We start from the raw sequence: 72089 nt of genomic DNA, 5'->3' as shown, positions 1-72089 counted from the left end.
CTCTCTCTCCCCTCTTTTTTTGCACTCTCTCGCTCTTCTTTGCTCTCTCTCCCCCCTCTCTTTTGCTCTCTCTCCCTTTCTTTTGCTCTCTCTCCCACCTCTCTTTTGCTCTCTTTCTCTCTCCCCCTCTCTTTTGCTCTCTTTCTCTCCCACCTCTCTTTTGCTCTCTTTCACTCTCCCCCTCTCTTTTGCTCTCTCTCTCCCTCCTCTCTTTTTCTCTCTCCCCTCTCTTTTTTGCTCTCTCTCCCGCTCTCCTTTGCTCTCTCTCCCCCCCTCTTTTACTCTCTCCCCTCTCTTTTGCTCTCTACCCCCCCCTCTTTTGCTCTTTCCCCTCTCTTTTGCTCTCTCTTCCCTCTCTTTTGTTCTTTCTCCCCTCTCTTCTGCTCTCCCCCTCTCTTTTGTTATCTCTCCCCTCTCTTTTGCTCTCTTTCCCCCTCTCTTTTGCTCCCTCCCCCTGTGCTCTCTCTCCCCTCTCTTTTGCTCTCTCTCCCCTCTCTTTTGCTTTATCTACCCCTCTCTTTTGCTCTCTTTCTCTCTCCCTCTCTTTTGCTCTCTTTCTCTCTCTCCCTCTCTTTTGCTCTCTTTTTTCTCACCCTCTCTCTTTTGCTCTCTTTCACTCTCCCCCTCTCTTTTGCTCTCTCTCCCCCTTCTCTTTTGCTCTCTTGCCTCTCTTTTGCTCTCTCCCAACTCTCTTTTGCTCCCCTTCCCCCCTCTTTTGCTTTCTCTCTCCTATCTATTGTGGTCTCTCTGCCCCTCTATTTTGCTCTCTCCCCCCTCTTTTGCTCTCTCCCCCCCTATTTTGAGCTCTCCTCTCTCTTTTGCTCTCTCTCTCCCCTCTTTTGCTCTCTCACCTCTTTTTTGTTCTCTCTCCCCCTCTCTTTTGCTATCTCCCCCCCTCTTTTGATCTCTCTCCCCCCCCCCCCCCTCTTTTGCTCTCTCTCCTCTCTTTTGCTCTCTCTCCCCCCTCTTTTGCTCTCTCTCTCTCTCCCCTCGCTTTTGCTCTCCCCCCTCTCTTTTGCTCTCTCTGCCCCTCTTTTTTTCTCTTCCCTCTCTTTTGCTCTCTCTCCCCCTTTCTTTTGCTCCCTTCCCCCCCTCTTTTGTTCTCTCTCTCCCCTCTCTTTTGCGCTCTCTCTCTCCCTCTCTCTTTTGCGCTCTCCCCTCTTTTTTGCACTCTCTCACTTTCCTTTTTTTCTCTCTTCCCCTCTCTTTTGCTCTTTTTTGCTCTTTTTCACTTTCCCCCTCTCTTTTGCTCTCTCTCTCCCCTCTATTTTGCTCTCTCCCCCCTCTCTTTTGCTCTCTCCCCTGTCTTTTGCTCTCTCTCCCCCCTCTTTTGCTCTCTCTACCCTCTCTTTTTTGCTCCCTCTCCCCCTCTCTTTTGCTCTCCCCCCTTTGCTCTCTCTCCCCTCTCTTTTGCTCTCTACCCCACCTCTTTTGCTCTCTCCCCTCCTATTTTCAGCTATCCCCTCTCTTTTGCTCTCTCCCCCCTCTTTTGCTCTCTCTCCTCTTTTTTGTTCTCTTTCCCCCTCTCTTTTGCTCTCTCCCCCCTCTTTTGCTCTCTCTCCCCCCTCTTTTTCTCTCTCTCCCCCCTCTTTTGCTCTCTCTTTCCTCTCTTTTGCTCTCTCTCCCCCTCTTTTGCTCTCTCTCCCCCTTTCTATTGCTCTCTCCCCCCCCTCGTTTGTTCTCTCTCTCCCCCCTCTCTTTTGCGCTCTCTCTCTCTCCCTCTCTCTTTTGCGCTCTCCCCTCTTTTTTGCACTCTCTCACTTTCCTTTGTTCTCTCTCCCCCTCTCTTTTGCTCTCTTTCTCTCTTCCCCTCTCTTTTGCTCTATTTCTCTCTCCCCCTCTCTTTTGCTCTCTTTCTCTCCCCCTCTCTTTTGCTCTTTTTCACTTTCCCCCTCTCTTTTGCTCTCTCTCTCTCTCCTCTATTTTGCTCTCTCCCCCTCTCTTTTGCTCTCTCTTTTGCTCTCTATCCCCCCTCTTTTGCTCTCTCTACCCTCTCTTTTTAGCTCCCTCTCCCTCTCTCTTTTGCTCTCCCCCCTCTTTTGCTCTCTCCCCTCTCTTTTGCTCTCTACCCCACCTCTTTTGCTCTCTCCCCTCTCTTTTGCTCTCTCTTCCCTCTCTTTTGCTCTCTCTTCCCTCTCTTTTGCTCTTTCTCCCCTCTCTTTTGCTCTCTTTCCCCCCTCTCTTTTGCTCCCCCCCCTCTTGTGCTCTCTCTCGCCTCTCTTTTGCTCTCCCTCCCCTCTCTTTTGCTCTCTCTCCTTTCTCTCTTTTGTTCTCTCTCCCCCCTCTCTTTTGCTCTCTCCTCCCTCTGTTGCTCTCTCTTCCCTTTCTTTTGCTCTCTGTCTCCTCTTTTGCTTTCTCTCCCCTCTCTTTAGCTCTGTCTCACACCTCTATTTTGCTCTCTCTAGCTCTCCCCCCTCTTTTACACTCTCAGGCTACGCCCACTCCTGTACCGGCCATGCCCACTCCCGGACCGGTCACGCCCCCATCACTCCCACCGACCACACCCCTTGCCATGCCCGCTCTGCCTGGTCACGCCCACGGCCATGCCCCTTGCAACAGCTGCTTACCCTGCTCTGTCGAGCTGTGTCTGATGTTGATCCTAAAGGCCAGGTATGTTTGTCTATGCGCAGTCTCTACTGCGCATGACTGCATCTGACAAACATAACTGGCCTTTTGCGCTCTCCCCTCTTTTTTGCACTCTCTCACTTTCCTTTGTTCTCTCTCCCCCTCTCTTTTGCTCTCTTTCTCTCTTCCCCTCTCTTTTGCTCTATTTCTCTCTCCCCCTCTCTTTTGCTCTCTTTCTCTCCCCCTCTCTTTTGCTCTTTTTCACTTTCCCCCTCTCTTTTGCTCTCTCTCTCTCTCTCCTCTATTTTGCTCTCTCCCCCTCTCTTTTGCTCTCTCTTTTGCTCTCTATCCCCCCTCTTTTGCTCTCTCTACCCTCTCTTTTTAGCTCCCTCTCCCTCTCTCTTTTGCTCTCCCCCCCTCTTTTGCTCTCTCCCCTCTCTTTTGCTCTCTACCCCACCTCTTTTGCTCTCTCCCCCTCTCTTTTGCTCTCTCTTCCCTCTCTTTTGCTCTCTCTTCCCTCTCTTTTGCTCTTTCTCCCCTCTCTTTTGCTCTCTTTCCCCCCTCTCTTTTGCTCCCTCCCTCTTGTGCTCTCTCTCGCCTCTCTTTTGCTCTCCCTCCCCTCTCTTTTGCTCTCTCTCCTTTCTCTCTTTTGTTCTCTCTCCCCCCCTCTCTTTTGCTCTCTCCTCCCTCTGTTGCTCTCTCTTCCCTTTCTTTTGCTCTCTGTCTCCTCTTTTGCTTTCTCTCCCCTCTCTTTAGCTCTGTCTCACACCTCTATTTTGCTCTCTCTAGCTCTCCCCCCTCTTTTACACTCTCAGGCTACGCCCACTCCTGTACCGGCCATGCCCACTCCCGGACCGGTCACGCCCCCCATCACAACACTCCCACCGACCACACCCCTTGCCATGCCCGCTCTGCCTGGTCACGCCCACGGCCATGCCCCTTGCAACAGCTGCTTACCCTGCTCTGTCGAGCTGTGTCTGATGTTGATCCTAAAGGCCAGGTATGTTTGTCTATGCGCAGTCTCTACTGCGCATGACTGCATCTGACAAACATAACTGGCCTTTTGTTATATAGGATATATATATATATATATATATATATATATATATATATATATATACATATATATATATATATATATACATATGAATATATATATATGATTATATATAGGTATAGATATATAAAGATATATATAGTAATATCTATTTAAAATAATATTCACATATGTGAAGAACATTGGAATGTGAGATATTTACAGTAAATGCATAAACACTTTATTTAATACGAATATTGCCTAATTATGCTTTTACATGTTTTCATCTAATTGACTGTAAAGGGCTCCAATGTGCTTTATATATATATATATATATATATATATATATATATATATATATATATATATATATATATATATATGTGTAAATACATATATACACACATATTTAGACAAGTATATGCATGTATCTATATGTTAAATCTCCCTCTGTCACAGCCCAGCCAAAAGAGGAAATGAAGGGGGTGGAGGAACAGAAGATACCAAGTAGAATTATAAATCTTTTATTATAAAATATATATACACTTTAAAAAAAGTATGCAGTTTTGCTTGTGTACTAAAATATTTTTCCTTGAAACATTCTTAAAGTCTGAAATTTACCACCACTTTAATTATTACTTTTTTTTTTAAATAATGTTGTTCCTTAATTGGATATGAGCATTTTAAAAAAGAAATGAGAAAGAAAGATTGTATCCATTTGACTAGAAAAGGGTGGGGATGGAAGCAAAGAATTAAAGGGACAGTTAACACCAGTATTTTTGTTGTTTAAAAATATAGATAATCCCTTTATTACCCATTCCCCAGTTTTTTGCAAAACCAACACTGTTATATTAATACACTTTTTACTTCTGTGACTAACTTGTATCTAAGCATCTTCTGACCGCCCCTAATCACATGACTTTTAGTTATTTTGCATATAGTTGCATTTTAGCCAATTAGTGCAGTGTCTGCCACTTGCCACGGGCGTGATCACAATGCTATCTATATGGCCTACATGAGCTTGCTCTCCCCTGCTGTGAAAAGTAAATAAAATAGAGGCGGCCTTCAAGGGCTTAGAAATTATCATATGTGCCTCCCTAGGTTTGCTTTCAACTAGAATACCAAGAGAACAAAGCAAAATTGTTGATAAAAGTAAATTGGAAAGTTGTTTGAAATTACATGCCCTATTTGAAAAATGAAAGTTTTTTTTGGACTTGACTGTCCCTTTAAGGACAATGTAGGTTACAGTACATAAGAGTAACTATTGTAATCTGTCCATTATAAGAAAATAGTGTTTGACAAATAAAATAAATTAAATATAAACGTAGACAATCATAATGTATGGGGGGTCTACATGGGTAGCTTACTGATCTTCAACATGCTATCTGACCAGATAAAAAATGAGGTGTTAGAGTATCAATAAACAATAGCATAAGACTATTTATGATAAAATAATTTTTATTGTTTTGTAACAAAGGCATAAAAACAGACAAAGTATGAAACAAAAGATGAATCAAAATAGGTCAACAGAACAAACATCTTGGTTCTCTAACGTTACATAGTAATAAAAATCGTGCAAAATACAAATCAATAAAACGTTCAAGTATTGAGTCATAGCATGTGGGGTCGCACTTACAGGAGAACTTTAATAGCGTCATGCGATGAGGGACGATAGTCCTTTTAACATAAATTCTCATATTTGAGCTAAAATTTAAGTACTTTAGTTCATTTTTATGAAGCTGTAAGGCCCACATTAGTTGTATATTACCAAGGTAGATGTCATCTAGATAAAGTATTAGTGAAAGAAGAAAAAAGTAAGGTAAAGTAAGGAGAGAAAGAGAGATGGGGTGTAGAGAGGGGAATAACTCCTGGCCATTCTGCTCCAGTTTGTGTGACGATTTGTTTTATGTGGGGTTAATATGTACCCTAGTTATCTGTGTTGTACTTATCGTTTCTGGGGACTCCATGTACCTGAGGGTGGGGCCCCTGAAGTGAGGCTAATGTGTTAAGACCCGTTATTTAATATCCAGTAATACCATACTTTCTGGAAGGTTTCTTGGGTATCTAGGAGAAATGCTGCCTGTTCTGACATGTTATAGAAGAATTTAATTTTGTGTTGGATTTCATCCCAGGAAGGGGCACCCTCCCTCCAGTGACGGGCTATACAGATCCTTGTGGCAGTGCATGTTATCCTAATAAACAAATTAATATGTTTGTTAAATTCTTGAAGCTTAACATGAAGCAGTGCTTGCTCTATGGTAAGTCTGATGGGGCTGTCTAGAGTAGAGCTTAGGAACCTATATAGTCGGTTCCATACCCTATGAGAATAGGTGCAGTCCCACCACATGTGTTTATAGTCCCCCACCTCCCCACAGCCTTTGTAACAAAGTCTGGATCTATCTTTGGAAGAGTGTGAGGTTATCAGCGGTGTTAGATACCAACGGAAGTTGGTTTTAATGCAGTTTTCCCACATATCTGCACTCAATAATCCCTTTCCTGCACTAGAGAGAATTGTATACCAAGTCTGGACCTCCATTTCCTTGTTGATGTCCTTTTCCCATTTAATTTGTATAGAGGTTTTGGAGTTATCTGACGCTAGTTGTATTGCCTGGTAAAGCCTGGAGATAGTGTTCTTGGGTCTGGATGGGGAGCTGCATATGCTTTCTAATGTAGAGGGTACATTTTTGGTTATGAGAGGTAAGAGAGGGTGAATTATGGAAGATAGCTGCAAGTAAAGGAACCATTCTAGTTTGATTGGCTGTAGTTTTTCTTGTAGTTGTGTGTAGCTCATCATTTTGTCTCTTACTATAATTTCAGCGATTCTATAAAGTCCTCTGTTCTCCCATTTTCTGATGATGGGAACCAATTCGTGCCTAACTAGGCTAGTAAGTGTGGCTTTAACTGAGTGTATAGGGAGTAGAGCTAGGGAGGTGGTTAGCTTGGACCATTGCTTGATCATGAAATCTATTATTGGGTGTTCGTATTGTGTCTTGCTAAGGCACCGTTTAGGGTCCCAAAGAATCAAGTCTCGTGGGATAATTCCTGCAATATCTGTCTCTAGCTGCGTCCACACAATGTCTTTGTCTGGGTCATTAAGAAGGGCTGTCTGTGCTAGTCTAGCTGCCTGAAAATAGTGTTTAAGATTTGTTGCCCCCACCCCTCCCAACTGTCTGTTTCTGGAGAGGATTGCTGAAGGGATCCTAGCTTTTTTGTTCCCCCTAATGAAATTGATTATATGTCTTTGGAGGCCATCTAAGTCTGGGGTTGGTATTCTAATTGGCAAGGTGCGAAATAAATATAAAATCCTTGGTAATGTCATCATTTTGATTGCCGACAGTCTACCAAACCATGAAAATCTCAGCTTACTCCATCTATTCAGATCTTGTTTAATAGATTTGTACAAAGGGGGGTTATTTACGTTATATAAAGTCTTTGAGCTTGTGGTAAGATTAATCCCCAAGTATCTGAGAAAGTGTTTGGCCCATTTAAATTCAAAGTTAGCTTCTATAAGCTTTTTGGTGTGTTCCGGTAGGTGTATAGGTAGTGCTTCACACTTCTCAAGGTTAATTTTATAACCTGAAATGGTGGAGAAGGATTCAAGGGTCTGGTAAAGGTTCGGCAGTGTTATCAGTGGTCGTGACAGAGAGAGGAGGACATCATCTGCAAAAAGTGTGAGTTTATATTCCTTCTGCTTTATTTTAATACCAGTAATATCAGGAGATCTTCTAATATGTTGGGCCAGGGGTTCTATGCACAGAGCAAACAGTAATGGAGATAGGGGGCAGCCCTGACGGGTCCCATTAAGGACTGCAAAATTTTCAGATTGGTGGCCCATAGCTCTCACGCTTGCTGAGGGGGTGGAATATATATTTTGAATTGCATTCATGAATTCTCCAGTTATGCCTATTTTGGTTAATACTGCCTGCATGTATGTCCAATCAACTCTATCAAACGCCTTCTCTGCATCCAAAGAGAGGAGCAGAGAAGGCGTTTTTGTTTCATGTATATAGTCAATTAGGGACACCATTCTCCTGACGTTGTCTGGTGCTTCTCTATTTTGAATGAAGCCCACTTGGTCTGGGTGGACCAGCTTGGGAAGTAGGGGTTTGATTCGATTAGCTAGAATTTTTGTGAAAATCTTGAGGTCCTGGTTTATAAGGGATATTGGCCTATAGTTTTGGCACAGTGTCTTATCTTTACCTGGTTTCGGGAGTACTATAATTTTGGCATTTAACAATTCAGATGGGATCTTGTGGCCTTTTAGGATAGAATTACAGAATTGTACAATGTGTTTAGTGAGAGTTGGTTTGAATTGTTTGTAATAGTCCCCTGGGAACCCATCAGGGCCTGCTGCCTTGCCTGGTTTTAAATCTTTAAGGACCCCGAGGACCTCTCTGTCAGTGATTTCTGCGTTCAAGGAGTCTAGTTCTTGTTTGCTTATTTTGGGTAATGCCGCCTCCTCTAGGAAGGTGTCTAGGGAGTTCTGTATGGTTTCTGTTCTAGTGACTTTCTGACCATCATACAGGGAGCCATAGTATGTCGCGAATGAGGCGACTATGTCTTTGGGGTTTGACGTTAGGACCCCCTGAGAGTTATATAGGGCGGGGATTGACATGTCTCTAGTTCTATTTCTAATTTTATAGGCCATAAATTTGTCTGGTTTGTTTGCGTAAAGAAAATATTTAGATTGAAGTCTAAGCCCTGCTCTAGATGATCGGTCAGAAAGCATTTTGTCAAGAGTTTGTCTTTTGTCTAGAAGTGTTTTGTAAAGGCTAGGTGACCCAGATAGTTTGTGGCGTTTTTCTAGGTTAGCTATGTCGTGTTGTAGTGAGTCAACAAGAGCCTTCGTTTTACGTTTGGCATGGGATTTCATTTGGATCAATACTCCTCTTATAACTGATTTGTGTGCTGCTCACACCTGTATGGGGTTGTTTATTGTGTTCAGGTTGAGGTTCCAGTATTCCTCTATGTGTTTAAGAACTGTCTCTTTATGTTTTGGGAATTTTAATGATAAGGGGTCAAATGACCAGCTTTTAGTATTATTGTATGGAAGAATCCCTTTCATTTTTAGAGAGACTATTGAGTGGTCGGACCACACACACGGGTGAATAGAAGAAGACACTAGATTTGCTGTCAGTATCTGGCTTGAAAAAATATAATCTAAGCGGAAGTATTTGTGATGTGCTGTGGAATAAAATGTGTGGTCATCTGTGATACCATAAAGAGCCGTCCATGTGTCTAGTAGGTTGTGTCCTGCTAAGGTATTGAGGATGGAGAGAGTCTTTTTATTCATTCTGTGTTGGGCAGTTGTGAGAGGGGTGTTTGGAGATTGGGTCTGAGTGTTTAGAGAGACATTAAAGTCACCCGCTAAAAAAATTCTAGTTGCATTCCAGCTAGTGAGGAGGTAGGATAGATTAGTAAAGAACTGCTCTTGATGCTCGTTGGGGGCGTAAACGTTACAGAAGATTATTTCTATTTCATTGATAGTGCCTTTAATGATGAGGAATCTACCCTCCTTGTCTATAATGGAATCCGTGTGGTGAAAGTTTAGGGAGGAATGAAGGAGTATAGATACTCCCCTTTTTTTCTGATTTACCGTCGAATGGTAGTGTAGAGGGAATTGTTTCTCCCAATATTTCGGGATCTGAGAGGTCATGAAATGGGTGTCCTGTAAAAATATAACATTAGCCCCTAGGAGTTTGTATTGTGACATAGCCTTCCTTCTCTTGTTGTCTGAATTTAGACCTCTCACATTGTGTGAGACTAGTGTAATGTTGGTACTAGCCATCTAATCGTTTGAATGGTCCCTAGACTTGTTATGTATTGGTGCATTTGCAATTACCTGACCCTTCATGTGGTATTTATCTGAGTTTGATAGGTCCAGGGTTCCTATACGAGTGGGTACCCAACTTCTGCTTGACTGGAGCATCTGTGGTCGTTTTAGGAGTGAGGGTAAGAAGAAGAAAAGGGGGGTGGAAAAGGAGAAATTCTGACAGAGAAATAGAAAAAAGAGATACAACAGGTTAATCATATTGAATGGTACATTCTTAGCTCTTATTGTTAAACCTGGAATAAATAACAAGAAAATTATTGCTTGACTAAACATGAAAAACATCTTTTCGGGGGACCTTGAGTCCGAGGAGGCGTTACCTATCCACCCTCTTCATATCTATAGTAAACATATCCCTAGAGGTTTCTCAGAGAACATAGTGCTAACAATATAAACATAAATATTAATTCCGGCCTTCCCGTCACCAGTGCCTCAGATCCTAAAGAGTCTTAGAATAATTTGGCCCATATAGACTAAGCTCGGTTCCGGCCTAACTGTAAACAAGGGAGTGTCTTTAAACCATAACATTACTGATGTAAGGCATCCGCTGGTTTTAGGAGGGGAGTGTGTGAGATTAATCTTCTCTCCCCACAATCCAGGATGTCACAGATGAGATCAAGGAAGCCAGTTCCCTACTATTCTAATTGAGTCTGTCAAGAGTTTTTAGGTTTCTTTGTAGGGATTCTTGCCCACTGAGATCTTTGAGATTTCATGGGTGGCCTCTGTGGTTTCGGTAGTTCCGTGGATGTTGAGGGACCCTGGATAAGGGGAATGTCTAGATCTAGTGCTTCACAAATATCTGGGATACCTTCAGCATCTCTAATTGTCAGTAACTTATTGTCCTTTGAAATGTGGAGAGCGAATGGGTATCCCCACCTGTATTGGATTTGGTTTTTCCTTAGGAGAGTCGTGAGAGGTCTCAGAGCTCCCCTTCTTTGTAAAGTTCTGTTACTGAGATCCTGGAAAAAGTGCACTACATTGCCCCTAAATTTGAAGGTAGGTTGTTTTGCTGCTTCCCTGAGGATCTTGTCTTTTTCAGGAAATCTTAGAAAGGCCACAATTACATCCCTGGGTGGAAGATCTGCTCTAGGCTTAGGCTTGAGTGCTCTGTGAGCCCTTTCCACTTCGATTTCAGTGGACGTGTCCATTCCTGTAATTGCACAGAACAGCTGGTGAAGGTATGAGGGTAGGTCTGATGGTGTTACGGATTCTGGGATGCCTTTGAGACGGATGTTGCAACGTCTACTTCGATTCTCCATATCCTCCAACTTGTCTAGTAGTTCATTTATTACCTGCTGTTGTTGGGATGTCTGCTGAACTGCCGTTTTCACATCCTCTATGATGTTGTCGTTGTTTTCTTCCAGAGATTCAACTCTTGCACCCAAATCTGACATATCTTTCTTGATATCATTTAGGCTCTCATTCATAGAGGTGTGCATGGCATCCATTTTGGCCCATAATTTGTCAAAGCTGTTAGTGATATCTTGTTTGGACACCAGTAGGTGTAAATCAGCTCTAGTCAGAGGTGTGTTATCGTCTATATGGGTAGCCTCTTGTGTAGTGGCTTCAGCAAATGTCCCAGTTTCAGTGTTTTGCTCAGCTGTGTTGTCACTCTGCGTGTTCTTAAAGTAAGATGTAACTGGAGTGTTTTTTCCCCCTCCTCCTTTCTCTGGTTTGTTCAACCTCCTTGCCGCCATTTTGATGTTCTTGATTGGATATTCCTGTATGAGGTGGATTTTGGGAGATACAAGAGAGCTAATATCAAAGAAGTTATAGTTCTTTAATTCTCTTGGGTCTAGGTGAGGTAGTGAAAACAACTCTGTGTGGTGACAACCGTAGCCACTAGATGTCAGTCTTGTGCTAGAGATGAGTAGTTGCTGGGAGATCCAAAGTCCTCTATATACAATAATTCCTTTAAGCCACTAGATGGCAAGCTTGGATAAGAAATAAGAGGGTGCTGATAGAAATCAAATCTTCTGTATGTTATATTTCTGTTGGCCACAAGATGGCAGACGCGTGTTAGCTATAAACTGTTGTGCTGGAAAAAACAAGCATGGCTTAATATTAAGAAATCCCAAAACTTTTAAAAGATGGCAGTACTGTTGTAGGTTCCATTAAAGTTTGCGCTTTTCTGTGACTATATCAGGATCTAGCAACATGGTATGATTGATGTTGGGTTCAAGATGAAGGTAACTGGCTTTTAATAAATGATTTGAAGTGCAAGAGAGGATTATGGCCTGAGTTAAATCCAAAAGGTAGAAGCATAAGAACTGAGCTTTATAAGCGTCGCCACGTGGAGAGTGTTATATTTCTGTTGGCTGCTGGGGGCCCGGTGCAATGTTTTCAGAGTTTAATAAGAGTGTTGCAAAGTTGTGGCTTCCCTTTTATAACGCTTTGTCCCAAGGTTTGCACTTGTTCCCTTTAGGGCAGTAATGCGAGTGAGTTTGAGTGTTCTATGCTTATGGCCGTTGTGCCCCTCTTGGCCCTGCTAACTGTGCGTCTTCTATAAATTTATCTGGGGGCTGTTAAAGTGGCGGTGTGTGGAGCGGTGCCAAGTTACATACTCACGCTCCCAAGATAAAGTATCTCTGCAGTCTCCCAAGTCGCTTCCCAGCGTTAGTCGCCTGTGTTGTCACGCTGAAGCACTGGAGCAGCTTATAGGCTGAGGGGAGATGGCGGCCCCGGCTGGATGTTTGCGCTTCTGTTCTGGAGCTATAGTTGGGTAGTTGGGGTATAAAAATATGCTTTCCCCGAGCACCGCATGTTCATGGTGCTAAGTGACCGCATTATAGCCCTCTAAGGTCGGTTTTGTGCGGGTGGTGGCAAATCTCCTCAGACCGGATTGCGGAGCTCTATGTAAAAGCTTCCATCTTGGTTGTAGGCAAACTCCGCCCCCCCAGCATAAGACTATTTAACCAAACTGTGACTTTAAAAATGTTGTCCTACTGTTTCCTGCACAGACGAGCAAATATAAAGTGAAAGTCCTAAATATAGGTGGTCCATAGAAAAGATTTACACAACCAAGGGAAGTGGAGCAGATTAAACAAATTAGAGAAACAAGAGGTGGTTTTGGATCTCAAAATTAAAGACACACATTTAATTTGGTTTAAATTCTGAAATGTAAAAGTTAATCAATTAAAAACTCATTGAGATGTTTTTTTTTTAAATGTTGCTCATAAATTTAACTGTATATTTAGAGCATTCTCAATTATTTTATATGTATACAATGTATTTTTGTTTCTTTAACAACTATTCATGATGACATTTGACAATGTCCTAAAATGGACACTGTACATGAGATGGTATCATCTTACCTTAGCTTGAATAATTTGTATTTTTTTTTATTGTCCAACGTAAAGTTTTGTCATGTACTATCTATTGTGGGAATGGAACATTCTTTGCTCATATGATTGTAGCTTTTTCTGAAATGCCTCAGGGACCACCAATGGGTTGGAAATATTACTAACCATCGGCTAGATTATGAGTTTTGCGTTATGAGCGGCTCGGTGCTAACTTGCAAGTTATTTCCTCTGCTCACCTCCCTATAGCGCTGCTATTGCAGGTTTGCAATAACCCGGCGTTAGCAAGCAATATGGCAGCGTTGAGCTCCTTTGAGCTCCATACCACACCCAAATACCAGTGCTGATTTGAGCTGGTTTTACGTGCTCGTGCCCCATAGACATCAATGGGGAGAGCCAGCTAAAAAAAGCCTAACACCTGCAATAAAGGAGCGTAAAGCTCCGTAACGCAGCCCTGATTCCTATGGGGAAAGAAAAGTTACGTTTACACCTAACACCCTAACATAAATCCCGGGTCTAAACACCCCTAATCTGCCACCCCGGACATCACCGACACCTACATTACAGTTATTAAGCCCTAATTTCCCGCCCCGACATTGCCGACACCTGCCTACACTTATTAACCCCTAATCTGCTGCCCCAATGTCGCCGCCACCTACATTACAGTTATTAACCCCTAATCTGCCGTCCCAACATCACCGCCACCTACCTACACTTATTAATCCCTAATCTGCCATCCCCAACGTCGCCGCCACTATACTAAAGTTATTAACCCCTATACCTAACCCTAAGTCTAACCCTAACCCTAACACCCACTAACTTTAACATAATTAAAATAATTCTAAATAAAAATGACTATTAATACCTAAATAATTCCTATATAAAACTAAATACTTACCTATAAAATAAACCCTAAGCTAGCTACAATATAACTAATAGTTATATTGTAGCTATCTTAGGTTTTATTTTTATTTCACAGCTAAGTTTGTATTTATTTTAACTAGGTAGACTAGTTAGCAAATAGTTATTACCTATTTACTAACTACCTAGTTAAAATAAATACAAATTTACCTGTGAAATAAAACCTAACCTGTCTTACACTAACACCTAACCTTACACTACAAATAAATTACATTAATTAAATACAATTAACTAAAATACAAAAAATAATAAACACTAAATTACACAAAATAAAAAAGAAATTATCAAATAGTTAAACTAATTACACCTAATCTAATAGCCTTATCAAAATTAAAAAAGCCCGCCAAAATAAAAAAAAACCTAGCCTAAACTAAACTGCCAATAGCCCTTAAAAGGGCATTGTCCCAGCTCTTTTACCTGTAAAAAAAAAATACAAACAGCCCCAACAGTAAAACCCACCACCCACACAACCAAACCCCCAAATAAAATCCTATCTAAAAAAAACCTAAGCTCCCCATTGCCCTGAAAAGGGCATTTGGATGGGCATTGCCCTTAAAAGGTCATTTAGCTCTTTTTCCGCCCAAACCCTAATCTAAAAATAAAACCCACCCAGTAAACCCTTAAAAAAAAACTAACACTAACCCCCGAAGATTCACTTACAGTTTTTGAAGACCGGACATCCATCCTCAACGAAGCCGGGAGAAGTCTTCATCCAAGCGGCAAGACGTCCTCACTCCTCAACGAAGTCGGGAGAAGTCTTCATCCAAGTGGCAAGAAGTGGTCCTTCAGACGGGCAGAAGTCTTCATCCAGGCGGCATCTTCTATCTTCATCCTTGCAACGTGGAGCGTTTCGACGGCTACTGTAGAATGAAGGTTCTTTTAAGGGACGTCATCCAAGATGACATCTCTTGAATTTCGATTGGCTGATAGAATTCCAATCAGCCAATAGAATGCGAGCTCAATCCTATTGGCTGATTGGATCAGCCAATAGGATTGAAGCTCAATTATATTGTTGATTGCATAAGCCAATAGGATTTTTTCAACTTTAATTCCGATTGGCTGATAGAATTCTTGGATATCGTCCCTTAAAGGAACCTTCATTGTACAGTAGCCGTCAAAAGAAGAGGATGCTCCGCACCGGATGTCTTGAAGATGGAGCTGCTCCGTGTCGGAAGGATGAAGATAGAAGATGCCATCTGGATGAAGACTTCTGCCTGTCAGGAGGCTTCATTGAGGACTTCTTGCCGCTTGGATGAAGACTTCTCCTGGCTTCATTGAGGATGGATGTCCGATCTTCAAAAACTGTAAGTGGATCTTTGGGGGTTAGTGTTAGGTTTTTTTAAGGGTTTATTGGGTGGGTTTTATTTTTAGATTAGGGTTTGGGCTGAAAAATAGCTAAATGCCCTTTTAAGGGCAATGTCCATCCAAATGCCCTTTTCAGGGAGCTTAATTTTTTTAGATAGGATTTTATTTGAGGGGTTTGGTTGTGTGGGTGGTGGGTTTTACTGTTGGGGGGTTGTATGTATTTTTTTTTTACAGGTAAAAGAACTAATTTCTTTGGGGCAATGCCCTGAAAAAGGCCATTTTAAGGGCTATTGGCAGTTTAGTTTAGGCTAGGTTTTTTTTATTTTGGGGGGCTTTTATTATTTTGATAGGGCTATTAGATTAGGTGTAATTAGTTTACATATTTTATCATTTCTTTTTTATTTTGTGTAATTTAGTTAATTGTATTTAATTAATGTAATTGATTTAATTGTAGTGTAAGGTTAGGTGTTAGTGTAAGACAGGTTAGGTTTTATTTCACAGGTTAATTTGTATTTATTTTAACTAGGTAGTTAGTAAATAGTTAACAACTATTTACTAATTATTCTACCTAGTTGAAATAAATACAAACTTAGCTGTTAAATAAAAATAAAATCTAACGGCTAGATTACAAGTTGTGCGTTAGGCTGAAAAACCAGCGTTAACAGGTCCTAACTCTGCTTTTTCCCTACCGCTGCTATTACGAGTCTTGCAGGTTTAGGGGCACCGCTCACTTCTTTGGCCTTACTGCTAAACGACTTACGTAAACTTCATAAAGTTTTTTTTCTATGGGACTTCCATATCGCTGATATTACGAGTCTGTCCTGGGAGGCCAAAAAATGAGCAGTAAACCCTCTACCTCCAACTACCAATTAACCCCTAAACTGTGGACCTCCCGCATCGCAAATACTAAAATAAAATTTTTAACCCCTAATCTGCCGCTCTGAACTTCGCCACAACTATCCCGTCTCGCAAACACTAGTTAAATATTATTAACCCCTAATCTGCCGTCCCTAACATCGCCGCCACCTACCTACATTTATTAACCCCTAATCTTCCTCCCCCACTATATTAAATTTATTAATCCCTAAACCTAAGCCTAACCCTAACACCCCCTAACTTAAATATAATTTCAATAAATCTAAATAAAAATTAATATTATTACCTAAATAATTCCTATTTAAAACTAAATACTTACCTATAAAATAAACCCAAAGCTAGCTACAATATAACTAATAGTTACATTGTAGCCATCTTAGGGTTTATTTTTATTTTACAGGCAAGTTTGTATTTATTTCAACTAGGTAGAATAGTTATTAAATAGTTTTTAACTATTTAATAACTACCTAGCTAAAATAAATACAAAAGTACCTGTAAAATAAAACCTAACCTAAGTTACAATAACACCTAACACTACAATATGATTAAATAAATTAACTAAATTAACAACAATTAAATAAATTAAATTAAATTAGCTAAAGTAAAAAAAAAACACTAAATTACAGAAAATAATAAACAAATTACAAGATATTTAAACTAATTACACCTAATCTAATAGCCCTATCAAAATAAAAAAGCCCCCCAAAATAAAAAAAACCCTAGCCTAAACTAAACTATCAATAGCCCTTAAAAGGGCCTTTTGTGGGGCATTGCCCCAAATAAATAATCTCTTTTACCTGTAAAAAAATACAAACAACCCCCACAACAGTAAACCCACCACCCACACAACCAACCCCCCAAATAAAATACTATCTAAAAAAACCTAAACTCCCTATTGCCCTGAAAAGGGCATTTGGATGGGCATTAGTGTTAGGGGTTAGTGATAGTTTTTTTTAAGGGGGGATTGGGTGGGTTTTAGAGTAGCGTTGGTTTTGTGGGTGGTGGGTTTTAATTTTGGTGGGTGATTGTAATTTTTTTTCAGGTAAAAGAGATAATTACTTTGGGGCAATGCCCCATAAAAGGCCCTTTTAAGGGCTATTTGTAATTTAGTATAGGGTAGGGCTTTTTTTATTTTGGGGGGCTTTTTTATTTTGTTAGGGGGATTAGAGTAGGTGTAATTAGTTTTAAAAATCTTGTAATTTCTTTATTATTTTCTGTAATTTAGTGTGTTTTTTTCCGTACTTTAGATAATTTTAATTGTAATTAATTGTATTTATTTTAGGTAATTAATTTAATTGTAGTGTAGTGTTAGGTGTAATTGTAACTTAGGTTAGGTTTTATTTTACAGGTAAATTTGTCTTTATTTTAACTAGGTAGTTATTAATAGTTAATAACTATTTAATAACTATTCTACCTAGTTAAAATAAATACAAAGTTGCCTGTAAAATAAAAATAAACCCTAAGCTAGCTACAATGTAACTATTAGTTATATTGTAGCTAGTTTAGGGTTTATTTTATAGGTAAGTATTTAGTTTTAAATAGGAATAATTTAGTTAATTGTAGTAATTTTATTTAGATTTATTTAAATTATATTTAAGTTAGGGGGATGTTAGGGTTAGACTTAGATTTAGGAGTTAATAACTTTATTATAGTGGCGGCGACGTTGGGGGCGGCAAATTAGGGGTTAATAAATGTAGGTAGGTGGCGGCAATGTTAGGGCCGGCAGATTAGGGGTTAATAATATTTAAATAGTGTTTGCGATGTGGGGGGGCCTCGGTTTAGGGGTTAATAGGCAGTTTATGGGTGTTAGTGTACTTTTTAGCACTTTAGTTAAGAGTTTTATGCTACGCGTTGTAGTGTAAAACTCTTAACTACTGACTTTTAAAAGCGGTACCAGGCTTGACAGGAGATGGTGTACCGCTCACTTTTGGTCAGACTTGTAATACCGGTGCTATGCAAGTCCCATTGAAAATATAGGATATGCAATTGACGTAAGTGGATTTTCGGTATTTCCGAGTCTGGCCAAAAAAGTGAGCGGTACACCTGTACTTTCAAGACTCGTAATACCAGCGGGCGTTAAAAAGCAGTGTTAGGACCTCTTAACGCTGCTTTTTAAGGCTAACGCACAACTCGTAATATAGGCCACAGTTTTTGGGGGGCAATTGGAGCACATTCATAAAGTTAACCAGAGATCTGATCTCTGGTTAGTTTTATGTGTGCTAATTGCTACTGTGAGCTCCCGGTAGCAATAACCAGCCACTTGTAATGCCCATTTGCGGGTGCACAATAAATTTGTGCTCCATTTGTAATTTAGCCCTAAATGGGCTTGAGTTAGGGATATAATTAAATAAGTAGGATTGGGGAGTTATTATAGCTAAAAGAGTTGCAAAGGACAGTAATGTACTGTTATTTATTAAAAGGGGTATAAATGTATGTGATAAAAATAAAATTTACCTCTTTATAAATCAATGGTAAGACTCCAGCTTGAATATGCAGTGTAATTTGGGGCATTATAGAGCTTGGAAAAGTGCAGAGGAGCATGACAAAATTGATATGTCTGGAAAGGTTGTAATTACTTACACTGCAAAATATATACAGGACCCATATAATCTATTTTGAGTTGACCTGTGTTTCAAGAGGACTTTACTGAGGACAAGTGGTCATCCACTCATAATTGAGGAACATAGATTTCACCTGCAGCAGCGTAAGGTGTTAATTACAGTAAGAACAATAAAGATATGGCATTTTCTGCCTAATTACATTGTTTTAGCAAATTCAGTAGATTCTTTAAAAAAGGACCAGATGCATTTCTGGCAAATATACAGGGATATACCATCTGGTATTGACAGTACAATCTTTTCATTTTGTGGTTTTCTACTTTCTTTTAGATCAATAGTAGTAACAGGAACATGGGAAAGGCAGAACTTGGTAGGCTTCAGTCTTTTGTCAACCTATGTAATATGTAACTATGTAACTTTATTAACTGAACTATCCAATTATATTAGAAATATTAATAAATTTTCAGAGTGTATAATTATTATTATTATTATTATTATTATTACTATTATTATTTGTATATCACTGTTATTGTTATTATTATGCAAATATATATGTTTAAAGTGCAGTAAAGTTACAAACTTGTGGCAGATAATTAGTATCCATTTATGCTAAGATAAGGGTCAAAACAATCCTTAACATGTGCTGCTTATGGTGTGTACTGTATTTTTTAAATTCTTAGTCCAATCAACCAATAGAGTGAAAGCTTTTTCTAATGATTGATTAGACTAAAAATTCAAAAATCAGCTAATAGAAATGCAAGGGCAGCCTAATATAAGGAAGAACATCGCAATCAAATGTCAGTGTGCAGCGGTGACCGCATGAAGAAGACCTCTGCAGGAAGATAAGAAGAAAAGAAGGATCAGATAAAAGATGTAATAGAAAAAATATAAAGAAAAGCGACAGTTTCCTAGCACTCTTTTAACAATAGAAAGATCATCTGGAAAGTCATAGGGAGAATCGCCCAGGTCAGGTTAAATAAAACATAACATTTATTAAATTAAATTAATATATACAATAGGATGTATAAGGTGTGTGTAGTGTATTAAAACTTAGAGTAAAAATGTGTAAGGAGGGAGACTGATATCCACATAAACAATTAATTGCTGTACTAAACTCCACAAAGTTCCAGTGCAAACTAATCATTGAATCTCAATGCCAAATAATTAACTGAAAAGGGGATTGACCCCTTTGAGGAAGCTGGTACTACGGCGAAATGCGCATCAAGCATTGACTGGGGGACGATATCCGTTAATTCAGTAGTCTATTTATTTCTTGTGGGACCTTGTCCCTATCTCCACACAGACCGGTGCTTACTAGAGCTCTCTATGCACTTTTTTAGTTAATATTGTTGATGGGGTCAATCCCCTTTTCAGTTAATTATTTGGCATTGAGCTTCAATGATTAGTTTGCACTGGAACTGTGTGGAGTTTAGTACAGCAATTAATTGTTTATGTGGATATCAGTCTCCCTCCTTACACATTTTTACTCTAAGTTTTTATACACTACACACACCTTATACATCCTATTGTATATATTAATTTAATCTAATAAATGTTATGTTTTATTTAACCTGACCTGGGCGATTCTCCCTATGACTTTCCATATGATCTTTCTATTGTTAAAAGGGTGCTAGGAAACTGTCGCTTTTCTTTACATTTTTCTATTACATTTTTGGACAGTCAGCACCCCCCTATCTTCCCTTATTGAATGTGTTGATCATATTTGGATCTGACTATCAGATCTGGATCTCATTCTTGTATTGGTTATTGATCAGTAGGGGCTCTCTAATTGACTTTATCCCATTTATATTATTTTTTTAAAATCGGATAAAAGATGGAAGAAGAAGTAAGAAGATAGAAGACAGAAGAGGGCCGCTGCCATAAATATGAAGAGGACCTCCGCAGAGGAAGGCCATCATAAAGAAATAAGAAGAGCACCAAAGGAGTCAAGTTGTTGAGTACAAACTTTGTGGTTTAGTGTTAGGATTTTTTTGGAGTGGGCTTTTTTATTTTTAAGATTAGGTTTTTTCCCTTTTAAGTTTTTTTAGTATTTGATTTTTTTAATTTTTTTTTTTCTTAAAGAGCTATGTTCCCTTTAAGGCAATGCCCTACCTAATTCGGTTTTCAGGACAACCTTTTTTAGATTAGGATTTTTTTTGGAACAGGTTTTGATTTTTTTGGGCAGCAAAAGACCTGTAACTTCTTAGTTTTGTAGTTTTTTTTTTAGATTAGACTTCTATTTGGGGGGGTGTGGGGGTACTTTTATTGTATTATATTGTGTTTTATATGTGAAAAAGAGCTATGTCACTTTAGGGCAATGCCCTACAAAAAGTCCCTTTAAGAGCTATTATTATAGTAACTTTTAGTGTTAGTTTAGCAAATTTTTTTTATTTTTTTAAAGGGGGCCTTAGTTTTAGTATAGGCATAACTGTTTTTTTATTTTGTCAGTGTTGTTTTTTGTTTTCTATAATGTTAGGTTTTGTTAATTTGTTGTAACTTGGGAGCTGTTAGGTTACGGTGTTTGGGGGGGTTAGGAAGAACTAGTGTTGGGGTAGTTTTGATTGGGGGGTTGTGGTGTTGTAGAGGTTAATAGGTAAGAGGTGGATAGGTCTTTAGGTTATAGAAGGGGTCAATAGTGAAAATTCTGCTGGTGCTGAGGATGAATAAGGAGTTTAATAGATTAGTGTAGCATTGCATTTACAGTGGGGAAAAAAAGTATTTAGTCAGCCACCAATTGTGCAAGTTCTCCCACTTAAGAAGATGAGAGAGGCCTGTTATTTTCATCATAGGTATACCTCAACTATGAGAGACAAAATGTGGAAACAAATCCGGACAATCACATTGTCTGATTTGGAAAGAATTTATTTGCAAATTATGGTGGAAAATTAGTATTTGGTCACCTTAAAACAAGCAATATTTCTGGCTCTCACAGACCTGTATCTTCTACTTTAAGAGGCTCCTCTGTCCTCCACTCATTACCTTTATTAATGGAACCTGTTTGAACTTGTTATCAGTATGAAAGACACCTGTCCACAACCTCAAACAGTCACACTCCAAATTCCACTATGGTGAAGACCAAAGAGCTGTCAAAGGACACCAGAAACAAAATTGTAGACCTGCACCAGGCTGGGAAGACTGAATCTGCAATAGGCAAGCAGCTTGGTGTGAAGAAATCAACTGTGGGAGCAATAATTAGAAAATGGAAGACATACAAGACCACTGATAATCTCCCTCGATCTGGGGCTCCACGCAAGATCTCACCCCGTGGGTTCAAAATGATCACAAGAACAGTGAGCAAACATCCCAGAACCACACGGGGGACCTAGTGAATGACCTTCAGAGAGCTGGAGCAACGTAACAAAGGCTACCATCAGTAACACACTACGCTGCCAGGGACTCAGATCCTGCAGTGCCAGACATGTCCCCCTGCTTAAGCCAGTACATGTCCGGGCCCATCTGAAGTATGCTAGAGAGCATTTAGATGATCCAGAAGTGGATTGGGAGAATATCATATGGTCAGATGAAACCAAAGTAGAACTGTTTGGTAGAAACACAACTTGTCGTGTTTGGAGGAGAGAGAACACCATACCTACTGTGAAGCATGGGGGTGGCAACATCATGCTTTGGGGCTGTTTCTCTGCAAAGGGAACAGGACGACTGATCCGTGTACATGAAAAAATGAATGGGGCCAAGTATTGTGAGATTTTGAGTGCAAATCTCCTTCCATCAGCAAGGGCATTGAAGATGAAATGTGGCTGGTCTTTCAGCATGACAATGATCCCAAACACACCGCAGGGGCAACAAAGGAGTGGCTTTGTAAGAAGCATTTCAAGGTCCTGGAGTGGCCGAGCCAGTCTCCAGATCTCAACCCCATAGAAAATCTTTGGAGGGAGTTGAAAGTCCGTGTTGCCCAGCCACAGCTCCAAAACATCACTGCTCTAGAGGAGATCTGCATGCAGGAATGGGCCAACATGCCAGCAACAGTGTGTGACAACCTTGTGAAGACTTACAGAAAATGTTTGACCTCTGTCATTGCCAACAAAGGATATATAACAAAGTATTGAGATGAACTATTGATAGTGACCAAATACTTATTTTCCACCATAATTTGCAAATAAATTCTTTACAAATCAGACAATGTGATTGTCTGGATTTGTTTCCACATTTTGTCTCTCATAGTTGAGGTATACCTATGATGAAAATTACAGGCCTCTCATCTTCTTAAGTGGGAGAACTTGCACAATTGATGGCTGAGTAAATACTTTTTTTCCCCCACTGTATATGTAATGTTAAAATTATATGCATTGGCATGTATAATGCATATTATTTTAAGTATGGTATCTATTTTAAAATGTAGTTATTTTTTTAATTATTATTTTAAACAGAAATATATCATTTAAATCATATATGTATGTTTTAAATAATAAAATAAACTAAAAAATAACTATCGGCTAGATTACGAGTTTTGCGGTATGAGTGAAAAAGCATTGTTATGGCTCTTTTTCACTACCGCTGGTATTACGAGTCTTGCAGGTATTTCTGTACCGCACACTTTTTTGGCCGTAACGCAGCGTAACTATGCCGTCTGGATGAAACTTCTACCGTCTGGAGGACTACTTCTTGCCGCGTGGATGAAGACTTCTGCCGCTTCGTTGAGGATGGATGTCGGGTCTTCAAAAACTGTTAGTGGATCTTCAGGATAGTGTTAGTTTTTTTTAAGGGTTTATTGGGTGGGTTTTATTTTTAACTTAGGGTTTTGGGCAAGGAAAAAGAACTATATGCAATGCCCATCCAAATGCCCTTTTCAGGGCAATGGTGAGCTTTGGTTTTTTTAGTTAGGATTTTATTTGGGGGGTTTGGTTGTGTGGGTGGTGGGTTTTACTGTTGAGGGTTGTTTGTAATTTTTTTTTACAGGTAAAAAAGCTGATTTATTTGGGGCAATGCCCAGCAGAAGGCCCTTTTAAGGGCAATTGGTAGTTTATTGTAGACTAGGGGTTTTTTTTTTATTTTGGGGGGGGCCTTTTAATTTTGATAGGGCTATTAGATTAGGTGTAATTAGTTTAAATATTTGATAATTTCTTTTTTATTTTGTGTAGTTTAGTGGGTTTTTTTTTCTGTAATTTAGTTAGTATTTAATAAATGCAATTGATTTAATTGTAGTGTAAGGTTAGATGTTAGTGTAACTCAGGTTAGGTTTTATTTTACAGGTAATTTTGTATTTATTTTAGCTAGGTAGTTAGTAAAAAGTTAATAACTATTTAGTAACTATTCTACCTAGTTAAAATAAATACAAACTTAGTTGTGAAATAAAAATAAAACCTAAGCTAGCTACAATGTAACTATTAGTTATATTGTAGCTAACTTACGGCTAGATTTAGAGTTTTGTCGGTAACAACCCGCGTAGTTAACGCTGGCTTTTTTTCTCCCGCACCTTTTAAATACCGCTGGTATTTAGAGTTCACAGAAGGGCTGCTTTAGGCTCCAAAAAGGGAGCGTATAGCATATACCAGCGGTGCTTACGGACGCGGCCAGCTTCAAAAACCTGCTCATGCACAATTCCCCCATAGAAAACAATGGGGCATTTTGAGCTGAAAAAAACCCAAACACCTGCAAAAAAGCAGCGTTCAGCTCCTAACGCAGCCCCATTGTTTCCTATGGGGAAACAGTTTCTAAGTCTGCACCTAACACCCTAACATGTACCCTGAGTCTAAACACCCCTAACCTTACACTTATTAACCCCTAATCTGCCGCCCCCGCTATCGCTGACACCTGCATATTTTTTTTAACCCCTAATCTGCCGCTCCGTACACCGCCGCAAGCTACGTTATCCCTATGAACCCCTAATCTGCTGCCCCTAACACCGCCGACCCCTATATTATATTTATTAACCCCTAATCTGCCGCCCCCAACGTCGCCTCCACCTACCTAAAATTATTAACCCCTAATCTGCCGACCGGACCTCACCGCTACTATAATAAATGTATTAACCCCTAATCCACCTCACTCCCGCCTCAATAACCCTATAATAAATAGTATTAACCCCTAATCTGCCCTCCCTAACATCGCCGACACCTAACTTCAAGTATTAACCCCTAATCTGCCGACCGGACCTCACCGCTACTCTAATAAATGTATTAACCCCTAAAGCTAAGTCTAACCTTAACACTAACACCCCCCTAAGTTAAATATAATTTAAATCTAACTAAATAAATTAACTCTTATTAAATAAATTATTCCTATTTAAAGCTAAATACTTACCTGTAAAATAAACCCTAATATAGCTACAATATAAATAATAATTATATTGTAGCTATTTTAGGATTAATATTTATTTTACAGGCAACTTTGTATTTATTTTAACCAGGTACAATAGCTATTAAATAGTTAAGAACTATTTAATAGTTACCTAGTTAAAATAATTTCAAAATTACCTGTAAAATAAATCCTAACCTAAGTTACAATTAAACCTAACACTACACTATCAATAAATGAATTAAATAAAATACCTACAATTATCTACAATTAAACTTAACACTACACTATCAATAAATTAATTAAATACAATACCTACAAATAAATACAATGAAATAAACTAACTAAAGTACAAAAAATAAAAAAGAACTAAGTTACAAAAAATAAAAAAATATTTACAAACATTAGAAAAATATTACAACAATTTTAAACTAATTACACCTACTCTAAGCCCCCTAATAAAATAACAGCGGTGGCGGGGATGGCAGATTAGGGGTTAATAAGTATAATATAGGTGGCGGCGGTGTCGGGGGCAGCAGATTAAGGGTTAATAAGTATAATGTAAGTGGCGGCGTTGTCGGGGATGGCAGATTAGAGGTTAATAAGTATAATGTAGGTGTTGGCGATGTCGGGGGCAGCAGATTAGGGGTGTTTAGACTCAGGGTTTATGTTAGGGTGTTAGGTGTAAACATAAATTTAGTTTCCCCATAGGAATCAAAGGGGCTCTGTTACAGAGCTTTACGATCCTTTATTGCAAGTGTTAGGCTTTTTTTCAGCCTGCTCTCCCCATTGATGTCTATGGGGAAATCGTGCACGAGCATGTAAAAGCAGATCACTGCAGCGCTGGTATTGGAGTGCGGTAAGGAGCTCAATTTTGCTTTATGCTGCAATATTTCCTGCTAACGCCGGGTTTTTGTAAACCTGTAATACCATCGCTGTAGGTAAGTGAGCAGTGACAATAACTTGCAAGTTAGTACCAAGCAGCTCTTACCGCAAAACTCGTAATCTAGCTGTATATTTTTAATTATATACAATACTTAAAATAATATCTATTATATTAGACAATGCATATCATTTCAACATTGGATATAAATGTAGTGACATAGCTCCTTCAGTTATAATAGGCATTCTATGGAAGTTACCAGGGTGTTCCAGGGGGAGTATAGGGATATTATATTAAAAACAGGTAAGGGGAGCTGTTTGTGTGTATATAAAAATGTCTAATGGTGGAAAAGATGTGATAGATATAAATTTATAGAATTAAAATAAACATAGTTTAAAAAACAACTGAATTTGTGGATTTGGAATGAGTTTAGTTTAGAAAAACAACTATATGGAGTGAATACTAAATAAATGTGCTTATAAGATGATGTAAAATGTTGCTATAGGATAAATTGTTAGTTATAGATGTTGATACAGTTTGATTTCAGAACGATACAATAGAGGAGTATGACCCAATGTAATGCAATATTTAAAATAGTACGATTTTAATATAATATTTAGAATAAAATAAAAAACAAGAAAAATGATTTTAAAACAAAAAAAGTGACAACGTTGTCAAAAGTTAAATGCAATGATAAATAATAAGAGCTCAAATAATGATTGTATTTAAAATTAAAAAAGAGATCTTTCTTTTTAGAAGGTTCATTGTTTTAAGGATCTCTGAAGCGCTAAAATTAATATATCACACTGCAGTGGATTTATTACTTAATGTCTATATTGGCAAGATAAAAAGAACGGCTTTTATTTGAACAAAATTGTGTCATTTATTAGCCATCTTATTATGTAGATATAAAGGCCGTTTGGCTTGTATAAGCAGATGATGTCCTAAGTAAAAAGGTGGATAAACACTGGAAGTGAACAGGAATCTGTAGCTGCCCTCCTGGTTTTGCGTGTTGTGATGGGCTAAAGTTAAAGCTGATTGACAAGTGGTGGTGTTGAAGCAGTTTAGCCTCTCCACATAGTATTTGCAGCGTTCCTTTTGAGGCTTTGAAGTAAAGGAATGATCAGGAGGGGTATATACAATACCAACGATGTGTGGGGTGCTATTAGTAATAGCTGTGGACCTGATGTTAGGATGTTGTCCGTTCAACCTTCATAAGGTGACAAAATCCTAGTATTATGGTTCAGTGTAGAATTCGCTCTTTCACAAATCTGTAGACTTGGCGTTCCAAAATGGGGTAATCCGTGAGAACCTGTTTGATTCACAGACACAGTTTGTAACTGAAAGCCGTTGCTGTCTTAATTAACAGCTTGCAAAGCCCGGTAGTATTGCGGCTGGCATACAAATGTTCAGTTAGCTCTAGTAGAGCTTTCAAAAACGGTTTTCACCAGTTTAAGTGATTAATACTGTGTAATCCAAACATAGTGTAGAGTTGAAGTGTGGGCAGACCCTAACCCTCTTGGCTGCAGCCTCTCACTTTCTCCAGCTCACAGCCTTTTGTTCTTGTATTCCTTTTTTCCTGAATTCCCTGTGACTGATCACTTCATTCTAATTATTGATATCTGCAGTGATTACCTTCCTGTTTATCTCGTGTCTCAGCAGCTTTCTGTGCTTCACTCCATTTGGTAACAATCTCAAGGCACACTTCCTCTATGGAATCTTCTTCCAGGAAGGCGGACAAAATCCCCAGAAGCGCCTCGTATAGGGAACACATGATGTAGGTGTAAGTAGTCTGTGGGACTTAGTTGGGTGACCAGGGGAGTGTAGCTAAGACATGATGCTTAAGCGACCATGTTTACTTTAAACTTTTAATACAAGTGAAAAACCTGATGATCGCAAACATCCGATATAAACCCCTTATCGCTTGCTCACAACTGTTAGCACGCAACTCGTAATCTGGTCCTTTGTCAGCCGAAATGCAGGTAGACAGTGTCCTTGGATGGTGAAGTTGTTCACCGGCATAATGATAAATTTAAGCCAAAGTTTCACTACTTTCCTAATATCGAATCAGTTTATAACCAGGTAGCATTATAACATGCTAACAAGCATATTTAAAAAGGCTTAAATATAGGCAGACCTGAAGATAAATTGCTTAGTGCCACATTATTTGTTGCCATTCTTCAGAAAATAATAATTTTTTAGTCTGTTATTTTACTATTGTGTATGAAAAGAATGGGGTTTTGCGATATTCTTGCTTTTTATTGTATTGTAATGTATTCTGTATTCAGTACAATAGAGATACTTAATGATGGAATGTACTTAAGTTTAGAAATCTAAAATACAGCTAAAATGCATTTGTAATAATAATGGAAGGATTATTTGTTCTGCTATTTGTTACTTTTGTTTTCAAGCTGTATTTTTTGCTTAACTCCTTCAGACTTACATTCACGTTACAATCTGCAAGTAACAATATGATGTAAAAACACACTTCTGAAAAACATATAATCTATGTTGTACATGAGTTGTGTCTTTACTGTCCTATATTGCATTTTATCCTCAATGAGACTTCAGAGTAAAAACAATGTAGCTTAGCATAATATTATGATTATTTTTAATTCTATGTGGGCTAGATTACGAGTGGAGCACTGTTTATTGATCCCACTCATACGTTAACTTCAGCTTTTTGTGCATGTTGGGAACCGTGCGTATTACAAGTTAAAAATAAAAAGTTTTCACTTGCGCACTTACCCGGTAGGAGTAGTTGCACTCTTCCAAACTTCATTCACTTTCCCGGGTGCTGAATGGTAGATAATATACGGCTAGATTACGAGTTTTGTGGTAAGATCTGTTCGGTACTAACTTGCAAGTTATTGTCATTGCTCACCTCCCTACAGCACTGGTATTACAGGTTTACAAAAACCCGGCGTTATCAGGCAATATTGCAGCGTAAAGCAAAATTCGGCTCCATACCGCACTCAAATACCAGTGCTGCGGTGAGCTGTGGTGAGCTGTTTTTACGTGCTCGTGCACGATTTCTAGACATCAATGGGGAGAGCCGGCTGAAAAAAAAAGTCTAACACCTGCAATAAAGGAGCGTAAAGCTCCGTAACGCAGCCCCATTGATTCCTATGTGGAAACTAAATTTATGTTTACACCTAACACCCTAACATGAACCCCGAGTCTAAACACCCCTAATCTGCTGCCCCCGACATCGCCGCCACCTACATTACACTTATTAACCCCTAATCTGCCGCCCCAATGCCACTGCCACCTACGTACAGTTATTAACCCCTAATCCGCCACCCCCAATGTCGCTGCCACCTACATACTGTTATTAACCCCTAATCTGCTGGTCCCGACATCGCTGACACCTACATTATACTTATTAACCCCTAATCTGCCACCCCCTGACACCCCCGACACCTACATACAGTTATTAACCCCTAATCTGCTGCCCCAATGTCGCCGCCACCTACATTACACTTATTATTCCCTATTCTGCCACCCTCAAAGTCGCCGCCACCTACATTACACTTATTAACCCCTAATATGCCGCCCCAACTACATTATATTTATTAACCCCTAATCTGCCTCCCCCAATGTCGCCGCCAACTACATTACAGTTATTAAAGTCTAATCTGCTGCCCCCAACGTCGCCACCACTATACTAAAGGTATTAACCCTTAAACCTAACCCTAACACCCACTAACTTTAATGTAATTAAAATAAATCTAAATAAAACCTACAATTAATACCTAAATAATTCCTATTTAAAACTAAATACCTATAAAATAAAACCTAAGATAGCTACAATATAACTAATAGTTGCATTGTAGCTATCTTAGGTTTTATTTTTATTTCACAGCTAAGTTTGTATTTATTTTAACTAGGTAGACTAGTTAGTAAATAGTTATTAACTATTTACTACCTAGCTAAAATACATACAAAGTTACCTGTAAAATAAAACCTAACCTGGGTTACACTAACACCTAACCTTACACTACAATTAAATTAATTACATTTATTAAATACAATTAACTAAATTACAAAAACAAAACACTAAATTACACAAAATAAAAAAGAAATTATCAAATATTTAAACTAATTACACCTAATCTAATAGCCCTATCAAAATAAAAAAGCCCCCCAAAATAAAAAACCCTAGCCTACAATAAACTACCAATGGCCCTTAAAAGGGCCTTTTGCGGGGCATTGCCCCAAAGAAATCAGCACTTTTATCCATAAAAAAAAATACAAACAACCCCCAACAGTAAAACCCACCACCCACACAACCAAACCCCCCAAATAAAATCCTAACTAAAAAAACCTAAGCTCCCAATTGCCCTGAAAATGGCATTTGTATGGGCATTGCCCTTAAAAGGGCATTTAGCTCTTTTTTCTTGCCCAAAACCCTAAGATAAAAATAAAACCCACCCAATAAACCCTTAAAAAAACCTAACACTAACCCCGAAGATCCACTTATAGTTTTTGAAGTCCGGACATCCAGGCGGCGAGAAGTCTTCATCCAGGCGGTGAGGTCTTTATCCACCCAGACGGCGTCTTCTATCTTAATCCAGGTGGCATCTTCTATCTTCATCCCTGCGGCATCTTCTATCTTCATCCCAGCAGCGCGGAACGGGTCTATCCTGAAGACATGCAGCGAGGAGCATCCTCTTCATACGGTCGCCGCCATATACTGAATCTTCAATGCAAGGGAGCCTTTTCAAAATGGCATCCCTTACATTCCTATTGTCTGATTTTATTTTTGAAATTCAAATCAGCCAATAGGATGAGAGTTACTGAAATTCTATTGGCTATTCAAATCAGCATTGATTTTATAAACAAATGTTTTCTCCTTCTGTGTTTTTTTTCTATTAAGCAAGCTAAAAATGAGCAAACAAAAGTTTTTTATAATATAATGTGGTATTCTTTTATTCTGTTATTTTTTTATTACTATTTTATTTCTTTAAAATACAAAAAATATGTAAAACTGACTATAGAAAATGAAAAAGTATGTATTTAATGTATTATGTTCTGAAAAAAATAACTATTGTATGTGTATTTTTATATTAATATAATTTCAATGCAATAATTAGTCTTTTTTATTTAAAAATCTGCTTCCATTCAAGTGGGGAAGCAAACTAACTATCAGCCAGATTATGAGTTTTGTGTTATGGCTGGCTCGCTAATAACTTGCAAGTTATTTCCACCGCTCACCTTTAATAGCGCTGCTATTACAGGTTTGCAAAAACCCGGCGTTTGCGGGCAATATGGCTGCGTTGAGCTCCATACCGCACACAAATACAAGCGCTGCTATGAGCTGCTTTGACGTGCTTGTGCACGATTTCCCCATAGACATCAATGGGGAGAGCCGGCTAAAAAAAAGCCTAACACCTGCAATCGCGGAGCGTAAAGCTTCGTAATGCAGCCCCATTGATGTCTACGGGGAAAGAAAATGTATGTTTAAGCCTAACACCCTAACATAAACCCCGAGTCTAAACACCCCTAATCTGCTGCCCCCAACATCGCCGACACCTACATTACACTTATTAACCCCTAATCTGCTGCCCCCAATGTCGCCACCACCTTCATAAATTTATTAACCCCTAAGCTGTCGCCCCCAATGTCACCGCCACCTACATAAATTTATTAACCCCTAATCTGCCGCCCCCTAATCTGCCACCCCAATGTCGCCTCCACCTACATAAATGTATTAACCCCTAATCTGCCTCCCCCAATGTCGCCGCCACCTACATAAATTTATTAACCCCTAATCTGTCGTCCCCGACATCGCCGCCGCCACTATACTAAAGTTATTGACCCCTAAACCTCTCGCCTCCCACATCACTAACACTAAGTAAATATATTAACCCCTAAACCAAAGCCTAACCCTAAGTCTAACCCTAACCCTAACATATTTACCTGTAAAATAAACCCTAAGCTAGCTATAATATAACTAATAGTTACATTGTAGCTATCTTATGTTTTACTTTTATTTCACAGCAAAGATTGTATTTATTTTAACTAGGTAGACTAGTTAGTAAATAGTTATTAACTATTTACTAGTTACCTAGTTAAAATAAATTCAAATTTACCTGTAAAATAAAACCTAACCTGCCTCACACTAACACCTAACATTACAATAAAATTAAATAAATTAAATCAAAAAAATACATTTATCTAAATTACAAAAAATAATAAACACTAAATTGCACAAAATAAAAAAGATATTATAAAAAATAAAAATGAATTATTCCTAATCTAATAGCCCTATCAAAATAAAAAAGCCCCCCCAAATAAAAAAAAAACCCTAGCCTACACTAAACTGGCAATAGCCCTTAAAAGGGCCTTTTGCAGGACATTGCCCCAAAGAAATCAGCTATTCTACCTATTAAAAAAAAAAAAATAGGGCTATTAGATTAGGAGTTATTCGTTTTTATTTTTGATAATTTCTTTTTTATTTTGTGTAATTTAGTGTTTATTATTTTTTGTAATTTAGATAAATTTATTTTTTTAATTTAATTTATTTAATTTTATTGTAATGTTAGGTGTTAGTGTGAGGCAGGTTAGATTCTATTTTACAGGTAAATTTGAATTCATTTTAACTAGGTAGCTAGTAAATAGTTAATAACTATTTACTAACTAGTCTACGATCCGATCAGCCAATCAAAATTAAGGTAGAAAAAATCCTATTGGCTGATGCAATCAGCCAATAGGTTTGAGCTTGCATTCTATTGGCTGATTGGATCAGCCAATAGGATTGAACTTCAATCCTATTAGCTAATTGCATCAGCCAATACGATTTTTTCTACCTTAATTCCGATTGGCTGATAGAATTCTATCAGCCAATCGGAATCTAAGGGACGCTCTCTTGGATGACGTCACTTAAAGGTACCTTCATTCTGTGTTAGTCGTCGGATGAAGAGGATGCTCCTCGTCGGATGTCTTGAAGATGGACCCGCTCCGTGCCGGATGGATGAAGATAGAAGATGCCGTCTGGATGAAGACTTCTGCCCGTCTGAAGGACCACTTCTGCCCAGCTTGTATGAAGATTTCTGCCTGTCTGGAGGACCACTTCGCCAGCTTGGATGAAGACGTCTCCCAGTAAGTCGATCTTCAGGGGGTTAGTGTTAGTTTTTTTTAAGGGTGTATTGGATGGGTTTATATTTTAGATTAGGGGTTTGGGCTTGCAAAAGAGCTAACTGCCCTTTTAAGGGCAATGCCCATCCAAATGCCCTTTTCAGGGCAATGGTGAGCTTAGGTTTTTTTAGCTAGTATTTTATTTAGGGGGTTGGTTGTGTGGGTGGTGGGTTTTACTGTTGGGGGGGTTGTTTGTATTTTTTTTTACAGGAAAAAGAGCTGATTACTTTGGGGCAATGCCCCGCAAAAGGCCCTTTTAAGGGCTATGGTAGTTTAGTTTAGGCTAGGGTTTTTTTATTTTGGCGGGGGGGCTTTTTAATATTTTAATATTTTAATAGGGCTATTAGATTAGGTGTAATTAGTTTAAATATCTGTAATTTCTTTATTATTTTCTGTAATTTAGTGTTTGGTTTTTTGTGTACTTTAGCTAATTTAATTTAATTTAATTTAGGTAATTGTATTTAATTTAGTTAATTTATTTAATTATAGTGTAGTGTTAGGTGTTAGTGTAACTTAGGTTAGGTTTTATTTTACAGGTAAATTTGTCTTTATTTTAACTAGGTAGTTATTAAATAGTTAATAACTATGTATTAAATATTCTACTTAGTTAAAATAAATACAAACTTGCCTGTAAAATAAAAATAAACCCTAAGCTAGCTACAATGTAACTAGTAGTTATATTGTAGCTAGCTTAGGGTTTATTTTATAGGTAAGTATTTAGTTTTAAATAGGAATAATTTAGTTAATGATAGAAATATTTATTTTGATTTATTTAAATTATATTTAAATTAGGGGGGGGGCTAGGATTAGACTTAGGTTAATATAGTGGCGGCAACGTTGGTGCAGCAGATTAGGGGTTAATAAATGTAGGTAGGTGGCGGCGATGTTAGGGATGGCAGATTAGGGGTTAATAATATTTAACTAATGTTTGCGAGGCAGGAGTACGGCGGTTTAGGGGTTAATATGTTTATTATAGTGGTGGCAGATAAGGGGTTAATAAATGTAGGTAGGTGGCGGCAACATTGGGGGTGGCAGAGTAGGGGTTAATAAATATAATGTAGGTTTCGGCGATGTTGGGGGCAGCAGACTAGGGGTTCATAAGCATAATTTAGGTGTCGGCAATGTCGGACCGGCAGATTAGGGGTTAATAAGTGTAATATTAGGGGTGTTTAGACTCGGGGTTCATGTTAGGGTGTTAGGTGTAGACATAAATTTTATTTCCCCATAGGAATCAATGGGGCTGCGTTAGGGAGTTTTACGCTGCTTTTTTGCAGGTGTTAGACTTTTTTCAGCCAGCTCTCCCCATTGATTCCTATGGGGAAATCGTGCACGAGCACGTTACACCAGCTCACCGCTGACTTAAGAAGCGCTGGTATTGGAGTGTGGTAATGAGCAAAATTTTGCTCAACGCTCACTTCTTGTCTTTTAACGACGGGTTTGTAAAAACTTGTAATACCAGTGCTGCAAGTAAGTGAGCGGTGAGTGAAAACTGCTCATTAGCACCGCATAGCCTCTAACGCAAAACTCGTAATCTAGCCGTATGTTAGGTGTTAGTGTAAGGCAGGTTAGGTTTTTTTTTACAGTAAAATTTGTATTTATCTTAACTAGGTAGCTAGTAAATAGTTAATAACTATTTACTAACTAGTCTACCTAGTTAAAATAAATACAAACTTAGCTGTGAAATTAAAATAAAACCTAAGATAGATACAATATAATAATTTGTTATATTGTAGCTAGCTTACGATTTATTTTATAGGTAAGTATTTAGTTGTAAATAGGAATTATTTAGTTATTAATAGTAGGTTTGATTTAGATTTATTTTAATTATATTTAAGTCAGGGGGTGTTAGGGTAGGGTTAGGTATAGGGGTTAATAGGTTTATTATAGCAGCAAAGTGGGCGGACGGCAGTTTTGGGGTTAATTATAATTAAATAGTGTTTTTTAGGCATGAGGGCTGCAGTTTAGGGGTTAATAATTTTATTCTAGTGTTGACGATGTAGGGGAACGGCGGAATAGGGGTTAATACATTTTTTAAGTGGTGGCAAGGTCCAGAGAGGCAGAAAAGGGGTTAATAAATTTATTATAGTGTTTGCGATGCGGGAGGGCATAGGTTTAGGGGTTAATAGGTAGTTTATGGGTGTTAGTGTACTTTTTGACACTTTAGTTATGAGTTTTATGGTACAGCTTTGTAGCATAAAACTTATAACTACTTACTTTAGATGGCGGTACGAATCTTGTCGGTATAGGCTGTACCGCTCACTTTTTGGCCTCGCAGGCAAAACTCGTAATACCGGCGCTATGAAAGTCCCATTGAAAAAGGATATTTTTAAAAGTGCGGTACTGACGTTGTGTGACGGCCAAAAAAGTGTGTGGTACAGCTATACCTACAAGACTTGTAATAGCAGCGGTAGGGAAAAAGCAGCGTTATACTCATAACGCAAAACTCGCTGTGTGTTTCTACTTTAAAATATAGAACTTTACAAAAACAGAAATTGTGATTCAAAATAAATCACCTACATCTTTTATACAAAAGTTAATTTATTTTTTTCATATATAACACTTACTGACGCCAAGTACAAAAAGTATATTGTGCCATGTTTGCTTTTCATTATTTTACCATTTCTTCCACTGGCCGATTGTTGATGTCTTATGAATAATAGCAGTTGGAAACTAGGCATTCTAGAAAGTGAATACGTTAATAAATCATTCACCACCAGCTGGCAGTTGTACGCAAGAGAAACTGGGGTGCTGATTCATTTTTTATAGAACTGTACCTAGGTTCATTAAAAATGAAATGATTTTAATTTATTTTAGAAAAAAATTAACTGCTCTACATCCAAAATACTGTAGTTATATCACCCCTTTAGATTTGATGGCACTCATATAGCTACACTGAATCATTCATAATGTTGCTTTTAAAAAAAAATACAAAAATTGCTAGAAATTCTGTATGTATGTAACAGTTCTTAGGTAAAAGGCAGCCTTTTATGTGCAGAGGCAGTAGGAAAACGTTGCTTAACCCCTTAATGACCACAGCACTTTTCCATTTTCTGTCCATTTGGGACCAAGGTTATTTTTACATTTTTGCCGTGTTTGTGTTTAGCTGTAATTCTCCTCTTACTCATTTTCTGTACCCACACATATTATATACCGTTTTTCTCTCCATTAAATGGACTTTCTAAAGATACCATTATTGTCATCATATCTTATAATTTACTATAAAAAAAAAAAATTCTAAAATATTAGGAAACAATGGAAAAACACACACTTTTTCTAACTTTGACCCCCAAAATCTGTTACACATCTACAACTACCAAAAAACACCCATGCTAAATAGTTTCAAAATTTTGTCCTGAGTTTAGAAATACCCAATGTTTACATCTTCTTTGCTTTTTTGCAAGTAATAGGGCAATAAGTACAAGTAGCACTTTGCTATTTCCAAACCACTTTTTTTTTTCAAAATTAGCACTAGTCACATTGGGACACTGAAATCTTTCAGGAATCCCTGAATATCCCTTGACATGTATATATATTTTTTTAGAAGACATCCCAAAGTATTGATCTAGGCCCATTTTAGTATATTTCATGCCACCATTTCACAGCCAAATGCGATCAAATAAAAATAATTGTTCACTTTTTCACAAATTTTTTCACAAACTTTAGGTTTCTCACTGACATTATTTACAAACAACTTGTGCAATTTTGGCATAAATGGTTGTAAATGCTTCTCTGGGATCCCCTTTGTTCAGAAATAGCAGACATATATGGCTTTGGCGTTGCTTTTTGGTAATTAAAAGACCGCTAAATGCCACTGCGCACCACACGTGTATTATGCCCAGCAGTGAAGGGGTTAATTAGGGAGCATGTAGGGAGCTTCTAGGGTTAATTTTAGCTTTAGTGTAGTGTAGTAGACAACCCCAAGTATTGATTTAGGCCCATCTTGGTATATTTCATGTCACCATTTCATCGCCAAATGCGATCAAATTAAAAAAAAATTAAAATATTTCACAATTTTAGGTTTCTCACTGAAATTATTTACAAACAGCTTGTGCAATTATGGCACAAATGGTTGTAAATGCATCTGGGATCCCCTTTGTTCAGAAATAGCAGACATATATGGCTTTGGCGTTGCTTTTTGGTAATTAGAAGGCCGCTATTTGCCGCTGTGCATCTCATGTTTATTATGGATAGCAGTGAAGGGGTTAACTAGGTAGCTTGTAGGGAGCTTGCAGGGTTCATTTTAGCTTTAGTGTAGAGATTAGCCTCCCATCTGACACATCACACCCCCTGATCCTTCCCAAACAGCTCTCTTCCCTCCCACACCCTACAATTGTCCCCGCCATCTTAAGTACTGGCAGAAAGTAATAAATAAAAGGTATTTTTTTATTGTTAGCATATTTACATATGCTGCTGTGTAGGATCCCCCTTAGCCCCCAACCTCCCTGATCCCCCCCAAAACAGCTCTCTAACCCTCCCCCCTCTACCTTATTGGGAGCCATCCTGGGTACTGGCAGCTGTCTGCTAGTACCCATTTTAGAATAAAATAGATTTTTTTTTCTTTATTTTTTTTTTTTCTGTAGTGTAGCTTCCCCCCCCAAAGATCAAGCCCCCACCCTCTCCCAGATCCCTTAGATTCTTTTTTATCCATTCCCTCCCCCTTTTCTCCCACTTATTAATATAAACTTTTCTGTAGTGTAGCAGTTCCCACCCTCTCCCTCCCCTTGCACGTGCCCACCCGCCGTCCCCCGTGCACGCGTGTCCATGCACGCCCCCGGCGACTCCAACCCCTCCCTCCTCTTACTGAAAGAAGCCATCGATGGCCACCCACCCACCTCCCACAACTGCTCCCACCCACCAACGATTGTGGCCATTGATGTCCGGTGCAGAGAGGGCCACAGAGTGGCTCTCTCTGCATCAGAGGGGTAAAAAATGTTATTGCAGAATGCCTCGATATTGAGGCATCACTGCAATAACAAGAAAGTGGCTGGAAGCGATCAGGATCGCTTCCACCACTTTCCAAGACCAAGGACGTACGCCGTACATCCTCAGTCGTTAAGTGTATTTTTTTTGAGGATGTACGGCGTACATCCTCGGTCCTTAAGGGGTTATCATTTGTTCTCTGCTATCATTTCAAGGGAATAGTTTTTAAAAATTAAAAAGGTTAAGTAAATCTGTTTAAAATGTTAAAACGTCTCAGGAGTGTCCCCCAGTAATGTTGGTGTATTTATCAGCAGAAATTGCCCCCAACGTGTTACGTATTGTAATTATGAATGTTAATAATTAATAGCAGTATAAAACTATTGTCAGTGATGTCTCCAATTAATATACCAGAATTTTTGTCAATACACTCCAGTAAGATGTTAAATCTCTGTAGTGTACCCCAAAATAAAACTATTGAAACATTAATAAATTTGACAACAATATTATTATTAAAAAATAATATTTAATCTCAATATAAAATATTCCTAAATTCTGATCAGTAATTTTTTATATACACATTGATAATATTTATGTAGTAATTGATTATCACCTATGGCCAGTTATATCTATCAATTGATTGATACAATATTAGATCATAAAGCAGGCTATAAAGATATTTAGATTAAATTACTATTCAGTAGATATTGTCTATTATCCCATGAATAGATTAAATATTTATATAAATTAACATTAACTCAAAATGAATTGTTTATTAAATATCACACAAGAATTATACTAGAAAAATGTATAAATAGCCAGAAGTTTAACCAATTCAATATATATAATTTATTTAACACGATTGTACTCACCTATGTTCAAATCTCACAATTAATCTTATCTTAACTCTTACAATCTAATGGAATGTATTATTATTATTATTATTATCGGTTATTTGTAGAGCGCCAACAGATTCCGCAGCGCTTAAAACAAAGGGGGAGTACAGCAAAACAATTATAGGGATCAAATGGGTAGAGGGCCCTGCCAAGAGTTGCACTGTTGTAGTCAGCTCTTAAGAAGGTGATCTACAAACAGCTGGACTTTTAGGCTTATATGCTAAGGGGGTTCAGGGGATAGCAATGGAGGAGAGGAACTGGTATTAGGAAAGGTTAGTGTAGGTTGTATGCATCCCTGAACAGTAGAGTCTTTAGGGAGCACTTGAAGCTTTTAAAACTAGAAGAGAGTCTTGTGGAGTGAGGCAGAGAGTTCCACAAGATGGGAGCCAGTCTGGAGAAGTCCTGTAAACGGGAGTGTGATGAGGTGACAAGAGAGGAGGAGAGTAGGAGGTCATGAGCAGAGCAAAGGGGACGGGAGGGAGAGTATCTGGAGACAAGGTCTGAGATGTAGGGGGGAGCAGTGCAGTTGAGGGCTTTGTATGTCAGAGTGAGAGTTTTGTGTTTGATCCTAGAGGCAAGAGGAAGCCAGTGAAGGGATTGTCAGAGAGGTGCAGCAAAGGAAGAGCGACATGCAAGGAAGATGAGTCTGGAAGAGGCATTCATTAAGGATTGTAAAGGAGCTAGGCGGCAGGTGGGGAGACCAGAGAGGACAGAGTTGCAGTAATCAAGGCGGGAAAGAATGAGAGAGTGGATTCAAATCTTAGTTGTGTCTTGTGTAAGGAAGTGTCTAATTTTAGAGATGTTTTTAAGGTGGAAGCGGCAGGCTTTAGCCAAGGACTGAATGTGAGGAGTGAAGGAAAGATCTGAGAAAATGTGACCCCGAGACATCGGGCATGCGGGGTAGGGGTAATGATGGAAATATAATTCACTATTTTCAACCCAACACAATCTAATATACTTCACTTAAACCCAGAGATTTTTATAAAATTATCAGTTCAACACAATACCCAATTTATGTGCAATTCTTCACAATAAATAAAAATGAATTTATCAATATAAAATACAACATTTTTCTTCTTAACCGTAAATTGCTCAATGCTAGATTTGATTATTTATAGACTACACAGGTCTCTAAAATGTAAATTATAACTATAAATTACACTTACAAATCACAGCTACAATTTAACTATAGATATAGAATACCTTTGATTTAAAACATTAAAAATATAAAACAACGGTTAATACATTACCCGTAACCAATATTAGAGTTCAGCTTTTTCATTCAGAGTTTTACAAAGTCATACGTGAAGGTATTTTTGCAAACAGGGTATCACAAAACACAGTGGTATTTCAACAGAGAGTTATTCAAAGTCAGGCACAAAATCAAAGTGTGTTGTTTTTTTTCTCTTCCCTTCTTTGCATAATCTTTTAGCCTGAGACCAATCTCACCTTCATTTCTAAATCACCCAATGGAATTCTCTGGGTATGCCCTTTAAGCCTGAGCTTATCTCTCATTGGCCCTTGGAAATGCATATGGTAATTTTAATCCACTGACAATTTAAAATACCCTTTGGTTGCAATTCTCGTATTGAACACCGGGGGACAATAGACAACGGAATGTAGTTTCATTAGCAATTACTACTACAGTAAAGAATATTTTTGTTACATGTATATTCAATATATTTATTATTTCCTAGCATTAATAAACTATCTGTTCAGTATATGGCCCATCTAATATAACTGAGAACGTATTTTTGAGACTAAACATGGGTACACTTAGAATATATACAGTTGTGCTCATAAGTTTACATACCCTCGCAGAATTTATGATTTCTTGGCCATTTTTCAGAGAATATGAATGATAACACAAAAACTTTTCTTTCACTCATGGTTAGTGTTTGGCTGAAGCCATTTATTATCAATCAACTGTGTTTACTCTTTTTAAATCATAATGACAACAGAAACTATCCAAATGACCCTGATAAAAAGTTTACATACCCTGGTGATTTTGGCCTCATAACATGCACACAAGTTGACACAAAGGGGTTTGAATGGCTATTAAAGGTAACCATCCTCACCTGTGATCTGTTTTCTTGTAATTAGTGTGTGTGTAATGTTATTTTGAAATACAGTCAAATATTTTACATTAATCAATACAGCTACCCACTCAATACAGCAAACACTTATCTAATATAGTATATCAGGGATAAAGGTATATCTCCCAGACTAATATATATATTATTTATATAATCTGAGTATTTTAAATAGATCTGATAATTATACAATTCATATATTTAAGTTTTAAAGTTTTAATCTTATATGCTTTCAAAATACACCGGTTTTAAAAGACTTTCTTAGATAACGTACTTTTAACTCAGAGGGAGAGTTTAGGGTTTTGTATATTCAACTCAGTATTGAATAATTAACACTTAGATGATAGACATTTACACTTTCTGTCCATCCTGGAAATGTATCTCAAATTGCAGACTTCCAGTCTCTCTGACTACAGGAGGTCTATGATGAACTGACTCTTTAGGCAGGAAACTCCATAAATGGTCGTTCAAACCTGAGAGTGCCATATGATAAAGATCCCTTTGAAGTGACCTGCCTTCACTTTTGGGACAAATGTTTATTTTCTTTTGTTCTTTGAGACATCCATGTGTATTTGAGTATATCTAGGGGGAGGTCTGTGTCTGGGAAGTAGTTTCAGGCCTGTTTGAATAGACCTGTACTTTACCATTCCAAAACATTTGTACCCAGGGTTGATATTTTAAGATACATTAATTATTTATCTATATAATGCCTATATATGTATATCTTATATAATGTCACTCAGCAATACCCTGACATAAAGAATTGCTTTCCTAATTTTATATTATTTTCCATTAATTATAGAATGAATCATATGAATTACAGTAGTTACTGAAATCAATTCATAGGGATATAGAAAGCAAATTTGATACACTGAGTGCCAGATTATGAATTGCGCTTACGCAAGCGCGATATTTGCGCTCCACTCAGTAATAGTCACTTGTTTTACAGCGAGGTCACACATTCGCATGGCAGGGAAGCTTCCACAGGCTCTAATGGGATCCTCATTCTCATGCTGTCAGACACGACAGAGAACCGAACGCAGCTAAGGGAGTAAGTCACACAATGATGGGCAACAAAGTGTAAATAAATAAATAAAGGAAAGGACCTTGACGTGGTGCCTGAGCTTTCCCATTTGGCCAGATGCGGTGACTAACCTTTCCAGTTGTGATTTTATCTTAGCTGTGAGCTAGCTGGTGAGTGCTGGGTGTTTCTATGTGTTGTATTACTTTTTATTTGTAATCTCCCTTGTTTCTTGCACCCATTCCGGACTGGGGTTAACTGCCTGTGGCTCTGGTGACATCACAGCTTTTTTGGAGTGCTATTTAGCACCCAGGGCTGGATGTTACTGAGTCACAGGATGTGTACCTGATCTGGTCTTGGAGTGTAGTTCCCTTCCATGTTTTATATATATATATATATATATATCTATATATATAAAGGCAAACTTGTTGTTCAGGACCTGGTGTACATCCCATATGAGCAGTAAGAAAGAACAGGCATGAAGAGTAATGACAACCACCTTTAATGTGTCAAATGTGTCCTGAACAACAAGTTTGCCTATTTGGATACATTTTCAGCAGGGTACAGAGTGGATGGATTTGTTGGTGAGTGCTGATCTTTTTGTACATGTATATATATATATTTATGTGTTTATATGTGTATATATACATATTAACACATAATGTAAAGGCACTTTTCAGTATTGTTTTTTTTTTATTTATTTTTTTATTTGTTTATTTATACTCCAATTCATGATACATTTCCAAGAAAGAAAAAAGAGAGAAAAAAAAAACAGATGTGAAAAAAAAGTTAACGAGAAAAGAAACATCCAAGATCAAGTATTATATATAACAAATATCCTTACAATATTTCTCTTCTTAACAAGCATCTATGTAGTTAAACATAAAGCAAAATCTCTGCTGTTCGATAGGCTTGACACATTAAAATTAAAAAGAACCTTTTACTCTTTGCACATAAATTGGAAATTTTCTAACTTTTTACATGGTCAACATTGAACATATAAAAAAAAAAAGGGGAAAAGAGAGCTGCCCTAGCACTACCCCTACGCCGTCCCCGTTCCCCTGCCTATAGATCTGGAAATTCATTTTTTGCAATTATTATTATTATCAGTTATTTGTAGAGTGCCAACAGATTCTGCAGCACTATAAACAAAGGGGGAGTACAACAAAACAAATATAGGGATCAAATGGGTAGAGGGCCCTGCCAAGAGTTGCACTGTTGTAGTCAGCTCTTAAGAAGGTGATATACAAACAGCTGGACTCTTAGGCTTACATGCTAATGGGTTTCAGGGGATAGTGATGGAGGAGTGGAACTGGTATAATGTAAGGTTAGCATAGGTTGTAAGCATCCCTGAACAGTAGAGTCTTTAGGAAGCGCTTGAAGCTTTCAAAACTAGGGGAGAGTCTTGTGGAGCGAGGCAGAGAGTTCCACAAGATGGGAGCCAGTCTGGAAAAGTCCTGTAAATGGGAGTGCGATGAGGTAACCAGAGAGGAGGAGAGTAGGAGGTCATGAGCAGAGCAAAGGGGACGGGAGGGAGAGTATCTGGAGAAAAGGTCTGAGATATAGGGGGAGCAGTGCAGTTGAGGGCTATGTATGTCAGAGTGAGAATTTTGTGTTTGATCCTAGAGGCAAGAGGAAGCCAGTGAAGGGATTGGCAGAGAGGTGCAGCAGATAAAGAGTGACGTGTAAGGAAGATGAGTCTGGCAGAGGCATTTATTATGGATTGTAAAGGAGCTAGGCAGCAGGTGGGGAGACCAGAGAGGACAGAGTTGCAGTAATCAAGGCGGGAAAGAATGAGAGAGTGGATTCAAATCTTAGTTGTGTCTTGTGTAAGGAAGTGTCGAATTTTCGAGATGTTTTTAAGGTGGAAGCAGCAGGTTTTAGCCAAGGACTGAATGTGAGGAGTGAAAGAAAGATCTGAGTCAAGTGTGACCCCGAGACATTGGGCATGCGGGGTAGGGATAATGATGGAGTTGTTGAAAGTTATAAAGAGATTGGGGGTGGAGATTTTGGAAGAAGGGGGGAAAATGAGGAGCTCAGTTTTGGAGAGATTTAGCTTGAGGTAGTGAGAGGACATCCTGGAAGAGATGTGGGAAAGACAGTTAGTGACACAGGTTAGCAAGGAAGGAGATAAGTCTGGTGCAGAGAAGTAGATTTGGGTGTCGTCGGCATACAAATGATATTGGAAACCATGGGACTTTAGAAGGGAACCTACTGATGACGTGTAGATTGAGAAGAGAAGGGGACCGAGGACAGAGCCTTGTGGTACTCTGACAGAAAGTCGTGACGGGGCAGAGGAGGCCCCAGAGAAGACTACACTAATGGTACAGTTTGACAGGTAGGAAGAGAGCCACAAAAGGGCTGTGTCACAGACCGGGAAGAATTGGAGGGTTTGGATCAAGAGAGGGTGGTCAACAGTGTCAAAGGCTGCAGACAGATCAAGGAGGATGAGCAGAGAGAAGTGGCCTTTTGATTTTGCTGTAAGTAGGTCATTGGTAACCTTAACAATAGCTTTCTCTGTGGAGTGATGGGGACGAAATCCAGACTGCAATGGGTCAAGAAGGGAGTTTAACGTAAGGAAATGGGATAGGCATGCATATACTAGTTTTTCGAGAAGGGAGAGGTTGAAAATGTGTGTAAGTATAGGGGTAAGGGTAGCAGAGAGGGAGGGGAGTAGCTGTGAGGGTATAGGGTCAAGGAGAAAGGTGGTGAGGTGAGAGCGCAGTATAAGTGTCGAAACTTTGCAATAGCCAACTCTATTGCTATAGCTATAATTTAAGTTTTTTAGGGAAACTTATAATAACATTCATCCATTTAGCAAGAAAGTGTTTAATTTAATTTGTGTTTCTGTATTTACTGAAGTATCCATTTGCTCCATAATCAACTGAATTTTGAGCTTATGGATAAATTCAAGCTGAGAACCTTATTGAATTTAGAATATTTCAATATCAATAATCTACCTACCATTATTATAGCATTTAATTGAAGCATATTTTTGTATTTGCCTTCTTTTTGGCCGTTTATAAAAAAAATGTGTTTATCCGATAATTGCATCTGGGTGCGGTTAATATTGTTTATCCAATAATGGATCTTGTACCAAAAGTTCCTGACCTTAGAACAATCCTAAAAACAAGTCTGCTTTAGGTGCTTTACATTTATAACATAAATTGCCTGAGTTATCCCATTTCGCTTTCATACTTGGAGGCCCATTTATCAAGCTTTGAGTGGAGCTTGAAGGGCCGTGTTTCTGGTGAGTCTTCAGACTCACCAGAAACAGCAGTTATGAAGCAGTGGTCACAAAGACCGCTGCTCCATAACCCTGTCCAGCTGCTCTGAGCAGGTGGACAGGAATCGTCGGAATTCGCCCCCTGCAGACTACTGGCGGCCCATTGGCCGCGAGTCTGCAGGGGGCGATGTTGCACCAGCAGCTCTTGCTAGCTGCTGGTGCAATGCTGAATATCCTTAATATGTAATGACTTGCTAAAAAAAATTAAGCAGATTAAACTTTTGTTTGCTGTTTTTATTCAAAGAGGGTTTAAGCCTATCTAAAGTCAGATATGCTACTAAGTTAAAATCTCCAGCAATAACAAGATTTTTAGAATAAACGGGCAAAAGTATTGTCTGTAATTTATCCCAAAATACTTTATCCAGTTTATTTGGACCATATATATTACATAAATTTAAAAGTATACCTTCCACCATAACTTGTAAAATGATACATCTTTCTTCTTAGTCTAGCTCTAACCCCAACATTTTGTATTGTAGGTTTCTGTTAAAGAGAAGTGCTACACCCTTTTTCCTCTTCTTACATGGGGTTCCCACTACTTTCCCTATCCAGCCCATTTTAAGTTTGACCAGTTCGGCTTCCCTTAGATGGGTCTCCTGAAGGAAGGAATATGATATCTGGTTTATTTTGATTTAGTTGGGATATTATTTTTTTCCGTTTTTGGGGTGATGAAATGTTGCCGACATTCCAGGAGGCCAAATTAAGCTGGGCCTTCATCTTTTATTATTATGGTTTAAGATATGAATCATTATCATTATGCCTTGGGTGGAGGAAACCAGGGGGGGGCATGGGAAGAGCAAGAGAGAAAAAAGAAAAAAAAAGGCTCATGAGAGCGCGCTTCTAATGGGATCCTCATTCTCATGCTGTCAGACACGAAAGAGAACCTAGCACAGCAAATGAAGTAAGTCGCACAATGATGGGCAACAAAGTGTAAATATATATATATATATATATATATAACAGTAACAAGAACTTGCACTCACTTGTCTTTCCTTCAGAAACACACATTTATTGTAACGTTTCGAAGACAGAGACAGGGGAATTTCATAATTATTTATTGTTTGAATCACATATCTATCATACTGATACTCTTTAACAAAATTGTAAGTTGATACATGTGTACCAAAGTACAAAGAAAATGCTGCTCCTTGTATATATCAAAACAGTATAATATACACACTCCCACTAAAAGAAGACAGGTATACTGTACTCACAAAGATAATAACACTCTTTTGTGCTTATAGACTCATACTGAAAATTCACAGTGTCTCAGCTCATTGACACCACAACCGCTCACCGCCTCCGCTCACTACTGGGAGGGGTAACTTCAGCCTCAGCTTTGCTCAGCTGTATCCACCGCAGTTTACATACAACTATATTTCAGCCCCTTACACACTGTTCCTTGAAACTGCACTTGAATTGCTCTTCTTCTGTTTCTCCCTGCCAAAGCTGGATTATATATTTATGGATTTTTAACCAAGTTGCTTGTACTAACTTTTAGAAGTAGAGGCACCCTCTTAGTTTAGATACGTCTAGACATTGTTTTGGTTTTCTTTAACAAATTGCATGATATTCCCCAGATTACTGATTTTAAAGCTACCTTAGTTCTAAGTTATGCACAAATGCAACAAATCACAAGATCCCTTCTTAAAACAGATTTTTAAAACAGGAGATGTACATAATTACTCAAGGTTATTAGTGCTGATAAAGCAACTACTTATTAAAAGCAAAGCACTGACATTGACATATAGTTATATGTACAAAAAATAGGATGTCTAGCAACTTGTACCCAGTCTGTATAGTGATACTGTAGTGTCTTTAGGCACACACCTACTGGTGATGCATTTGCACACACTATGGTGTACATTTCACCATCTACACCAATGTACATATTGTCATGACATAAATTAATTATTAGTCCATGTCATTCTAGATAGAACCCTGGACTTGTCCCAATGAGAAGGAGGATACAGTAGGGTAGTCAGATCATTCAAGTAAAAATTGATTTTAACACAATTCCCTATTTAACTTCATAAATTTCCTTTTACCCATTATGGACCTAAACAGTTCAAAAAGTGTACTAGTCTCTTCCATAGTATACTGAATGGAGAAATGCCACTGGGATGATTGCTATCATAAAGACCTTAGGCCACATGACTAAGTAAGTGCATGAATCCTGAGTTGAATCTAATTACTTGTCTATCAAATAAAAAAAACATCTTAAACCATCTGAAACCTATAAAGATCAGTTAGTGTCATAGAGACTAAACTTATGTCAGGTTTAGATTTAACACTTTAAAATATTTCATAATTATATTCATTATAATTCTTAAAAATATGTAAATTCAACGGTGATAATGAAGTTATCATGCAAACACACACAATAGACCTGAAAACATTTTTTAAAAGTGTAGAAGAAGAGTTTTTTAAGGACAAGTATAATAAGTCTGTATCTCATTACCCATCAGCTCTCCATTCAACATGCTGAAAATGTAATATTGAACAGAGATTGGCATGTAAACTTTACTTCTGATTTGCCTTTAGAGGGACAGTAAACATTGATGGATTTGAAAGATCACTATATAAATAGGTTAAAAAAAATAATGAAAAACCGTTAAAGGGATACTGGACCCAATTTTTTCTTCCATGATTCTGATTGGGCATGCAATTTTAAGCAACTGTCTAATTTACTCCTATTATCAATTTGTATTTGTTCTATTGGTATCTTAATTTGAAAAAGCAGGAATGTAAGCTTACAAGCCGGACCATCTTTGGTTCAGAACCTGGGTTGCGTTTGCTGATTGGTGGCTAAATGCAGCCACCAATCAGCAAGCGCTATCCAGGGTCTGAAACAAAAATTCTAATAAAGATACAACGAGAACAAAGAAAAATTGATAATAGTAGTAAATTAGAAAGTTGCTTAAAATGACATGCTTTAGTTGAAGCATAAAAGAAAAAATTGGGTTTAGTATCCATATAAGGTAAACTATTTTGCATGCCTTTGTACACATGGGCTTTAAGACGAGATGACTGCTCAAAGGCTGATGGGCATAACACCCACTACTTTATTGATGGGTAGTGTCATATCTTTCAGAATATTAATTTAAAAAAAAAAACTAACACATTTTAAAATGCCCTCTCTTAAATACAAAACAAATTACACATTTTTAATGCCAGTTTACCCAAACAATGTCCCCTCTTTAAATTGTTCCCAATTATCCATTTCACCTGATAGAGTGTTAAATTGTTTACAAGTAGCTCCTTTACCCCTATTTTGGCATTTGAAATAGCTGATTTAGCCTATGGTATCCCTATCTATACTGAAAGTTTCTGTACTGGAGTCTAGACTATTGATAAGCCTATGTAAACAAAGCCAGCAGAAGAAATTACACTCTCAGTGGGGTGCAGGATAGTTAAGTGATCATTTTCCATTGTTCTTTGATTTACTGACAAATATAAGATAAGGAAACAAGTATGTGTATACAAAGTGATAACATAATGAGATATGATATTACCTATAAGCTCAACACATTGTATAAGGCTGTGGTTTAAAAGCATAAAACCAGCTACTTTATATACACAAATAAACCAGAAAATGCAATTTTCCATACATTTATTATTTTGCCGCTGGTATAACAAGTCATTTAAAAAACAATTTTACAGTGTACTGTCCCTTTAAACGGAAGCCAGGTTTTTTTCTGGTATTTGTGCTTTTGAGTGATAAGCTAAATCTATTGCATTTTTTTAAAGAGTTATGTTATATAATGATTTTCTAACGCCTAGATTTAGAGTTCTGTGTTAGCCGTCAAAACCAGCGTTAAGGGGTCCTAACGCTGCTTTTTACTGCCCGCTGGTATTTAGAGTCAGTCAGGAAAGGGTCTAACGCTCACTTTCCAGCCGCGACTTTTCCATACCGCAGATCCCCTTACGCCAATTGCGTATCCTATCTTTTCAATGGGATCTTCCTAACGCCGGTATTTAGAGTCTTGGCTGAAGTGAGTGTTAGAACTCTAACGACAAGCTCTTAACTACTGTGCTCTAAAGTACACTAACACCCATAAACTACCTATGTACCCCTAAACCGAGGTCCCCCCACATCACCGCCACTCTAATAAAAATTTTTAACCCCTAATCTGCCGTCCGGACACCGCCGCCACCTACATTATCCCTACGTACCCCTAATCTGCTGCCCCTAACACCTCCGACATCTACATAATATTTATTAACCCCTAATCTGCCCCCCCCCAACGTCGCTGCTACCTACCTACACTTATTAACCCCTAATCTGCCGACCGGACCTTGCCACTACTATAATTAATGTATTAACCCCTAAACCGCCTCACTCCCGCCTCGCAAACCCTATAATAAATAGTATTAACCCCTAATCTGCCCTCCCTAACATCGCCGACACCTAACTTCAAGTATTAACCCCTAATCTGCCGACCGGACCTCGCCGCTACTCTAATAAATGTATTAACGCCTAAAGCTTAGTCTAACCCAAACCCTAACACCCCCCTAAATTAAATATAATTTTAATCTAACAAAATAAATTATTTCTTATTAAATAAATTAATCCTATTTAAAGCTAAATACTTACCTGTAAAATAAACCCTAATATAGCTACAATATAATGAATAATTATATTGTAGCTATTTTAGGATTTATATTTATTTTACAGGCAACTTTGTATTTATTTTAACTAGGTACAATAGCTATTAAATAGTTATTAACTATTTAATAGCTACCTAGTTAAAATAATTACAAAATTACCTGTAAAATAAATCCTAACCTAAGTTACAATTAAACCTAACACTACACTAGCAATAAATAAATTAAATAAATTAACTACAGTTACCTACAATTAAATCAACTAAACTAAATTACAAAAAAAAAAAAAACACTAAATTACAACAAAAAAAAAACACTAAATTACAAAAAAAAAGATTACAAGAATTTTAAACTAATTACACCTACTCTAAGCCCCCTAAAAAAATAACAAAGCCCCCCAAAATAAAAAAAATGCCCTACCCTATTCTAATATAAAAAGTTAACAGCTCTATTACCTTACCAGCCCTTAAAAGGGCCTTTTGCGGGGCATGCCCCAAAGAAATCAGCTCTTTTGCCTGAAAAAAAAACATACAATACCCCCCCAACATTACAACCCACCACCCACATACCCCTAATCTGGGGGTCAGTCTGTCAGTGCTCAGACCATACGCCACACACTGCATCAAATTGGTCTGCATGGCTGTCATCCCAGAAGGAAGCCTCTTCTAAAGATGATGCACAAGAAATACTGCAAACAGTTTGCTGAAGACAAGCAGACTAAGGACATGGATTACTGGAACCATGTCCTGTGGTCCGATGAGACCAAGATTAACTTATCTGGTTCAGAGGGTGTCAAGCATGTGTGGTGGCAACCAGGTGAGGAGTACAAAAACGTGTCTTACCTAAAGTCAAGCATGTTGGTGGGAGTGTCATGGTCTGGGACTGCATGAGTGCTGCCGGCACTGGAGAGCTACAGTCCATTGAGGAAACCATGAATGCCACCATGTACTGTGACATACTGAAGCAGAGCATAATCCCCTCCCTTCGGAGACTGGGCCACAGGGTAGTATTCCAACATGATAACAAGCCCAAACACATCTCCAAGATGACCACTGCCTTGCTAAAGAAGATGAGGGTAAAGGTGATGGACTGGCCAAGCATGTTTCAATACCTAAACCCTATTGAGCATCTGTAGGGCATCCTCAAATAAAAGGTAGGGGAGCACAAGGTCTCTAACATCCACCAGCTCTGTGATGTTGTCATTTAGAAGTGGAAGAGGACTCCAGTAGCAACCTGGGAAGCTCTGGTGAACTCCATGCCCAAGAGGGTTAAAGCAGTGCTGGAAAATAATGATGGCCACACAAAATATTGAAACTTTGGGCCCAATTTGGACATTTCCAATTAGGGGTGTACTCATTTTTGTTGCCAATGGTTTAGACATTAATGGCTGTGTGTATAGTTATTTTGAGGGGACAGCAAATTTACACTGTTATATAGGCTGTACACTCACTACTTTACATTGTAGGAAAGTATCATTTCTTCAGTGTTGTCACATAAAAGATATAATAAAATATTTACAAAAATGTGAGGGGTGTACTCACCTATGTGAGATACTGTATATACAAACATAAACACATATCTACACACACGTATATAAATATATATATTCACACAAATATATATATATATATATATATATATATATATATATACAGACACAGTTTTGAGCACTTTACACTCAAATACCTGAAATTTTGAAAAATAATTTTAATTAATTTTAATATTGAATAATTTGTTTAAATATGTATGCACTGTAAATATTTCACATTCTAATGTTTTTCACATAGGAGAAAATGTTCTTAGTATTATTAAATAGATATTCTTCTATATAAATATATATATATATATATATATATATATATATATATATATATATATGTATATATATATATCTGTATAAATCTATACCTTTATATATTAATATATATACACTCACCGTCCACTTTATTAGGTACACCTTGCTAGAACCTGGTTGGACCCCCTTTTGCCTTCAGAACTGACTTAATTCTTCATGGCATAGATTCAACAAGGTGTTGGAAATATTGGTCCATATTGACATGATAGCATCATGCAAATTGCTGCAGATTTGTTGGCTGCACATCCATGATGCAAATGTCCTGTTCCACCACATCCCAAAGGGGCTCTATTGGATTGAGACCTAGTGACTGTGGAGGCCATTGAAGTACAGTGAACTCATTGTCATGTTCAAGAAACCAGTTTGAGATTATTTGAGCTTTGTGACATGGTGCATTATCCTGCTGGAAGTAGCCATCAAAAGATAGGTACTCTGTAGCCATAAAGGGATGGACATGGTCAGCAACAATACTCATGTACGACGTGTCGTTTAAACGATGCTCAATTGGTACTAAGGGGCCCAAAGTGTGCCAAGAAAATATCCCTCACATCATTATGCCGCCTCCTCCAGCCTGAACCATTGATACAAGGCAGGATGGATCCATGCTTTCATGTTGTTTATGCCAAATACTGACCATACTATCTAAATGTCGCAGCTGAAATCGAGACTCATCAGACCAGGCAACGTTTTTCCAATCTTCCATTGCCCAATTTTTATGAGGGTGTGCAAATTGTAGCTTCAGTTTCCTGTTCCTAGCTAACAGTAGTGGCACCCGGTGTGGTCTTCAGCTGCTGTAGCTTATCTGTTTCAAGATTCTATGTGTTGTGCATTCAGAGATGGTATTCTGCATACCTTGGTTGTAACGAGTGGTTACTGTTGCCTTTCTATCATCTCGAACCAGTCTACCCATTCTCCTCTGACCTCTGACATCAACAAGGCATTGTTGTCCACACAACTTAATTCCCCTTTCTTCCCTATTCTGATGCTTGGTTTGAACTTCAGTAAGTCGTCTTCACCACTTCTAGATGCCTACATGCATTGAGTTGCTGCCAATTCCAAGCCAAATGAATCCCTGAAAGCAAGCACCAATGAGGGTGAAACACACATTGACGCCAGTTTTTGAAATGAGAAGGGGTTACAGCTGACCCCTTGTAAGCTTCCACCTGATCATCTGATAGTTGTTGAGACACAGGCACTCTCAGGAGTGTAGGAGACACTACGGAGGATAATAGCGGAACTTCCATAATACATAGGAGCTGCAGAGACGATCTCGTGCAAAATTGAGAGCACGCCAAGCACAAAAAGGAGCGGATTAAATTACCCTATGTGAGAATGGCAGAACAACGGGTATGGGGAGGAGCTGCAGAATAAATCCTGTGCAATAGCTACAGCATTCCACGTTTGGTGAGACTCACTACAATAACGGTAGGAGCAGTGACTAAACTGCACATTGAGGGGCCGGTTTATGAAAATAGCGTATCATGTCCGCCGCACATCTATCACTTCACAAGAAGTTCTCTGGGACTGTGTATATATATATATATATATATACTTTAACTGATAAGTGGGCCCACATCCAATCTTATATATGGTGGCAATAAATTATAGTGTTATAAAAATACTTAAAGGGACAGTCTACACCAGAATTGTTATTGTTTTAAAAGATAGATAATCCCTTTTTTACCCTTTCCCCAGTTTTGCATAACCAACACAGTTATATTTATATATATATTTTACCTCTGTTATTATCTTGTATCTAAGCCTCTGCAAACTGCCCCTTTATTTCAGTTCTTTTGACAGACTTGTAGTTAAGCCAATCAGTGATAGCTCCCAGGTGCATGAGCACAGTGTTATCTATAAGAAAAACATGAACTAACACCCTCTAGTGGTGAAAAACCTGTTAAAATGCATTCTTAATTGGCGGCCTTCAAGGTCTAAGAAATTAGCATATGAACCTCCTAGGTTACGCTTTCAACTAAGACTACTAAGAGAACAAAGCAAAATTGGTGATAAAAGTAAATTGGAAAATTGTTCAATATTACATGCCCTATCTGAATTATGAAAGTTTGTTTTGGACTAGACTGTCCCTTTAACGTTGTGCTTTTACAATTATGCTTTGACTGTGTCTCTTTGGATTGGTTAGTTGCTATTTCTGTGTCATATACTTGTTATTTGAATTAGATAGTATTAGATATTAACCTTCTATACTTTGGTGCTGGATAAAGGGAATCTTGTGGGTTTTTATTATCCACCTTTTCTTTTCGTTTTATTTTACTAAATATATCCCCCCCCCCCCCGCGCACTATATGCCCTGATGTGTATTGAATTTAAAATAAATAAGTGAATTTAGTTTATAGATTGCGCTTATCTACCTGTAATAAATGTCTGTGTGTGTATATATATATATATATATATATATATATATATATATAGAGAGAGAGAGAGAGAGAGAGAGAGAGAGAGAGAGAGACCACTGCAAAAGTAAACAGTTTTAAAGGTACAGTGCAATATTTAATTAATACAATACATACAGTCAGTTCATAGCGAATACAGTGTGTTAATACAAGTTTACAAGGTTTCAGACGACAAACATTTTTAGAGAGTGATACTATTAGTTACAACAATGTCTATTTAATAGAAAAGTAGTCCTCCATTTTAAGTATCATAAAATAATGGTGATTTTCAAGTGATAACGCCAGTGTAACATATTGACACTTAGGAATAGCGACGTTTCGGGGTCACAGCCCCTTACTCATGCTTGATAGTTTGTAATGGCCAAATACACATTTAAATACCCTTATTTTGACGCCCTCATCTCCAACAATTGGAGAGATGCTCCCTCTAGTGGCCAAATGTAAACATACACATTTACATAATATTATTATTATTATTATTATACTTTATTTATTAAGCGCCAACATATTCCGCAGCACTGTCCATGGATACATTCATTTAAATAAAACAATACAAGACTTGTAAGATACAGGACAAAATTTACAAACACATACAGGAGGGATTGAGGGCCCTATTCCCGTGGGAATTTACAATCTAGAAGGGTAGGAGGTTAAGAAACAGGAGGTGAGGACTGCAAGATTGAGAAGGATGTTAATACAGAGTTAGATGAGGGAAATATTAGGTAAGTGAGATTAATTTATTATTGAGTTGGGTGGTAGGCTTCCCTGAACAGAAAAGTCTTCAGGGAGGATTTAAAGGAAGAAAGATTAGGGCAAAGCCTGACAGCACGAGGGAGAGTGTTCCAGAGAGTAGGTGCTTATATATAATCATTATATTAAGCAATATCTACATATTTAACTATAGAAAAATAGTATAAAAACCTACATATTTAATTAAACATATACAAAATGTAGAAAGCATCAAACTTGATAAGATGTTGCTAGTGGAATAATCAAAGCTTTTTTGTTGTGGAAAAAAAGAACATACAGATACCTAATGATACAATTAAAACAGACAAGACAAGTCAAAGTCCCTGTTGAGCTTTTTTGGGGAAAGAGTTTCCATCTTATGCATCTACCACATTTCCTTCTGTTTTAGGAGACGCTCCCTACTAATACCCATCCTATTCTGGGGAATGTGATCTATTATTTGCCATCTCAATTGGCTGATACTGTGCCCTTTTTCTAGAAAATGGCCTGACACCGGGGCTTCAGAATTTTTGCACCTAATATTGGACCTGCGCTGGCTCATGCGGTCCCTTACTTTGCGTGTTGTTTCCCCTATGTATACCATAGAGCACGGGCATTTAATTAAATAGACAACATGAGTAGTCTCACATATGTAGTGACCCTTAATCTCAAATCTTCTACCACTATGTGGGTGATGGAAATTAGCCCCTCTAATAACTGAATTACAGCTCATACAGTTAAGACATGGGAAAGTACCCATGTTTTTCTTCCCTAATATCAGTTGTTTATATTGTTTGCCTGCCCCTATATCTGTGTGAATTAAATGATCCCTCAAGCTTTTTACCCTCTTGTGGGCCATGAGGGGTGGTTCCTGAAACTGTTTAATGTCCGAATTGCATTCTTTAAGCACATGCCAGTTTTTTCTGATGAGGTTTGATATTTTATCACTAAGGGGACTATATTGGCTTACAAAGACTAACCTATTGTCTTCATCTCTAGAGCTTTTATTTCTAGTTTAATCTAATGTCTCAATACTATTATTTAAGAGTTTTGTAGGATAACCCCTGTCAGTAAATGTCTTAGTCATTTCTCTAAATCTCTCATTTTGTCTGTCCTTATTATCCACTATTCTTCTAACTCTAAGAAACTGGCTTATGGGCAATGAATTAACTAGTGATCTAGGGTGGAAGCTGTTATATTTAAAAATACTATTTTTATCAGTATCTTTTGTGTATAAGTCAAATTCCAAATAATGGCCTTTCTTAAGAACCAATGTGTCTAAAAAAGGTATGCACTCCTCACTATGGTTTACCGTAAATGTGAGGTCTCTTACTTCTTAATTCAACTCCCCACAAATTGTACCAAGGACTCCACATTGCCCCACCATATGCCAAATATATTTTCTATATATCTCCACCAAATGGCTCCATATTGTTTAAACAATTCATTTTTATAGACAATATTTTCCTCAATTTCACACATGAAGAGGTTGGCATATGATGGGGCAATGTTGGAGCCCATCGCCGTCCCCTTGGTCTGGACATACCAACGATCCTAAAATATAAAATAATTCCAGTAAAGAATCAAACTTAAAAGGTCCTCAACAAATTTAGATTGACCTTGACTATACCCCTTGTTCACCAGTAATGTCTTCCTTATGACAGCAATGCCTGTCTCGTGTTTAATGGAAGTGTACAGACTTCCCACATCCATGGTGAACAAGAGGTATTTGTCACTTGGAAATTCCAAGTTTCTTGCTTTTTCCAAAAAACTGTTGGTATCCTTCAAGTAACTCAACATTTTTGTAACCTCAGGTTGGAGGATCTTATCTACAAATTTTGAGATATTAGTAAAGACAGACTCAACGCTGGAGACTATAGGCCTCCCTTGTGGCTTATGCTTGTCCTTGTGGACTTTGGGGACAGTGTAAAAGACAGGAGTTCTGGGGGCAGCAACATATAGATATTCAAATAACTTCTTTTCTATAATACCACCATCCAATGCTTTTTGCAAAATGGTCGCAATTTCTTTTTGAATATCTGGTAAGGGGTTCCCTTTTAATAACCTATTAATACTAGTATCTTCTAGTTGGGATAATGCCTCCTGTACATAATAGGTTTTGTTTAATAGGACTGTGGCCCCACCGTTGTCAGCCTGAAGTTATTTGAATATTCAGGCTGACCTATCTTTGTATTAATACGTTTAATTTATATCAGCTTAGTGAGTTTATTAAAGAGACAGATTAAACGATCATTCGTATATCGAATTGGAGTACTTTAGTCATTTCTCTAATTGGTTTTACTATTTATAGGTATTTTTTTTAGTAAAATGAAATTTTTTTGTTTTATTATATAAATTCTTCCAAATTCTAAATAGAAATATTGTCATTTAGAGCATTTGTTTTCAGAAAATAACAACTGGTCAAAAGAACAAAAAAGATGCAGTGTTTCCAGACCTCGAATAATGCAAAGAGAACAAGTTCTTATTAGTGTGTAGTGATGTCACGAACCTAAAAATTTCGGTTCGTGAACGGCGGACTCGAACTTCCGCAACTGTTCGCGAACCGGCGAACCGGACGAACCGCCATTGACTTCAATAGGCAGGCGAACTTTAAAACCCACAGGGACTCTTTCTGGCCACAATAGTGATGGAAAAGTTGTTTCAAGGGGACTAACACCTGGACTGTGGCATGCCGGAGGGGGATCCATGGCAAAACTCCCACGGAAAATTACATAGTTGATGCAGAGTCTGGTTTTTAGCCATAAAGGGCCTAAATCACCTAACATTCCTAAATTGTTTGGAATAACGTGCTTTAAAACATCAGGTATGATGATGTATCGATCAGGTAGTGTAAGGGTTATGCCCGCTTGACAGACCAAACTCCCCGTGTAACGCACCGCAAACAACCGCAAACAGTCCATTTGCACAACCACGAGATAGATAGATTTGATAGATAGATACATAGAATACATAGATCAATAAATGCAATATACATTTGATAGATACGAATTACATAGATCAATAGATGCAATTATACACAGGCTGGCACTAGTGGCAGGCTGGCCTGGCAACTAAAATTAAATAACACTAGCAGACTGATGTAAAAAAAAAAATTTAAAAAAATTTACACTAATGTTACACCAGATATGAGTGGTGGCACTGAGGCTGGCAGTGGCAGGCTGGCCTGGCAACTGCAATTAGATTACATTAGCAGACTGATGTAAAAGTTTTTTATAAAAAAATTTACACTAATGTTACACCAGATATGAGTGGTGGAAAACAGAGCAATCAATCACAGTATATGCTGTGTGCCTGACACACAGGCCTGATGGAAAATGAAGTTAGATTACACTAGCAAACTGATGTAAAAGTTTTTTTTTTTTAATTTACACTAATGTTACACCAGATATCAGTGGTGGCACAGAGCAATTAATCACAGTATATGCTGTGGGCCTGACACACAGGCCTGATGGAAAATGAAATTAGATTACACTAGCAAACTGATGTAAAAGTTTTTTTTTTTTTATATTTACATTAATGTTACACCAAAACCAGATATCAGTGGTGGCACAGAGCAATTAATCACAGTATATGCTGTGGGCCTGGCACACAGGACTGATGGAAAATGAAATTAGATTACACTAGCAAACTGATGTAAAAGTTTTTGTTTTTTTAAATTTACACTAATGTTACACCAGATATCAGTGGTGGCACAGAGCAATTAATCACAGTATATGCTGTGGGCCTGGCACACAGGCCTGATGGAGAATGAAATTAGATTACACTAGCAAACTGATGTAAAAGTTTTTTTTTTTTTAATTTACACTAATGTTACACCAGATATCAGTGGTGGCACAAAGCAATTAATCACAGTATATGCTGTGGGCCTGACACACAGGCCTGATGGAAAATGAAATTAGATTACACTAGCAAACTGATGTAAAAGTTTTTTTTTTTTTTAATTTACACTAATGTTACACCAGATATCAGTGGTGGCACAGAGCAATTAATCACAGTATATGCTGTGAGCCTGACACACAGGCCTAATGGAAAATGAAATTAGATTACACTAGCAAACTGATGTAAAAGTTTTTTTTTAAAATTTACACTAATGTTACAGTGACCAGATATCAGTGGTGGCACAAAGCAATTAATCACAGTATATGCCGTGGGCCTGACACACAGGCCTGATGGAAAATGAAATTAGATTACACTGGCAAACTGATGTAAAAGTAGTTTTTTTAAAATTTGCACTAATGTTACACCAGATATCAGTGGTGGCACAGAGCAATTAATCACAGTATATGCTGTGAGCCTCACACACAGGCTGGCAGGCAGGCAAATGCAATTAGATTACAAAAAAAAAAAAAAAACGACTGAAGTTCTAGCCCTAAAAAGGGCTTTTTGGGCTGAAGTTCTAGCCCTAAAAAGGGCTTTTTGGTGTGCTGTCCTTACAGCAGAGATTAGATGAGTCCTTCAGGACTGTAGTGGACACTGAATACACTAGCCTAGCTATCAATTTCCCTATAAAATGACCCGCAGCAGCACTAACCCTCCTCTCACTAAGAATGCAGGATCGTAATGAATCTAAAATGGCTGCTGCCCAGGAGCTGGAAGGGTCTGGGAGGGAGTGTCTGCTGCTGATTGGCTGAAATGTGTCTGCAGACTGTGAGATACAGGGTCAAAGTTTCCTCAATGATGACATATAGGGGGCGGATCGAACATCGCATATGTTCGCCCGCCGCGGCGAACGCGAACAAGCTAAGATCGCCGGGAACTTTTCTCCGGCGAACTGTTTGCGAAATCACTATTAGTGTGTTGTTTAAAAATGATTATGAAATTGTTCTCTTTGCATTATGAGGTCTGAAAACACTGCGTCTTTTTTGTTCTTTTGAACAGTTGTTATTTTCTGCAAATAAATGCTCTAAATGACAATAATTTTATTTGGAATTTGGAAGAAATGTTGTCAGTAGTTTATAGAATAAAACAAAAATGTTAATTTTACTCAAACAAATACCTATAAATAGTAAAGCCAGAGAATCTGATAATTTTGCAGTGGTCTCTTATTTTTTTCCAGAGCTGTATACAATATATTGAAATATATATTTAAAAATAAAAATAAAACATTTTGCTCTATGTGAAGAATATTGAAATGTAAAATATTAATAACTACCTTTGGGTTTAGTGCAGTTGGTCTAATGCAGACTCCATTAAAATATTTGAAGATTGAAAATTTATTTTGTCCTGATATCCAAAGTCCTAAAGTTCTAAAGTTAAAGTGCATCTGGTTTCGCTTTTGCACACATTTTACTTGCAATATGAGTGCTAACCTGGCCTGCTTTAAAAGCTTCCTTTCAGCAGTGTTTGCACACAAGCAAGAGCAATAAATAACACACCACTTGTAATCTGACCATAAACACGGCAGGAAAAAAAGACACAATGTGCCAAAACAAACACATGGCTAGATTACGAGTTGTGCATTAGCCTTAAAAAGCAGTGTTCGCCGGTCCTAACGCTGCTTTATAATGCCCGCTGGTATTACGAGCATTGCAGGTACAGGTGTACCGCTCACTTTTTTGGTCAGACTCGGAAATACCACAAATCCACTTACGTCAATTGCGTATCCTATATTTTCAAAGGGTATTAAGGTAGAAGATTGACCCGCTCCACGCCGGATGAATGAAGATAGAAGATGCCGTCTGGATGAAGACTTCTGCCCGTCTGGAGGACCACTGCACCCGGCTTGGATGAAGACTTCTCCCGGCTTCGTTGAGGACTTCGGCCCAGTTGGGTGAAGACTTCTCCCGGTAAGGTGATCTTCAAGGGGTTAGTGTTAGGTTTTTCTAAGGGGGGATTGGGTGGGTTTTAGAGTAGGGTTGGTTGTGTGGGTGGTGGGTTTTAATGTTGGGGGGGTTGTAATTTTTTTTTCAGGTAAAAGAGCTGATTACTTTGGAGCAATGCCCCGCAAAAGGCCGTTTTAAGGGCTATTTGTAATTTAGTGTAGGGTAGGGATTTTTTTTATTTTGGGGGGGCTTTTTTATGTTGTTAGGGGGATTAGATTAGGTGTAATTAGTTTAAACATCTTGTAATTTCTTTATCATTTTCTGTAATTTAGTGTTTGTTTGTTTTTGTACTTTAGATAATTAATTGTAGTGTAGTGTTAGGTGTAATTGTAACTTAGGTTAGGTTTTATTTTACAGGTAAATTTGTCTTTATTTTAACTAGGTAGTTATTAAATAGTTAATAACTATTTAATAACTATTGTACCTAGTTAAAATAAATACAAAGTTGCCTGTAAAATAAAAATAAACCCTAAGGCCTAGATTTAGAGTTGGGCGGTAGCCGTGAAAACCAGCGTTAGAGGGTCCTAACGCTGGTTTTTACCGCCCTCTGGTATTTGGAGTCAGTCAGGAAAGGGTCTAACGCTCACTTTCCAGCCGCGACTTTTCCATACCGCAGACACCCTTACGTCAATTGCGTATCCTATCTTTTCAATGAGATCTTTCTAACGCCGGTATTTAGAGTCGTGGCTGAAGTGAGCGTTAGAAATCTAACGACCAAACTCCAGCCGCAGAAAAAAGTCAGTAGTTAAGAGCTTTTTGGGCTAACGCCGGTTCATAAAGCTCTTAACTACTGTGCTCTACAGTACACTAACACCCATAAACTACCTATGTACCCCTAAACCGAGGCCCCCCCACATCGCCGCCACTCTATTACATTTTTTTAACCCCTAATCTGCCGACCGCCACCTACGTTATACTTATGTACCCCTAATCTGCTGCCCCTAACACCGCCGAGCCCTATATTATATTTATTAACCTCTAATCTGCCCCCCACAACGTCGCCGCCATCTACCTACAATAATTAACCCCTAATCTGCCGACTGCAAAGCGCCGCCACCTACGTTATCCTTATGTACCCCTAATCTGCTGCCCCTAACACCGCCGACCCCTATATTATATTTATTAACCCCTAATCTGCCCCCCACAATGTTGCCGCCACCTACCTACACTTATTAACCCCTAATCTGATGAGCGGACCACACCGCTACTATAATAAAGTTATTAACCCCTAATCCGCCTCACTCCCGCCTCAATAACCCTATAATAAATAGTATTAACCCCTAATCTGCCCTCCCTAACATCGCCGACACCTAACTTCAAACATTAACCCCTAATCTGCCGACCGGAGCACACCGCTATTCTAATACATTTTTTAACCCCTAAAGCTAATTCTAACCCGAACCCTAACACCCCCCTAAATTAAATATAATTTTATTCTAACGAAATAAATTAACTCTTATTAAATAAATTATTCCTATTTAAAGCTAAATACTTACCTGTAAAATAAACCCTAATATAGCTACAATATAAATTATTATTATATTGTAGCTATTTTAGGATTAATATTTATTTTACAGGTAACTTTGTAATTATTTTAACCAGGTACAATAGCTATTAAATAGTTAAGAACTATTTAATAGTTACCTAGTTAAAATAATTACAAAATTACCTGTAAAATAAATCCTAACCTAAGTTACAATTAAACCTAACACTACACTATCAATAAATAAATTAAATAAACTACCTACAATTATCTACAATTAAACCTAACACTACACTATCAATAAATAAATTAAATACAATTCGTAAACAAATAAATACAATTAAATAAACTAACTAAAGTACAAAAAATAAAAAAGAGCTAAGTTACAAAAAATAAAAAAATATTTACAAACATTAGAAAAAAATTACAACATTTTTAAACTAATTACACCTACTCTAAGCCCCCTAATAAAATAACAAAGACCCCCAAAATAAAAAAATGCCCTACCCTATTCTAAATTACAAAAGTTCAAAGCTCTTTTACCTTACCAGCCCTTAAAAGGACCTTTTGTTGGGCATGCCCCAAAGAATTCAGCTCTTTTGCCTGTAAAAAAAAACATACCCCCCCCAACATTACAACCCACCACCCACATACCCCTAATCTAACCCAAACCCCCCTTAAATAAACCTAACACTAAGCCCCTGAAGATCTTCCTTCCTTGTCTTCACCATGCCAGGCATCACCGATCGTTCCAGGCTCCGAAATCTTCATCCAAGCGGGGGCTAGACATCCATCATCTGGCGGCTGAAGAGGTCCAGAAGAGACTCCAAAGTCTTCATCCTATCCGGGAAGAAGAGGCGATCCGGACCGGCAACCATCTTCATCCAAGCGGCATCTTCTATCTTCATCCGATGAAGACCGGCTCCATCTTGAAGACCTCCACCGCGGACCCATCTTCTTCTTCCGACGACTTCCCGACGAATGACGGTTCCTTTAAGGGACGTCATCCAAGATGGCGTCCCTCGAATTCCGATTGGCTGATAGGATTCTATCAGCCAATCGGAATTAAGGTAGGAAAATTCTGATTGGCTGATGGAATCAGCCAATCAGAATCAAGTTCAATCCGATTGGCTGATCCGATCAGCCAATCAGATTGAGCTTGCATTCTATTGGCTGATTGGAACAGCCAATAGAATGCGAGCTCAATCTGATTGGCTGATTGAATCAGCCAATCGGATTGAACTTGATTCTGATTGGCTGATTCCATCAGCCAATCAGAATTTTCCTACCCTAATTCCGATTGGCTGATAGAATCCTATCAGCCAATCGGAATTCGAGGGACGCCATCTTGGATGACGTCCCTTAAAGGAACCGTCATTCGTCGGGAAGTCGTCGGAAGAAGAAGATGGGTCCGCGGTGGAGGTTTTCAAGATGGAGCCGGTCGTCATCGGATGAAGATAGAAGATGCTGCTTGGATCAAGATGGTTGCAGGTCCGGATCGCCTCTTCTTCCCGGATACGATGAAGACTTTGGAGCCTCTTCTGGACCCCTTCAGCCGCCGGATGATGGATGTCTAGCCCCCGCTTGGGCTTGGATGAAGATTTCGGAGCCTGGAACGATCGGTGATACCTGGCATGGTGAAGACAAGGTAGGAAGATCTTCAGGGGCTTAGTGTTAGGTTTATTTAAGGGGGGTTTGGGTTAGATTAGGGGTATGTGGGTGGTGGGTTGTAATGTTGGGGGGGGTATTGTATGTTTTTTTTTACAGGCAAAAGAGCTGAATTCTTTGGGGCATGCCCCACAAAAGGTCCTTTTAAGGGCTGGTAATGTAAAAGAGCTTTGAACTTTTGTAATTTAGAATAGGGTAGGGCATTTTTTTATTTTGGGGGTCTTTGTTATTTTATTAGGGGGCTTAGAGTAGGTGTAATTAGTTTAAAATTGTTGTAATTTTTTTCTAATGTTTGTAAATATTTTTTTATTTTTTGTAACTTAGTTCTTTTTTATTTTTTGTACGTTAGTTAGTTTATTTAATTGTATTTATTTGTAGGAATTGTATTTAATTTATTTATTGATAGTGTAGTGTTAGGTTTAATTGTAGATAATTGTAGGTAGTTTATTTAATTAATTTATTGATAGTGTAGTGTTAGGTTTAATTGTAACTTAGGTTAGGATTTATTTTACAGGTAATTTTGTAATTATTTTAACTAGGTAACTATTAAATAGTTATTAACTATTTAATATCTATTGTACCTGGTTAAAATAATTACAAAGTTGCCTGTAAAATAAATATTAATCCTAAAATAGCTACAATATAATTATAATTTATATTGTAGCTATATTAGGGTTTATTTTACAGGTAAGTATTTAGCTTTAAATAGGAATAATTTATTTAATAAGAGTTAATTTATTTCGTTAGATTTAAATTATATTTAATTTAGGGGGGTGTTAGAGTTAAAGTTAGACTTAGCTTTAGGGGTTAATAAATTTATTAGAGTAGCGGTGAGCTCCTGTCGGCAGATTAGGGGTTAATACTTGAAGTTAGGTGTCAGCAATGTTAGGGAGGGCAGATTAGGGGTTAATACTATTTATTATAGGGTTATTGAGGCGGAAGTGAGGCGGATTAGGGGTTAATACATTTATTATAGTAGCGCTCAGGTCCGGTCGGCAGATTAGGGGTTAATAAGTGTAGTTAGGTGGAGGCGACATTGGGGGCGGCAGATTAGGGGTTAATAAATATAATATATGGGTCGGCGATGTTAGGGCAGCAGATTAGGGGTACATAGGGATAATGTAGGTGGCGGGGGTGTACGGAGCGGCAGATTAGGGGTTAAAAATAATATGCAGGGGTCAGCGATAGCGGAGGTGGCAGATTAGGGGTTAATAAGTGTAAGGTTAGGGGTGTTTAGACTCGGGGTACATGTTAGAGTGTTAGGTGCAGACGTAGAAAGTGTTTCCCCATAGAAAACAATGGGTCTGCGTTAGGAGCTGAACGCTGCTTTTTTGCAGGTGTTAGGTTTTTTTTCAGCTCAAACAGCCCCATTGTTTTCTATGGGGGAATCGTGCACGAGCACGTTTTTGAAGCTGGCCGCGTCCGTAAGCACCGCTGGTATCGAGAGTTGAAGTTGCGGTAAATATGCTCTACGCTCCGTTTTTGGAGCCTAATGCAGCCATTCTGTGAACTCTAAATACCAGCGGTATTTAAAAGGTGCGGCCAGAAAAAAGCATGCATAGCTAACGCACCCCTTTGGCCGCAAAACTCTAAATCTAAGCGCTAGCTAGCTACAATGTAACTATTAGTTATATTGTAGCTAGCTTAGGGTTTATTTTATAGGTAAGTATTTAGTTTTAAATAGGAATTATTTAGTTAATTGTAGTAATTTTATTTAGATTTATTTAAATTATATTTAAGTTAGGGGGGTTAGGGCTAGAGTTAGACTTAGTTTTAGGGGTTAAAAACTTTATTATAGTGGCGGCGATGTTGGGGGCGGCAGATTAGGGGTTAATAAATGTAGTTAGGTTGCGGTGACATTGGGGGCAGCAGATTAGGGGTTAATAAATATTAATGTAGGTGTCAGCGATGCTGGGGGCAGTAGATTAGGGGTTCATAAGTATAATGTAGGTGGCGGCGGTGTCCGGAGCGGCAGATTAGGGGTAAAAAATATAATGTAGGTGTCGGCGATGTTGGGGCAGCAGATTAGGGGTTAATAAGTGTAAGATTAGGGGTGTTTAGACTCTGGGTTCATATTAGGGTGTTAGGTGTAGACATAAATGTATTTTTCCCATAGGAATCAATGGGGCTGCGTTAGGAGCTTTATGCTGCTTTTTTGCAGGTGTTAGCTCACTGCTACCATAAGCAACGCTGGTATTGAGGTGAGATGTGGAGCTAAATTTTGCTCTACGCTCACTTTTTTGCAGTTGACGCCGGGTTTGTAAACTGCTCGTTAGCACCTCATAGCTTCTAACTCAAAACTCATAATCTAGGCCTTAGTTACTAAGGAAAATGCTGGGACAAGACAGATTGTATTACTTTACGTTTAAATATCTCAAAGATTACTACATTACAGCCATTATATGTATTAAAGTGAAACTTGTATCACAGTATATAAATATTATGTTGATACTTTAAATTTGCTTCAACTATTAAATATTTAATTTAATTTTACATTAATATTTTAGGTTTTAATACATAATAATTAGTTGGTTTTTTACTCTGACTTTTTCTCAGGTTTCATTCAGTGTTAAACCTTTATCTCTGGTTAAGGTTTAATAAAACATGGCAGAACTTTTGTATAGTAACAAAAAAGTTTCCAGTGACATTTAAGATTTCTTTCTATTAGATTGTTCTTGCCAAAAAAAGTGATTTCAATAAACGTCTTGTGCTTGCCAATTCAATCCTAACAACTGCTGGCAGCACGGAACTTGGCTTAAGTAGAATAACGAAATCTAAAACAAGCAGCCAAGACTCAGGAGGGCAGCAAGCCCAACTAAACATAAACTAAAATAATTACAGAATGAAAAGTCACCATTGTCATTTGACAGTCACTTATAACAATACATATTCATTTTTGCTTCAAATTTCTGCACAGAGAAAGGATATTGATTTCATTTAAATGCATAATGCTTCTACATGCTATACTTTTTTTTTTCTAGCCAAAACAGTTAATTTTACTTGTTTGTTTATATATATATATCTGTCTGTCTTTCTGTCTGTCTGTCTGTCTATCTGTCTATTAAAAATAAATGAAAATCCAGACATTTCAATTTTGTTTACAATGTTTGGATTGTGTATTATTTCAAGTACATGACGTATATGGAATAATACAGAATGAATGGATATATCATCTAGCTTGTAAAGTTACACTAAAGTGCTTTATGCCTTCCAGGATTGATAGACCTAATCAAACTGTGAGGGAATTGTGGGCCAACTTGCTGGTGGGTTTTTTTTGTTTTGTTTTCCCGGTAGAGCTATTAAGGTCTGTGGTGGAGTTGTAAGCATTTGGAAACCGGGACCTTTATATGAAAAGAAAGGGACAGTGGAGCAGAACTCCCAAACCGCGACAATTCCACTATGTGCAACTAAGGGCTGACTATAGCGATAGATAGATAGATAGATAGATAGATAGATAGATAGAAATATAGATGATAGATAGATAGATAGATAGAGATAAATAGTGGTATTGTTAAACATTTGGCATTTGAGATCTGTTTATGGGGAAGTATATATTATTTCTAGTGATTAATTGTTTGTGATTCATACAGATAATACAAGTTTCCAATTTTTTTCTGTTATCAAATTAATTTCTAACAGCAATTAAAAAATCATCATCTCCTGCAACCTATATAGGCAATTACTGTATTTACGTGCAGAATCAAATCAATTCCTTTAATACATCATAGGTGACATTTAGGGAAACTCTCACCTTCCTCAGATGAAAGGGGAGTGCTTCCCCCCAAAACTCTCCTCTTCCTCAGATGAAAGGGGAGTGCTTCCCCCCAAAACTCTCCTCTTCCTCAGATGAAAGATGAGAGCTTCACCCGAAACATCACATATGATGTATTAAAGGAATTGATTTGATTCTGCACGTAAATCCAGTGAGGGCCATCTATTACTTTGATTGAATGCTGCATTCTGGCACCCTGGTACTTTAATTCTGTTTTGTTTGTGAGAGTGCACAATCAAAGACTGTATGTATGTGTGTGTATATATATATATATATATATATATATATATATATATATATATATATAAAGTCCCAAAAGAACTCTGCACTCACTTCGTTAGACAACTGCTTGGGGTGCATCCAATGCTGGTGCAAATACAAAGTCCAAAAATAAAGAGCACTCACAAGGTCTTTTATAAATATAGCAATCAAAGCTTTATTCCATAAAGTGACGTTTCTGGGGTTTAACCCCATCCTCAGACCTTACAATATTATACATACCTACTCATTAATATACCCTTCACCGACTATCCTCGCCGCTGCACCGGAAGTCACCCGGCGTCCTGACTGCACTTATGTGCATGCTCAGACCGTCGTCATGGCAATCGGCTGCGGTGTTTACTAAAAACACCAAAATAGTGATTTAAAATGGTACAATATAGAAAAACAACATGTATATTTCTCTATCACTTAACTTCTTAACATCTAACATCAATAAAACCTGTGTGCCACAACTTTCGTTTAGTAACAATTCATATGATCACAATCTCTGTAATAATTGTGTCATCCTAAAAGCCCTATATTAATCTATATACTGTACTATCACACAGCATTAAATAGTACTGTCATAGCTCTATGCATATTTTCATGTCATTTTTTTTATTCCTAACATTAATGCTAACTACAGCTATAAATAGCTCTATGCATATTTTAATGTCATTTGTTATTCCTAACATTAATGCTAACTACAGCTATATATAGCTATACTATAAAATTGTTTGTAACTCGTCAAACAGCCAAATGAAGCATTTAACAAAAAAAATCTAACCGCCCGCACGAAATATTAACAAAAAAACCTAACCGCCGAAAACGAAGTAGTAACAAAAAAAACACCTGCACGTAATATTAACAAAAAAAAACCTAACCACCCGCACAAAATAATATAAAAAAAACTAACCGCCCGCACAAAGTATTAACAAAAAACCCCATAAACGCCCGTACAAAGTATTAAGAAACAAACACCTAACCGCCCACACAAAGTTTTTACAAAAAACACCTAACCGCCCGCACGAAGTATTAATAAAAAAAACACCTAACCGCCTTCACGAAGTATTAACAAAAAAAGTAATCACCCGCAAAAATATTAACAAACACCTAACGCAACATGTATCTCTAAACCGCTAACCCCCACATTGTGAAATAATAAACACCTAGATTATGAGTTTTGTGTTAAACAGGGTGCAAAACGAACGCAACAAAAGTTGTGTTATTTCACCCCCCATAGTGCTGCAATTACGAGTTTCTGAAAAGCCTCCTTGAACGTGTGATATGGTGGCGTTAAGCTCAATACCGCACAAAAGCCAAGGGCTGATAATACGTGCTTGTGCACGCTTTCCCCTATAGACATCAATGGGGAGAGAGTGTTAGAAAATAAACTAACACCTGAAGTGCGGAATGGCGATCGCCGTAATGCAACCTCATTGATGTCTATGGGGAAAATAATGTTATATTTAAACCTAACACCCTAAAATAAACCCCTAGTCTAAACACCGCTAATCCGCCCCCCCTGACATCGCCGACACCAAAATAAAGTTATTAACCTTTATTCTGCTGCTCCCCGACATCGCCACCACTATAATAAAGCTATTACAAAAATAATTACAATTTTTTAGGACTAATTACACCTAATCTACTCCCCCTAATAAAATAAAAAAGCCCCCCAAAATAAAAAATCCTATCCTATACTACTAAATTACAAATAGCCCTTAAAAGGGCTTTTTTGCGGGGCATTTCCCCAAAGTAATCATCTCTTTTACCTGTAAAAAAAGTACAATACCCCCCCAACATTAAAACCCACCACCCACACACCCAATCCTACTCTAAAACCCACCCAATACCCCCTTAATAAAACCTAATACTAACCACTTGAAGATCACCCTACCTTGAGAAGTCATCACCCAATCGGGCTGAAGTCCTCAACGAAGCCGGGTGAAGTGGTCCTCCAGACGGGCAGAAGTCTTCATCGAAGCCGGGCAGAAGAGGTCCTCCCGACGGGCTGAAGTCTTCATCCAGATGGCATCTTCTATCTTCATCCATCCGGCGCGGAGCGGTTCCATCTTCAAGCCATCCGACGTGGAGCATCCTTCCTGGCCGAAGACTAACGACGAATGAAGGTTCCTTTAAATGACGTCATCCAAGTTTGCGTCCCTTGAATACCGATTGGCTGATAGAATTCTATCAGCCAATTGGAATTAAGGTAGGAAAAATCCTATTGGCTGATTGGATCAGCCAATAGGATTGAACTTCAATCCTATTTGCTGATTGCATCAGCCAATAGGATTTTTCCTACCTTAATTCCGATTGGCTGATAGAATTCTATCAGCCAATCGGAATTCAAGGGACGTCATCCTGGATGACGTCATTTAAAGGAACCTTCATTTGTCGTTAGTCATCGGCCAAGAAGGATGCTCCGCGTCGGATGGATGAAGATAGAAGATGCCGTCTGAATGAGGACTTCTGCCCGTCTGGAGGACCTCTTCTGCCCGGCTTCGATGAAGACTTCTGCCTGTCTGGAAGACCACTTCGCCCAGCTTCATTGAGGACTTCGGTCAGGTTGGGTGAAGACTTCTCAAGGTAGGGTGATCTTCAAGGGGTTAGTGTTAGGTTTTATTAAGGGGGGGTTGGGTGGGTTTTAGAGTAGGGTTGGGTGTGTGGGTGGTGGGTTTTAATGTTGTGGGGGTATTGTACTTTTTTTTACAGGTAAAAGAGCTGATTACTTTGGGGCAATGCCCCGCAAAAGGTCCTTTTAAGGGCTATTTGTAATTTAGTGTAGGGTAGGGCTTTTTTATTTTGGGGGGCTTTTTTATTTTATTAGGGGGATTAGATTAGATGTAATTAGATGTAATTTGTTTTAAAAAATTGTAATTATTTTATTATTTTCTGTAATTTAGTGGGGGGTTTTGTACTTATTTATTTAAATTATATTTAAGTTAGGGGGTGTTAGGGTTAGACTTAGGTTTAGGGGTTAATAACTTTATTATAGTGGCGGTGACGTTGGGGCGGCAGATTAGGGGTTAATAAGTGTAGGTAGGTTGCGGCGACATTGGGGGTGGCAGATTAGGAGTTAATAAATATAATGTAGGTGTCGGTGATGTTAGGGGCAGCAGATTAGGGGTTCATACATATAATGTAGGTGGCGGCGGTGTCCAGAGCGGCAGATTAGGGGTTAATAATATAATGTAGGTGTCGGTGATGTCGGAGGCGGCAGATTAGGGGTTAATCCGGGTTTGTAAAAAAATGTAATACCAGCGTTGTCTGTAGGTGTAAGGTTCAGCAGTAAGTTGCTGTTTGTAGCATTCAGTCACTAGAGTTAATCTATAAATGTTATTTGTTACAAGTGATTAAGATTGTCTGCTAGTAAGTAAACACACGCTTATTCACTTGATATAATGTTGCCTGGTAGTTCTATCCCAGTAATATGAGAAGTATTAGTGGGCAGTAAAATAGGCACAACAATGTAAAAGTAGTTAGAAACAACCACAGAGGTAACTAAGGAGTTAACTGCAGGAGCGAGGAGTTTAAGTTTTATCACAGTAATTAGTTCCTACGTCTTTACCACAGTAGCGTTAGGTGGAGGATAGCAGCTAGACAGCAATAAGCGGGATGATGTATACTGAGCTATCAGTTTATGTGTGTAGCAGTTAGTCGGCACAGTGACAGACTCAAAGGATTAAGTATAATATTCACTTATGTGAAACCAATATACAAAGGCTATGCACACTGTATATATATCAGACTTATCCTCTTAACATACGGAACCTGAATCTTGCAGCTGTTGGTAGGTGGACACTTAGTGCTTACTGCAGCCGGTTCCTTATTCGGTAGTACGGCAAAGGAGGAAATCCGTACTGCGTGCTAGCCTGTGATCCGGGCTGTGTAAGTGAGAGAGCGTGCAGCTGTGAGCCGTTGATGCGTGACAGGGTGAGCAGCTGAGCCGTCTTGAGTCTCACTGGTTGTTGCGAGGTAGGAGGAACTGAGGTTCAGTGCCGGAGTGACGTCACCGCTTGTGGCAGCGAGAATCTAAGGCTGACTGCAAGTGAGTGTAAAGACACAGGACAAGTGATCTTTCTCTGGAAACACAAGGGAACAAGTTGAGCTGAGTTACTTCGGTAAACAACTTCAATAAACCAGCAAGGTACCATGGGAAAATTCAGACTATAAAGGGGAGGTAAAGTCAATAATTGAATTAAAAGGTGGTATGCGAAGATAGATAGAGCTGCTTAAGATGGAATGGAGGTGCACATGACATATCCCCTCCCCAAACTGACCCCAAGAGGGTATCAAGGTGCGGGGCGATCAGGATGACTTCTATGGAACAGGGATACCAGACGGGGTGCAGAAAGATTGGTCGCTGGCTCCCAGGAATCCTCAGAGGAATCATAGCCTGCCCAATGGAAAAGGTACTGAAGTTGTCCATGGCGTCTGGAGTCTATCACAGAATGTACCTCGTATTCGGGATCCGGCATTGGGGAAGCTGAAGTAGGGAGAGGCAGGTGACGAGAGGCATCACAGGGTTTGATGAGAGAGACATGAAATGTCGGATGGATGCGATAGGTCGGA

Source organism: Bombina bombina, chromosome 3 (assembly GCF_027579735.1).
Source record: "Bombina bombina isolate aBomBom1 chromosome 3, aBomBom1.pri, whole genome shotgun sequence".
NCBI lineage: Eukaryota > Metazoa > Chordata > Amphibia > Anura > Bombinatoridae > Bombina > Bombina bombina.
This window is presented reverse-complemented; position numbering follows the sequence as displayed.